This window comes from Cavia porcellus, unplaced genomic scaffold (assembly GCF_034190915.1).
Source record: "Cavia porcellus strain 051 isolate PalLab524CR breed Dunkin Hartley unplaced genomic scaffold, mCavPor4.1 scaffold_8, whole genome shotgun sequence".
Lineage (NCBI taxonomy): Eukaryota > Metazoa > Chordata > Mammalia > Rodentia > Caviidae > Cavia > Cavia porcellus.
Genome location: NW_026947491.1, coordinates 7,551,388 through 7,622,597, shown reverse-complemented (window position 1 = coordinate 7,622,597; position 71,210 = coordinate 7,551,388). Strand labels below are relative to the sequence as shown.

The window sequence follows — 71,210 nt, the reverse complement described above, 5'->3', positions numbered from 1 at the left end:
CTCTGTCTCACAGCTGTGAAATTTCAAGAGGGGCAGGAGGGAGTTTTGAACAGAAGCCATTTAAAAGATGGCCTCTCTTGTAAGAATGAGGCAGTGTGGTCCTAAAGTGGGGGAGGACACGCCTGCTCCTTTCCTGCTGTCCCTTGTGTTTGGGTCCCCAGGATTGGTCTTGGGTGCTCTCTTCCTACCCACCCACCCCAAGAATGCTCCCTAAAAAATCTAGAGCACTTGATAAAATGCATTAGGGGTGGGAGTCTTCTGGTGTTAAAGACACTTATATTTGAGTAAAGAAATTTCTAGAAGCACTACTCAAAGGAAAGTTTAGGCTGGGAGGTGATGGGAATGAGGCAGGGTTGTACCTGGATGAGAACTTTGCACTCTAGACATTTCTGGTTATGAATCACTCAAGAATCAGTCTGAGACCCACCCAGATGTTTTCATAACATTTCTTCATCTGATCTCAAAAATCCATAACTTCTGGAGTGTTGGGAGTTTACGGGTGTCCCCTGTCCTAACCCACCCACTGCAGGAAGTGCTGGGGATTCTTGCAGCAAGGCCAGAGGGTGGATTTATTTATTGACTGATGTGGTTCCTTTCAGCATCTGTCCCCAGCAATCACTTCAAACAGTAGAGCTTGGTGATGGAGGTGAGGGTGTAATGAGAGAAAAAGAAGCTTAGGCATAGAGCAAGGACAACAGTCCCTCCTGTGGGGAGACAGCCCCGTCTGCTGGGCGCGCTCTCAGGTGACTTCCCAGGGCCACCTTTCCCGGAACTTGGCTCCGTCATCCCGTTGCCCTTCTGCCCAACTTTGTACATTGTCACCTCACCCCACTGGTCTCCACCCTTCTCCTGGCCACATACGTCAAGATTCCTACCCCACCTCCATCTCTTCACAAAGGTGAAACTCCAGGTTTCAGCTCTGATACTTTGTCCATGTCGTTTTCATTCAGGTGGGCTCACTTGAGTCCCTTGGTGCGGTGCGCTTGGACACGGTAGCTTGGAGCTCCCTGTCCTCCATGTCCTTCCTCAGGTGCAGCGTCTCTGGCCTCTCCTGGCTTCTGCCCTGCCCTGCCAGGCCCTTTGGCAGACCTCTTTTGCTTGTGGATTGCCTCTTGCTTCCTCATCTTCACTGACTTTTTAAACCTCTCCACATTGACTGTTCGGAGAAGACCAAGGCTTGGTATGAGCGTGCATTCCTGTAGTTCCAGCACTCAGGAGGCTGACACAGGAGGATTGCAAACAGTTCAAGGCCAGCCTGGGCTACATAATGAATGCAAGGTCAGAAGGAGCTACACAAGGAGACCTTGTCTCAAAAAAAAAAAAAAAGAAGGAACAAGAATGGAGCACCCTGCATCTTGTCTCCACATGCCTTGTGAAACTCTCCCTGCACCTGTCCACCTCTCTACCCCAGCCCACCCTGCCCTGGCCCTCCCCTGTTCTTCTAGATATCTTTATGCATTTTGTTGATGCATTTCCTGCAAATCCTTCTCCACGTAGATGTCAGAGAGGTAGCTCCAAAAACAGAAATACAAAAACAGTCACTTCCAGAGCTGAACAGCCTCTTTTCATTCCATTACACTTAAGATAAAACCAAAACATATCCCTTTTTCTGCCCCAGAAGCCCGCACACCCTCATTCCTACCCATCTTCTCCCCTTTCCCAAGGGTCTCCTCCAGGAGAGGCAGCTGCTGCCTCATGGAGAAAGTTTCCCTGAGTGACTGATCTGAGGTCACTGTCCAGCCTCCCCAGTATTATCATCTCTCCCCATTCATTTTCTCGACATCATATTCCACATTTATCTTACTGTTTTGTTTATATTGTCCCACTTCAGTACAGATTTGTAACAGGCAAAACTTATGTCTTTGCTTGAAATAAGCCCAAACGTCTGAGTTACGTCCACAAAGGATGGGGCTCTCAGTAAACTCCATCAATCACATGGAGGGGAGGTAAGGTGAGCATCTGTGGTGGTCCCAAGGATGCTCTTGATGTGCTAGACTTCTCTTCTGATACCCAGGTATCTAGCAGAGTGCCAGGGAGGGCGAGCTGAAGACGCCCACAGAGCAGGTGTCTAGGGGAAGCCATCCCCTGGCAGGGCTTCCCTCCAAATCCAGCTTTGAGTTCTGAGCGTGGAGGCGAGGAGGCTAAGCCTGAATATGTGCTCACCTGCACAGCAGTAATGCGGTGCTCAGCAAAAGAACAGCAAGGTTACTTCTCCGCACTCTTCTCCAGCACTGGGATAATGCGATCTGCCTTCTAGGATTATGTAATTATCCCGACATCACCTTGCCTGTGAGTGACGGAGGCAGAATTTAGAAGTCTGACTTATCTCATTCTGAGTCTGCTTTGCACCCTCTGCCTGTGTGTGTGAGTGTGTGTGTGTGTGTGTGTGTGTGTGTACATCGGGATGGTTACTGCAATATTATCACCATCAAAAAACTGTCCTGTGTTATTTCCCCAGCCGGATGAAGCTTGGAGTCCCCCAAATCTCTTGAATTCAGCCTGAATATCTGAACCAAGGAATAATGCCATTTCTTATCACCGAACAATCTTCTTAAGTCTTGAGACTGTGACCAGATGGTGGGAACAGCTGATTCTCCTTAGACAAACTGGTAAGAAAAGGCAGGAAATAGAAGAATACAAAAATACTTTCCAAAGTTTCAGAGAAGGAAAGAGAAATTGTGCAGAAGAGAGCAAACGCTGTACATGAAGAAAACAAAATCCAAGGATTGCACTGGAAAGCAGAGAGGGCTGGAAATGGCAGGCTTCATGGTAACAGAGGGAATGGCAGGCATCCCTCAGGGGAAATAAATGCTCTGCGCTGAGCTTTCACTGGAGCTTGGGGACCAGAGGATCTCTAGAAAATAGAAGCTTGAGCGATGGAAACAATCTCCCCTCTGATGGACACAAACCATGGAGCCTCTGTAGCTGGGATTATCACTACCTTCTATTTGCCACAGAACACCTGTTTTGCATTTTCAAATAAGTGATCAAGCCAGGTGTGGTGGTGTATAGCTGTCACCCCAGCACTCTGGGAGGCTGAGGCAGGAGGGTTGGAGCCGAGTCAAGAATCCTGCTTGGGTAACTTAGTGACTAAGGGAGACTCCATCTCCAAACAAAAAATAGAAAAGGACTGGGGCTGTTGCTCAGTAAAAAGACTTTAGGTTCATCCCCAGGACTGGACCAAATGATCAATCAAAGGATTCATCCTTTTCTAGCACTGCACATTTGTGTGACCTCATTAAAAGATAATCTGGAGAAAAAAGCACAAGTGGAACCGCAGAGCTGGAGAGGTCCAGCACCTTCCTGGCACCTGTGCCCCCTCTGCAGTGTCCTAGCAGCTGACCCTGTGTCCCTCCAAAGTGGACTCAGCAGAAATCCTCTCCTAAGGAGGCCACCGAGAGCAGAGACGGTGGCAGGGGCAGCCCTGACCATGTTGGGCGGGGAAGCTGGGCATCAGGGGGCCACGCTCAGCCCCGCCCAGCACTGACCCTGTCACCTGTCTCCCCTTGTTCTCCTCTCTGTCTTCTCCCCTGTCTTCCTGGGTCCTCTCTAAGTCTTTTATTTTCCGCCTTCTTGGGCTCTTTTGTGCAGCTGTCATTCCTCTCTCCCTCCTTTCCTTCTTCCTTTCCTCCATTTTTTTCCCTTTCCGTTCCTTCCTTTTTTGCTGGCTTCCTTCCTTTCTTTTCTCTTCTTTTCTTTTCTTCTCTCTGTTCCTTTTCTCCCTTCCTTCTTGTTTACTTTCCAAAGCTCAACAACTACATCGTTGTGCATAATCTTTGACAGTTTATGTTTTTGCAAACAAAGAAGTCCTCACTGTATATTTTATTTCTCAGAGGACAGGAAAATTAGTCTAAAAGACATAAAGACAAGACAGCAAAGCTCCTGTGGCTGGGCGGGGTGTGGGTGGGCTCCTCCCCACAGGGGCTCTGGGCTGCAGGTGGGGTCTGGAAGGCAGCTGGGGCTGTGGTCTAAGCGAGGCGATCTCGGCCCTGGAGGAGATTGTATTTCCATGATCTGATCTACCCAGTGCTCCTGCAGCTCCCTGCAGGGGTTGCCTGATCATGCTCTGACTGCTGCAGGAAGGATGGCAGATGTTTTCTAAAGTTTTTATTTCTGTGTCCATGTTTGCAGTTCCTGAAGCTGACGTGACTGTGGGAAGTCTGTACACGCTGCACACCTCAGTTCTTTCTCCCTTCCCCATCCACCCCCATCTTTAAAACTGTGTTTTGTCAGTATCAGATTCCCTCATTTATTTTATAAATCCAGATCCAGTTGATTAAGGTGCACCTTGATTTAGGATAAGTGCTTCATGTGTTCTCTGCACTCGGGCCTGTTAGTCTGACTGCTGATCTGTATTTACGCCAACCTTGTTATTTCTAAAAATCCTAAAGACCTTGGTTTCCTGGAATACCTGTTTCGTTCCCTACACCCTTGCCTTCCAGGTGCAGCAATGGCTTGAGCCCCTCAATCTTAAATTGCAGGGAATCTTAGAGCACATCTAATCCTCCCCAGCTTGTTCGGGGGTCACTTCAGCAACATGCTCAACAGGGACACCCCACACAAGTCACCCCGACTCAGAGTGGCAAGGAGTCACTGAGGATGCTGGTGACTTAATCCAGCTCCTGTTGCTATGAGAAAAAAGTGAAATGAGCTCTGCATGGTGACCCAAGCCTGCAGTCCCAGCACTCTGGGAGGCTGAGGCAGGAGGATCGCAATTCTCAGACCAGCCTGGGCAACTTAGTGACATTGCAAGATCTTGTCTCAAAATTAAGAAAAAAAAAAAAATTTAAACGGTCTAGAGACCTAGCTTAGTGTGAAGGCCCTGGGTTCATTCTCCGAAATGTCTGGACCTGGGTAACTTATAAAGAGCAGAAATCTACTTGGTTATCACTTCTGGGGGCTGAAAGTCCAGCATCAGTCAACCACATTGGTCAGCGTCTAGGGAAACCACGGCTGCTTCACCCCATGGCAAAAAACCAAAAAGCAGCCAGGAAGTGGCTGGGTGCAGAGAAGAAAGTGTGCAGATGAGAGGAAGAAGGGCTTTGGGTTTGTTTTTCCTCAGGGCAGCTTTGGGTGACAGATCCAGTCTGGAGAGAACCGAGCAAGCCTCTGGAGAAAGGTATTAACCTATCCCACCAGTGCTGGGTGCTCCCAGTCCCTGCTTCCTCTTCATTCCTCTGCAGTTAGACTGGAGACCCAGCAGGAGCTGTGGAGAGGACAAGCTCTGGCCAAGCCAGGCCACTTTGATGGGGCAGAGGCCGCAAGACAGCAGCCCTGAGACAGACACACTGCTTGGAGTTGCTCCTGTCCCTAGATGAAAAACCTGGCGGCAAAGTGGTCCTGACTCCTTGCAGGGCATCTGGGTAAATGAGTACGGTGACAGGTAAGTCTGAGTCTGTTACCAGTTACTGACAGTTGGATGCATTCCCTCATTAGCACCTGCACGCACCTCCTGGCCTCACTCCTGCCAGGACCCCAGCGGCCTGTGCATGGAGTGGGCAGACGCCGGTCACTGTCCTTGTTCACAGCTTTGTTCCAACCGCAGAAAGAAGTCTGGCCGACAAAGATTCCACCTTGAGATCCATAGGCGTGGGGAGGAAGCTAGAGTGTTTCCAAAAATGCTTAAAGTGAGAAATGACTTGCCAAAAGTCACACATTGTTTCCTGATGAATGTGAACTAGAAACATCGATCTCTCATTCCAGTCTCAAAGCATTCATCACTGTGAGACACAGAGAAGGAGTCAGGAATGCTGGACTCAGTGGCTCTTTCCACCCCTCTCCTTTGCTCTGTCTCTTCTCTCCTTTCCTTCCTTCCTTCCTGGCAGATCGAAGTATGCTGCAGACACTTAGTGCTTATTTTCCTGGGATTCTTCCAAATTCCGTGAGATCTGGACACTTGATACTGTTCTCCTGCCTGCGTGCATAGGGATTCTGAGATCCTCTATCTGTCCTGCTTGTCTTCCCATTCTGAGTATCATGGAAAGCTCACCCTGCTAGAGGACACTGCAGACCCTTTCCAGACCCTGGTCAGCTCCCTCAGGATGCTGAATGGGGGATGGAGGACTTCAAGTCAGACTGCAAACACAGCTCATGACGGAAAGCAGGACAGAAAGGAAAAGAGTAGAGGAGTTTGGAGGAGGTGGGAGGAAGAGTTCCCAGCTCTTAGTGTGCAGCTGGGATGGCCAAAGATAAAAAGGCAAGGTCTGCTGCCCAGTCCAGGGGACTAAAGCCACCGACATCTCTCTGGTATTGGCAGTTGCCTATGGATGAGCCTCAGGGCTCTTCCCTCCCATGAAGTGAAGAAAGGAGCAGAGAGAGGGTGGAAAACTGGGATCAGTGTGGGGTGGGAAGCTCACAGCTCAGAATTCAGACCTTGGCTGAGCTGTGCAGGCAGGGACATTTGATTCCTGTTCCAATGCTGACAGCTGCCACCCTAGTGACCTCAGCAGAAGCCATTGGCAGGCCAGCAATGGTGCCCTGTCCACTGGAGGCAAATTCCTTAATCTTTGCAAATTTCCATACACGTACTTAGGGTTCAGAGACACCAACTTAGCAGGTCAGATACCAAGTTAGAATCACTCAGCATAGAGAACAGAGTGGCCATGCCATCTGCGTGATGACCACAGGCCCTGGGGTGAGTAAGGAGGGGCTGCTTCCCAAGCACTGGGGTGACTGAGGATGGGCCCACTTGAGCACCTGCAGTGTGCCTGGAGGAGGCTCTCAGGGCGCTCCCCCTGTAGTCTGTATAAACAACATCCTGCCCACACCACTGTCATCATCCAAACTTCCTTGCCAACAATATGGCCGCCTCAGCCCTCGCGGATGCCCCCACATCCCTGCCCCACTGCAGCAAGCCACAAGCTCCTCAAGGGATCCAACGATTCCCTGAGCTGTGAGTGGCTCCTGGCTACAGCCACAGCACACAGTAAACCATTTGATCAAAAGAGATCTATCCTGGGCTATGGCAAACACAAAACAAAACAAAAAACCCACAGATCCAAATCTACTAGTGCACCTCCATGTGTCCAGGTGTCCTGTCTGGGATGTGGTACCCACTAGGCCCTGCCCAGTCCAGGCTCCTGAGTGGGACCTTAAGGCCAGCAGGGAACAGAGGAACTGTGCCCTGCTCCCAGCTGAGACGCTGGGGTAACTGATTCACAAGCCCGACAGCATCCTCATAGCTTGAGGAGCTTTGGTTCATCACAGAGCAAGGAAGCCCTGGGGATGCATCAGCATGGCTTCAGGTTCTGACTTGCTCACTGGTAACTAGGTAACCTTGGACACCATCTTTACCTCCTGAGATGACCCTGATTTTCATCTTTGGTGCAATCACGGTGACTGCATTGGAGAGGTGTCACTGGATGCAAGAGATGTTAATGAAGAGAAAGAACTTTATCAACTTCAGAGCTGCCCCAGTCACTGACACAGAACCGGAACCAGAACCAGAACTGGAACTGGAACCAGTGCTTTAGGAGCAGAGTTTCCTCTTTCAGACTCTTAGATGCCTCCCCCAAGAGGATCACAGCCAAGGGCTTTGAAAAATGGAGAAGAAAGGAAGGCGAAAGGTCTTGGAGAAAGAGTAGTGAGATTCTTAGTTTCTGGTTTGCTAAGTTAAATGCTTTCTTTCCTGTTTCTCTCCCCTTGCTCTCTCCCAGAGCCCCTGGTTAGAAAAGCTCAAGTCTCTTTCTTGCAAGAAGCTGATGCAAGTGTTAGAGTTGCAAAGACATAAAATCATCAAGGATTTGAGAATGTATCAAAGGAGACAGACTTGAAGAAAGCTACTCCAAGTAGCATATGCGTGTAATCCCAGCCCCAGGGAGGCTGAGGCAGCAAGTTTGCAAGTTTGAGCCCAGCCCTTGCAATTTAGCATGTTACAACACCCTGTCTCAAAAATTTAAAACATGAGAAAACAGCTGGGGATTTAATTCAGCAGCAAAGCACTGGGTTCAATCCCAGTACCACAAAACAAAAACAAATGAAAAGCCACCTGGATAGAATGTTTGAGGCCAGAGTAAGAACAAGGACCAGATTCAGAAAGTCTGAGGAAGAGGATGCTAGCCAGCTGGATGCAGAGGATCTCCGGGAAGGCTTGCAGGACAGGTAGCAGAGGTAACTTCCCTCTGCTATACAGACAGGAGCAAGGGAAGGGAAGCTGCGTCACTGGCATAATGGCACCAGTGTAAGTGGCACAGCTGCCACTCTGCCAGCCATGAGCAAATTTGGTTGCTTTGGAGGAAGCAGGTTGCTATTACAGACAGACAGACACACACACACACACACACACACACACACACATACACACACACACACACACACACACACACACACTTTCCTGCATCAGGAGGGAGCAGACCATCATCCACTTCCTAACCCTCCAATTCTTTTAATCTGAGACCTCTTCCCTAGTCTAAGTCTTTATCTTCTTAGATTTAGACTGTGACCCTCCTGATGCCAGCTCCTTCCACCTCCTGTCCAGACACATCCTGAAGATGTCTGCATTCCTATACATCGGCACGCACAGGACACAGCACTCATCCTTAAGCCCTTTCTAAACACTTTTCTCTCTTTACTCTACCTCGTTTTCTCCCCTGATTTCAGCCAGATTCCTCAAACCAAACATGATCTCTATTCCTATTTCCTCACACTTCCAGGAGCTGTGGGTTTTTGAAGTAGGAATGGAGCACAAAGCCTGACCAGTCTCAACCTGAAGCTCGGCCATTCATAAGCCAATTGGCCGGCTTCAGTGAGGTCACTGAGGTCTCGTAGACTCTATTTCTTTGCCTCTAAAATGAGAGCATTAATGTTGACCTCTATGATGTGAGGTTCGAGTGATTTGCGACAGGAGCTGAGTGAGGTGTAATCAATTATTATCAGCAGAGGGGGACCTGCAGGTGCATTCCTGGTCTAGGACAATCTCTTTCAGGCAAAGAAGGATCACCTTGCCACATGCCTCCAATTCTTTAGCCTTCCCACCCACTCCTTTGGAAGTGATCCTTTTGTAGACTGATGCCCCTTCCTCTTACAAACGTGACTCTGCAAGTGGAAATCAAATCAATTTTAGATCTGTCAGCTTGGGATCAGGTCTCATTTTTCTTCTCTTTCCTGCAGAATGTGTTTCTCTTTTTCCAGTGAAGTTTCCTTCCTGATATTGGCTCTTTGGAGCCCAACGATCCAGCTGTTGGCACAAGACTATGTGAAGACATGCTGGGAAGTTTGGGCTCTATGTCAAGTGTGATCGCCTCCAGCACTGTCTAGACTGCAGACCCAGCTCCGGGGGAAAGAGGCGGTGGCAGGACTGCCTGAGGCATGAAGCCATTGGGCGAGGACCCAAGCTTGGAGCAAGCCCTTGCACGGCGTCAGCCCTGCACTCCAGCTGGCCGGCCAGAAGCAGGACAACTTCAGAGAGCCAGCTTCCACCTCTGCCTCCTCCATCTTTCATGTTTAGGACACTGTGTCTAGCCCTGGAAGTTGTCATCTAGTTGCCCTGGAAAAGGTAGAAGAGAGATATCAGAATCACTTTCCAAATGCTTCATCCCTCCTGCTGAACTGTGCTGAGAGCTCACATGGTCGCCTAGGAGGGCAGGGGGCACTCCAGTTACCTCCTGTCTGGAGCAAACGCGGATCTGCAAGATTTCACCAAACTCAGTAGTTTCATGCGTATCATGGAGAGACAGTGTACGATTTCCTTCTGGCCTGTGGGGAGGAAGAAGTTGAAAAGACATTAATTACACTTTCTACCACCTTGGCTACCAAACAGCCTTCCTTGTGTGTATCACCTCAGCTCAGAAAGTACATAACCATGTTGCATTGAATTGAATCCAAGATGCCACCATTTATGCAGTCCTGAGGCAGAGAGACACAGCATGGTCCATGAGGCTTGTGTACAACGTGACAATGAAATGCATCGGGAGCCAGTGATGTTAAAGAGTTAAAAAGGCAAAGAGTCTCTCAGAAATAATGAGATGTGACAGCTTCCTCATAAGGCTCCTGTGAAGATTAATTAAGATCGTGCATCTGAAAGTGTTTTGAAAACTGTCATGCACTGCAGGATTGTTGTGACATTCAGTAGAGGCAGCAGCACACTGTCGTGGGAAAGCCCGGGTTGTAGGGTCAGCAGCCCTGGTTTAAATCCCAGTGACAGCTCTTCTTGCCGTGCGTCTCGGGCCACTGTGCTAACCCTCCTCATTCCTGTTTCCTTTTCTGTGACTGGGAGTAGTCATTCCTGCCCCAGTCCTCTCCCTCGTTTCAGGCCCCAAATATGCTCCAAACGTATTCACACTAGAAGTGATTCGCTTACATGAAATACAAATGTATCCTTTATTTTAATTTGCTGAACAGTGGCTGTCATGGATTAAAAACTGGTGGTCAACACCAGCGGAATTGAATCACCATGCTGCTGAGTGTAGATGTTTGACTTGAGGAAGGTTGCCAGCATAAATGGAGATGTAGAGAAGGAGAAGTGGTGTTGACACATTAATGCGTTGAGGCATTGAGGTATTGTGGGATCTCCTGTGCACTGCTGTTTGAGCTGTGGTTCTCCTGGAGAAGCTCTGGTCCTCCAAGCATTGTTTCTTGGCTCTGGAGGGGAAGATGTGTGCCTTTTGGTCTCCAGGATGAACTCCTCACGCTGGCTTCCTGGCATGTACTTCCTGTGCTTATTGTTGGAGGAGCTCGCGGCCTTCGTATCGCTGAGGGTGGCTATAGTGCATTTCAGGACAGCCCTGGTCTTTCTTGTGATTGTGACTTCTTGGCCCCAGCGTAGAACCCTCATCCCACCATCACAGCTCCTTCACACCGCCGACATAGACTTTCTGGCTTCCACTGCTGATCTTTGGGTCTTCTAGGCATGGATCTGTAAAAGAGACCAGCATGAGTCTTTCTTGTGGACTGTGAACCTCCAGTTGGACTCATGGGAGGCATTGTTATGAGCTCTGGTTTTTCATTTGGACTCCTGTGGAACATTGCTGTGGGATTTAGGCCCTCCTTGACTAAATATTTTATATCTTTAGTATTATGGACAGATTTTCTGCAGTTTCTTATGTTAACTCTGGGTGACCATTGGTGCAAATGGAAAGGACCAACAAATGGTGATGGCAGGGTTGCCGAGGTTGTAAGATTAAGACCAGTGATGTCAGGAGTGGTGATGAACATCTGAAATCCTATCATTGTGGGAGGCTGAGGCAGGAGGACCACGAGTTCCAACCAGGTCTGGCCAACTTATCAGCTTAGCAAGACTATGCTTCAAAATAAAACCAAAACAAAAATAATAGGCTGGGGATGTAGTTCAGTGCAAAGGCACTGGGTTCAATTCCCAGGGCTACAAAAAAAGAAAGAAGGAAGGAAGGAAAGAAAGAAAGAAAGAAACAAAAAAAAGAAAGAAACTTTTAAAGAATAACATAGTGAAGGGTAAATCAGTGGTGATCAGAGGGTTGGAATTATCCTTGGAAGCTCGCAGTGACAGGGCAGGAGCAACAGAGGGGGAGTTTTCCAAACAAGTGAACACTAAGTTTGAACTCAGACAGGCAGAGTAGACGGAGGAGTGGGCGCTCAGGTCTGCGTGGCGTCTCACAAACGCCGGCAGTGACAGACGGCAAATAATTGTCTTGGGAACAAAAAGGCAGAGAGGATGACTAAGTGAGCAAGAGCTGCAGGAAGACAGCTCAGGTCTGCACTGGGTGAGCACACACTCCAGTGTTTCCCAATAACGAAGGCAAAGCTGTAAATTTTTCATTTGTTATTTTTGTAAGGGCTTCAAATCAATGATTTTGTTGCTTCCTGTTTTGTTTCCAGCTTTCATGTCCACGTGCTATGGTTCCTCCAACATCTTAAATAACCGCTTTTTACAAACCAAACCTCAGGCCACACCAAACACTTCAGAGGTAAAGGTCAGGTCTGCCCCGCTGGATAGATTCCTGGGTAAGATCCGGACTCCATACTATGAGCTATTTCTGAGCAGAAGGCAGAGTTTGTGCAGCAGTCGGGTTGTTCTGATTCCAGGTTTTCTAAATTCAGGCCTTTGATATTTGACCATGTTTTGGAGCCCATTGAAATAAACTTGGATGCTGGTCAGTTATCAATGAATGGCATTTGTGTTTTCTGAGGACACACTGACACCTGTGTATTAGGTGAGCTGGGAACTGGGCTCTTGAGTCCCAGGACAACTACACAGTGCCCCCTGGAAGTCCCAGCTAAAGATCAGCCAGCACTCATCTCCCTCGGCTGGTTTCCTCCCTTCCTTTCTCGCTATCTCGGGCTTTGGTGGGACCCTCTGGGGTTCCCTTGTCACATCTAAGGTGTACAACAAATGCTGCCTGCTTGCAGAGAGATTTGTGGTGATCACTCAGAGGAATACATAAGGAAAGGAATTGCAGACTGCAAAACCATATGCTGGTGTTAGCAATTCTGAAGAACTTTGCTAGTTGTTTGCAGGACTAGGGGGAGAATCTCAAGGAGATTAGATGAAGCTCTCATCCCCTGTTGTCAACCTGGGTTGCAATCTGCGGGTGGGAGAATGAACTGAGCTCTTGTTCTTATTGGGCTCTCGGAACCCTTCTCTGGAGGTAGAGAAAGTTGACTCCAATTTTATGTCAAAGCCTTCAGCAAAGCAAGCAATAGGAAAGAGCTCACTTTCACAATTAACAAAGCCAAGCACGGGTCCAAAAGAGAAGCCACAGAGAAAACTTTAAGAAAGCTTTGAATCTTTTGCTATTTCTGGTACAGTGAAGAAGCTAGTCTGAGAGCACAAACTATTTGTACTGAGCTACATCTCCAGCTCCAGAATTTTATTTAACGGCAAAGTCTCACTGAGTTACTAAGTTGCTGGGGATGGTCTGGGCTAGCATTGCTAAGAGCAAACTAGTGGTATTATGAGTGAGATGTATACCAAATATTTCACAGTAAAATGTAAACATTTATTTATTTATTTAGTTAGTTAGTTAGTTTTAATATTTTGATTCTTTTGGTTCGGGAGATCGAACTCAAAACCTTGCACTTCCCAGGCAGGTGCTTAGGCCACTGTGCTAAATCTCCAGCCCCAGTGTAAGCTTTTAGAATAAAAAACAGATCACAGAAAATTCTGTAAATATGAGAGTTCATAACCAATCAAAATCAAAAGCTACATGTGGAAAACAATTTTATCATTTCGTCAGGCAGGCATCATTTTCTAGAGTACATCTTATTAAAAAGTAATCTAGATATGGACATTCAAAGCAAGAAGAAATCTTAGCAGTCATGTAACCAGGATTTGTAATTTCATAAATATTTGCACTCAAAGCAGAAGGGATTTTGACAGGGCCACATAAAAAAGACAGGCAGAGCCAGAAACAGTCCAGGCCCTCGGGCTCTCAGGTTCATGCCATTTTAGGTATAGTGGGCTCTTTTTGTCTTTTCATAGAATTTTCATGCATTACTTCACAAATAGATCATTTTGCATTTGCATTTTTTCTATTCTTGGAAAGAAAATGTAGTAATAATAATTCAGCTTTACTACTGTTGTAAGACAAAACTTTCTAAAGGAAACTTTTGTTTCCCTTGCTATGCAGTTCAGCCTGGTTTTAAACTCACTACATAGCCCAGGCTGGCCTTCAATCTGTAGCAATCCTCTTGCTTCAGTCTCCCAAGTACTGGAATTACAGGCGTGCGCCACTACACCCAGTTTAGAGGTAAATTCTCTGCAGCGAATTTCTCAATTAAATTCAGTTTGCTTGCCCTGAGTGCTCATGGTTCTTATCTAGAGATGGGAAAAGGACAGTTCCTCTGGTGGGAATATGGTAAAAGCTAAACTGACCCATTTGGTCTCAGCACTTTCCTTTCCCCCCAACACTCCAGATCTCTTAATAGCACAATACAACATCATATGACACCTTGGAAAAAATTTTGGACAAATTTTCTTTCCACAAAAGGCTAATGAAAGAACCTTTTCTACCCAAAAGCTGCAGACCTTGGTAGAAAGATTCTCTGCTGCTTTAAAATATACATGAATAGCTCCTAGACCAAAGTGTCTGAGAAATAAAACTCAGATCTCAAGTGTTAGATAAACGAGTGTGACTTACTGCTTGGCAACTAGCTTCCAACATTAGATGATGTGAATCATACCCTCCTCCTCCTTTTCCTTGGGCAGAGTGCTAGAAACCCAAAGTGAAGACTTTTATTCTCAATGATTATGCCTTTTCCCAGCGAGGGCACTTGGGAACATTGCAATGACCACTTCATTTGTGCCTTTTTCTTTGATAGCAGGCATTTGAGTTTGTTCTTCCCCACTTCATTTAGAGCTGTCTAGAATTCTGGCCTTTGCCAGTAAGCAATACTGAAACAGCACACATACAATAAGACCAGTGGTTCTTGTCTTGGTCCTTAGAACACAACATTGACCCTTGAGTAGATCATAAAGAAAAGAGATTTATTTTGGCTCATGATTCTGCATCAAGGTCAAGGAATAGGGTGTAATGGTGGCTTTTGTCCTTGCAGAGCCCTGAGTTGCTGCAGGGACATCAGATGGCAGACAGCGTGTGGGAGAGAAGACACTCAACTGGTTTCTGCAGCAGACCCACCCTTGGGGCAACTTGTTCGTCTATTAATTAATCACACATGGATTAACTCATCCCGAGGGCAGAGCCTTAATCACAGCTAAGTGCCTTAACTGGTCCCATCTCTGAATACCTCATGGCAGGGACTCAGTTTACACCTCTGCTGTGCACACTGTGGTGGTAACTAGTGAATATACCGAGACAGAATTTCTGTTTCATTCACTGGCGTGCATATTTTCATCCAGTCTTCTAGACCTTTCCATCCTCTTTGATCCTGGTGGGACCATGGGTGATCACGCACCCTGTCCTCATGCCTGGGCTGGCCTCTGAACACAGGTGATGGGTAAATATTGCTGCGTCCTCACTCCTATGATTTCTTCCAAGAAATGGGGGAGCCAAGCAGGACCAGCTCTCCTCCTCTCCAGGATTGCTGCACAGACATCCAGCGAGAAGGGGAGCTCTCTGTGGGAAGGTGGTGCGTCCCAGACTGCCAGGGATTGGGGGCTGATCACAACCGATGAAGCCAAGTGAGGATGAGCACAATGGAGAGAAGATGAGAGAACACAGTAGGTCACATACAGGAGGAACAAGGAATCTGACATTTATTTGTCCTGTTCTCTTCAGTATCCCAGTACCCAGCACTGTGGCTTCATGTAAGCACCTAAACACCTTTTATGTAGAGTGAGTGATGGGCTATTTTGTATTCTAAGTGCAGTGTCTTCCTTCTTAAAAATGAATTCTTTCCAGAGCTGCTAGAAGTTACATTAGTGCACAGTGTGTCTGGCACCCGGCATGGTTCCCCTCCCTCTGCCATCCCAAGGAGCGTAGGGAGCCATTAAATCACACAAGACTTGAAATCAGGAGACCAGTCCCCTCAGGCAGCTCTGCCACACAGTGACTGCATGCACAGTCCCGATTTCTTGGGGCCTCTGTTACCCCACTGCTAAAAAGAAGGAGTGAAGCCAGCCCGGAGATTGCTTCCAAGTCTGCCATTCCACGGCTGACGAAAGCACAGTATACTGATGACTCACGGAGCAGGATAAACAACTTCTTCCCCTGTGCCGCCTGCTAGAGTCATGAGTGGAACTCTTTCTAAACAGAAAAAAATTTTCACACCAGGCGAGTCCAAAATCTCTGAGGGTTAAATAAGGGGAAGCATAATACTAAGCAGATGAGTCCTCTGAAATGGGATTGCAACACCTTTTGGAAGCCCACCCCGGCTGCTCCAGGCTCTCTCCTGACTGTGTGCACTGCTGTGCCCGGGGACACCTGAGGTGACCTATAGCCCTGGGCCTGTGCACTCCCTGCCCAATGTGCCTTTTGCATTTGCTGCAGAAAGGACTGTGGGGTACAGGGCACATGAAGAGTCCGTCCTGAGGCCTCCCAGGGAAGCTGTTTGCTCCCAGACAGCCAGATTGTAATCACTCTTCCTTCTTGTCCTTCAAGTAAATGTCTGCTCAAAAGGTTTGTTGGATTCAGAGAAAAAAATTAAGATGTAACAAAACTGGACAACTAATAATTAATAATAATAATAAATCATTGCCACATGTTTCTGTGTACTGCCCCATGCAAACAGCACCACAGACCTACAAGGCGGGTAAAAACATCCCAAAATGAAAGATGATGAAACCAACATACAGCAAATAGAAGGAACTTTGCTAATATCTCATAGCTTCAAAGAGCTAGAGGCAAAATTCAGGCCTTCTTCCATGCCTATGCTCTTCAAAGCCCCTGTCTGTAGCCATCCAGGTTGTTGTAACATAGCATATCATAGACACTGGGTGTCCTGTAAAGAACAGAAGTTCATTTTTCATAATTCTGAAGCCTGAAAGTCCAAGCCCAGGGCTGGAGGCACAGCAGATTCCTGTCTAGTGAGGACTACCTCACAGACAGCTGTTTGCTATTTTCACGCAGTGTGGGTCATGGATCTCTCTGGAATCTCATCTCCAGAGGCACTGATTCCATTTGCCTTCTGAAGACCTTGCCTCTGTGCAGCACAATCCACCCACAGTTGGCGGCTGAGCCCCAGCGTCTCCTGATCCAGCAGCAGAAGCCAGGCAGAACGCCCTTGTGCAGGGTTTTAACCTTAGAAAGTTAATCCAAGCTCAAATCTAGAAGCATGATCTCTGCAGAATGATTTCCATCCTTGGGCTCTTAGATTCCCTACCACACCATCCCCTCCATTCAGTGCTGAAAACTCAGTGGTCAGGACCCCGAGGGGAGCCTAAGGAACAGTTAGGTGAAACTGACCCCAAGAATATTGCTATTAAGCCTTATCATTCCAGAGAGAACGTTCTTCAGGGTTTAATGATTAACAAATGCCTTTTATTTACTCAAACATGGTTGCATTTCATAACCAATCATGTTTAGCGTTGCATTTCCCTGGAAACATGACCTACCTGGAAAACAAGTTCTAGCATGTTTTTGAAAGAGACATGCCTTGGGAGTGACCTCTGTTGGGTCTTTCAGTAGCATAGTTCTGTAATTCATGTGCTTCCTGTAACTCTAACTAAAAATAACTCTTTGGGAGTCACCTTTTTGCATTCATCTTCTCTGAGCGTCTTTCTTTCCCTTCCCTCTCCTGCATTTGTCTCCCCTTAACTCCTCACCGCTGTCTCTGAGCACCAAGTTGGACCACTTTCTCCTCTACTTCTCCCATGATGCCCTGGCTTCTTCAGGAGTAAGAAGTGTGCATTCTACATAGTACGTGAAGCAGAAAAGTTTCGCATACACACTTGCTGATAGAGTGTCCCCCTCATAACGCACAGAGGACAGAAGACAGTGGAGGAAGGAAAGAAAGCAGGAATGACAGAAGTAAAGATGGAATGAAAACTGAACCCAATCGGTGTTGAAACTTACAGATGTTGAGTTTTTAAGCTCCTTGTTTTATCCCCCCTCCCTTTGAACTTGAGATCTTGGATTCCTAATGTCAAAAGTTGTCCGTAGCTATTTAATCAAGAAAAGAGATCAAGTAACAGAAATGTGAGATAAGATCTCTGTGGGTGACTTAACTAACATGAGGAACACGGCTGACGCATTGCTAACCCCAAGCACAGTCATTCGGAGAAGTGAGTGATTTGTGCTTCCACGCCACGGGAGGTTGGCTTCTCTACCACGTGAGACACAGGAAAACTGAGTCAGCAGGCTGAATAGGTAAGAACTGCAAAGTTGCATCTGTGCAAGATGCAGCTCCTCCTCCCTGGGAAAGTGTTTGCAAGCCAGTGGAAATATCAGAGCCTTTGATACCCCTCAGCTCAACCCAGAACTAAGCAGCTCAGTTAATGGATAAAGCCAGGCCAGCTTTCAATCGGGCTCCTTCCCTTGTGTCTAATGTCTTTAGTTATCCCCACACTCACGGGATAATTCTAGCAGCAAGTTACTTTAGAAACAGCAAGAAACTTACCAATATTCCAATTTTTAAGTGACACTGGAACTCAGAGAGTCTGAATTGACCATGATCATATATTGAAAGAATGGCAGTGTTGGAATTGAAGTTATGGGGGGATTTTTTGGGTTTTGTTCTCTTGTTTTTTGGATGCATCTTTATTCTCCAAGGACTACAGAAGTCACTATGGGACTCGGTGATACAGTTACTGAGTCCCTTGCTCTGCTATGGTCATTGGGAAAGTTGAGACTCCTAGGGGCATTTCCCACAGGATAATGTCAGAATCTTATTTTGGGCAGATGATATGTGTCTGGCTTTAAAAAACATGTTAAATAACAAAGCAAGTTTATATTTAGAAAGGAGATATGCAGTCCAAACGGATACAACCACAGAAAATAAAGTTCCACATAATCCTCTCATAGTGACAAAAAACTAAAAATAAACTCATGGGGAAAATCTTGCTAGGTGGACAGAATTGAGAGACTGTCAAATTTATCTAAAAGGCTATTCACTACCAGGAACAGTCTCCTGTGTGCAGTAGCCTGGACATAACAACACTGTTAGTCAAAATATCTCTCTAGAATTTGTACTGACCCTGGCGAACTCTGTAAAGATGGTAAAAACAGCCAGACTCACACTGAGATGACATTTAAGTTATTCTGAGTAACATCTTAGCAAAAAGGTGTCAAGCAGTTTCAGTTTCACGAAGATGCAGTTAGTGTACTGAATCTAACATTCATGCTTTCCACAAATATTTGCCGATGGGCAACCACTGAGCAGATTGACATAAAAGGACAAGAAAATATTTCATGGCCCCATCCCAGTTTCCAGCTCCTTCCCTGGAATAAAGAGCTGAGACATTGGGTGTGAGACTTCGTATATTAAAAAATCAGTCTCCTCTTAATAAAGAAAGTCATGGGTCTTGTTTAGAAAGGACACTTTCTCCAGCTCACCAACTGCTCCTTGCTTGCCTTTGCTCTGATGGTTCTCCAACACTCCTTTCCTTCCTGTGAGATTCTTACCAGGCTCCTGCGCATGCAGGTTCTCAGGCTGGAGCCTTGCAGTGTCTCTGGCTGATCTTGGTTTGCTCAGTAGCATCAGATGAGTGCAGGCTGTGGGGACCTACGTGGGTGGTGGGGAGACAAAGGTGAATACAGCGAGCTGTCTCGAGGGACAGTGGTCCCCATGAGTCTCCCCATCCATGACCTTTAGCATCCTCATCCATATAAACAGAAATCCAAATAGGACTACTTAAGGTTCTCTGTGGGTTGGCGAATATGGACAGACAATATCTAGACAGAAGACTCCAGATAAGTGGTAGACATTGTTTTTTAAGAACACATTATTTGTATGTAACAAAAAATTTTTCTATGAATGTGTTTAGAAAACTATGCATAGTCTTTTTCACATAATGGGTCTGTAAATCTTTTGAAAAATTCAAGGGATTAAAATGAAGAATATTCAGCAATAGTATGTTCACTTTACAATAAAAAACATTTTATATCACAAAAAAATATATGAAGAGGGGCTGGGGATTTAGCTCAGCGGCATAAGTACCTGCCTTGCAAGCAGGCGGTCGTTAGTTCAATCTCCAGTACCGATAAAAAGAAAAAAAAATAATATATACATGAAGAGACATAGATTTTCTTGAAAAACCCTTTGAGATTATACTCAGGTGACCTTGGTCTAACAGGCTTATTTCATTAAATCTTAAGATAATTTTAAAATACTTTAAAGTATAGAATAGAATATATAAGCAAATGAATAAATAACATTTTAAAGGTCATCATAACAAAAAACAAAAACAAATGAACAAAACCAATGGTTCTACTCAATTCCAAGGCAATTTTATATGAGAAACTATTTTATCAATATCTGTCCTGGGATGAGATTATCATTAGTCAATTCAAGTTCCAAAGGTTGACTTTTAGAAAAAAAGGAGCTGGTATAGTGTTTTCTGTGGGATTTGTTCCCTGTTTTGTTTTATTACCCTGCATGGTTTATATTCATTTACTCATGTCACGAGTGTTTTATTTGCATAGTTTAAGATGCTGTGTTTTAGATTTCATTGCATTCTCTAAGTCTGGTTCAGTTGGATGAGTGGTGTATTAGATATGCAAAGACCTACCCTACCCTGGGACCCTGCCCTGCGTTCCCTGTGAGAGGATATGAAACATCAGCTATCACAGCAATGCCAGCCTCACAGAGCAAATCTATTCTTCCTCACTGCTTCCCAGGTCATGGTGGGACCAGAAGCCTTCCTGGCATAGGAGGATCCGTAGCAGCAGTCTCATGAGCTGGGGGCTTCTTCTTCCTCCTGCACCCCTTCCTGCAACCCAGGAAGCCCTCGAAGGCTCACAGCCTGTGCATCCACAATTGACGGATCATCTGTGACCCCAGGCACCTGCCAGGCCCTCGGATCTCAGGCATCCTTCCCAGAAGAGGAAGAGCTAGCCGAGGATGAAACTATTGTTGTTCCTATCCTTGGGCTGGGTTGTTCCAGGAAGGATGTGCACTTCCCTTTGAAATCTTTATTTATTATTATTTAATGAGACACAGACCTGGGATTGCATTAGGATCTGAGAATACAGTGCCTTGAACTTGCGCCTCTCCAGCTAGTGCATTATCTCGCTCCGCGTACAGAACATCCCTCCATCACATCTCACAGAGGAGAAGAAACCAGGCCATGTTTAAATCGAGAAAACAAATCTCTGCCCTGACATCTATATTTCCTTAAAAATGATTGTTTACACTCCTCTCAAGGATGGTGTGGATCAAGGTGGTGGAATGGGAAGGTATGGCTCGGATCCTCCTTCCAGAAATGCTATTGTGAGCATGAGTACATGGCACTTCCGGTGGTTAACTCTTCAGGTTAACCTCAGCTCTGAGGCTGATGTCCTACTCTTTCCACAATGACCCGGCCAGTGATGACTCACCATGACAAAATGCTTCCGCTGCATCTACTGGTTGGTGGTTGTCGTGGCGCTTCCTGTGTGACTTGGGGAGACTGTGTCAACTCTGCATCAAGGTCTGACCACTCTTTCTGCCCAGGCTTGCTTCTTCTGGTCTCCTCAATAGACCTCCCTAACATGTGGTCCCAACTTAGCATGCGCTTGAGTAGTTGACACAGCACTATCAGAAGTAGGGAAGTCCAGGGATGCACAGGGCATGGGAGATGAAACCTCTCATCACTCAATTGTCTGACAGTGAGGACACTGTGCTAGAAGGTATTCATGTCATAGTTGGCCACTGGTTACAAAATGGTGGCCCAACTGCTGAAACTTCCATTAGTTTAAGAGAATGTTCCAGTGAAGAGATATACCCAGGCCTTCTCATCCAGTCAAGCATTTAAAAAGTATGGGAGAACCATTCTTGCAAGGACAATGGCACTGCATTAAATGCCAGAGGACAATGAACAGCTGAGCATGGTTAATTAACAAATTAGTGTGATGGCCAGAGAGTCCCTTTGGTAGCTTGGGAAAAAAGTTATTATCTGTTTTTATGGGTGTCCTTGGCCAGTTAGTATGCTATAATAAAAATAACTTCTAGCAGGAGACTTATGAAGAGCACCTGTTTAATTTGTCCGTTCTTGAAGCATATTGGTGGATGCCCTCAAACGTTTTAGCTTTTCAGAGTCCTGAAGCTAACTCTCCTTCTTATGGGGAGACATTCGTAAAGGATCTCTCCTTCTAAGACAGCAGGTCAGGTCAACAACTTGTGTTAAGTAGTTCTATAACCCAGCTATGTAACCCACACAGGACTATACCATGGTATTTGATTATTCAACCAAGATCACCAGAGTTAGTATACTGGAGCAGTGTTATACTACAGGAACAGGACTGCTCATCAGGTCTTTGTACAGAGGGCAGGACTAACACGAATGGTATCTGAATCTACGTTCTGTTGCTCTAACAGATTACCAGAGACTGAATAATTTACAAAAGAGTGAAGTTCATTTAGCTCATGAGTTTGGCGTACTGGAGATTCCAGATTGAGTGGCTGGCCCCCAGGGAAAGCCCTGTGCCCATTCAGAGCATCAGAGGAAGCTAAGGAAGCCAAACTTCCTGTCCTATGAGACTGAACTTGTCCTTCCAGAAAGACATTAACATCCCTTAAGAACCTAATCATAAATCTTAAAGGACCTATCACCTTTTTGATAATGTCACATTGGGGTCCAAATTTCAACATGAGTTTCCAAAGGGACAAAATATATGTTTAACACATCAGATCCTGGGAAACCCTAAGTGTCATAATCGCCCACAAAGGCACAGAAAAAAAGAAAAACTACATTGAAAAATAACTACAGTAGCCTTAGATATTAAAAATCCTTGATCAATGAGACTAGGACAGAAACTCAGACAAGGGCAAATTAATTGGCCTGATTACCCTCTCCTTAGATACAGTAGTCAGGGCTTCTGGTAGAAAGGAAAGCAATCCTCAAAGATGCCCACATCCCAACCCTTTGAAACTGTGTGTAATCACAGTATACAGCAAACAGGAAATAGGGCTGCAGGTAGAATTAATGTAACAAATCAGCAGACTAAACTATGGAGACTCCTGGGTTACCCAAGTGGGTCCCCAAACTCCTTAAGTGAGGGGAAGGAGAGAAAAGACTGGAGGAAGAAAAGTGGTGATAGAAATAGGGCGATGCTGCATCGCTGGAGAGGAGACCTAGTTAGTGCACTCACTTGGCCTCTAACATTGGAAAAGACAAGGCTGTGACTCCCTCATGGGGGTTTCCACGAGGAGATGGCTCTGCCAGTACCTTGATTTTAACCCATTGAGTCCTATGTTTGGCTTCTAAGTTTGTGATCACCTGTTAGAGCAGCAGTAGTAAACTATTACAGAGTCCAGGGACTGGTGCACATATAGATGTGGGGGTGGTTCCATGAACTTTGGAGAAAGCGATGGCTAACACTCAGCCGAGTCACTGCGTATGAGAGCATGCCCCACAGTATACAGAGGGACCGACATCTAGGGAGAGGGTGTGGTAGAGGAGGTACATTGTGTAAGCCTGGAAGACCCCACCCCACAGCATGATGGTTCATCACATGAAGAATTCACCCAGACCATCAGTAGCACTGCACTAATGGACATGGCTGGGGCTGGAAGGGCGTCAGTAGGACTGAGAAGGTCCGTGGAAACTCTGTCCCTCACAGCTGAGGACAGGGGCAGTTATGGAGTTAGCTGACAAGGAGCAAAAAGGAGAAAAGCCTCTGAATACCTTAGTAAGCACATGCAACCCTCACTGAGTCTTCCTCTAAAGAGAAATATACTGTTTTATTTGAGCAAACATTCCTAACAAAACCAAAATATACACATTATTTGAGGACATCTCTTCACAAGGTAGGATTTGATGCTGTGATCGAACATCCTTGTTGGGGTTTCCTATTAAAGTGAAGACATCTCAGTGAGGAATAATGAGTCCTCACCAGAATCCAGCTAATTTGCATCCCTAGGCTCTGCTGGTATACGCCATGGTTATTTCCCATCCCCACAGCGTATGTCTGGGTTTGATATACTCAGCAGTTGCGATAACTTCCATTGTGTCTTTAGCCTATGGAGTAAGAATCAGCATGGTGGAGCAGGGCAAATAAAGAACTCTGAAATTGTGTACCCACCCACTCCACCCCATTAAGAAAGCAAATTAAAAAACAGTGCACCCTCAACTGGAGATGCCACCCAAAAGAAGCTAATGGATAAAGGAATGGCATATTTCTCACATTTCTATGAAACAGTAAGTCTTCCAAATGGATACCAGATGACTCTTAGAGAATGCCAGTAGACTACCACAAGTTTGATCAAACATTTGCCTCAATCAAATCTGCCCAGTGTGGTATCACTGCTAGAGCAGATTAAAATGATTTCAAGTACATGCTCTGAGGTCAATGATTTTTGCAAATGTATTTCTTTCTGTCCCAGTCACAACAGAATATTGAAATAATTTGCACTGACCTGGCACAGACAGTGGTACATACTTATCAGCTTTCATTTAGGGCTGTGTTCACTGCTTTTATTTACAAGGTATTTAGAAGAGATATGAATACTAGGAATTGTGATCATTAATCATGATGTATCAACTTGATAAGTAATATTAATTAAGTCCTGGGTGTGTGTGTGGATGATTTACATATAAGTCAGAAAACTGGCAGGACCCACCCAGGATGTGAGTGGCACCAGCCAATAGGCTTGTAGCCTGAGCAGAATAAAAAGGGAAAGAAGGAAATGTTCCTTCTTTTGGAAGAGCTCATCTCTGCCATTGTATTTAGACCCTGGTACCTGGTTTCTTCAGCCTTCCAGCGCAAACTATTTATGCTTCCCACAGAGACTCACGCTAGTGAATACAGGGAGCTTCTAGGTCTTTGAGCTTTGATTGGTAGTACTGGATCCTCCAACTCCCAGCATGCAAATTTTGGGGTTGCTCCATTTCTGATCCCACATACAGCTATTGTGACTCTCTCCTGCCTCTGATCCTGTGAGCCTATCTAATACATTCCTTTGTGCCATTATACATGTTTTATAATGATCCTGTTTCTCTAGAGAACTCTCAGTAATACAGAGACATTCCATAAAGCTCATGTTATTCTATTATTTTGCCAACATTATTCTAATGAAGGAGGATGAGCAAAGGGCTCAGCTTTCTTAAAATGCCCACAATCCAGAGAGTAGGAGATAAACCTTTGGAAGATTCAGGGCTCTGCTATTTCACCAAAGTTTTAAAGATGCAGTTCAAGGATCTTATCTTCAAAATAAAATACAAATGGCAGGCTTTTTTTCTTTAACTTCAAATAAGTAAATACCATACCTGCTAGGCCCCTATGCGTTCAAAAAGGAAATAAAACTGGTAATGGTATAGGCAAACGTGAAAATGCTCATTCACATTCTCTTAAATGCACTAAAAGTAATCAAGACTTTTAATTAAAAATTGTCATAATACATAGTAAAGCTAATAACCCATAGAAATAAAATGTATGACAAAAATAATCCAAAAGATGAAACAATTAGAAGCATACTGTGGCCAGATTCTTAGTGAGTAATGTCATATATTGATTGGTGCTATACTGGTATAAGTTAAGAATGTTCACCAAAATCCCACATAGAGGTAAAAATGCAACCAAAGAGATAAAACAGACTACAGAAAGTGTTGATTCATCCAAAAGAATATGGTAAAAGAGGGAAGAGGACACAAGAGAAGAATTGGGACAAACAGCACAAATCACAAGCTGGTTGATTAAAACCCAGTCTCACTGCACATCATTAAAAGGGAGACATGGTCAGCTGAATACAGGAAACAACAAGAACCATAAGCTGCCTGTAAGGAAACCACTAGAGACATGAATGTATAAATAGGCAAAATTTAAATGGATGAAAAAAAAGAAAAATCATGGTACCATCATCAGGGAGATAAAGCTAGAGTGGCTATGTTAATATCAAAGAAACGCATTCCGAAGCAAAGACTCTTACTGAGAGTTAAGAAGGTCATTTCAAAACTATAAAGGGGTCAACTCATTGAATGAGCTTAATTTCAAACATTTCATCTATGTACCTAATATACAGATATAAAATACATGAAGCAAACCATAAAATTATACCTCTGAAAAGAAGGAAAAGAGCAACCACATTGATGATTTTAATAGTTCACATCTTAATAATTCAGATACAGACAGGCATAGTAGCACCTGCCTGTAATCCCAGAACTTGGGAGGCTGAGGCAGGAGGACTGTGGCAAGTTTGAAACCAGCCTGCTGGTTTAAAGTGAGCTCGAGGCCAGCCTGAACCACATGGTGAGACCTTGTATCAAAAAGACAAAAAAAAAAAAAAAAAAAAAAAAATCCCACTGAACAAATTCTCTGAGATGCAGCAAGTATACAAGTGGCGTTTGCTCTCACTTTATCCATTCGACCCTGCTTTGGAGGTTTGAGTCAATCCAACAGACAAGAAAAAGAAAAAATGAGGATTCTAAAGTGGGAAGAAGTAAATCTATCCCCTTACAGAAAGCATGACCATCTGCGCAGAGAATCACACGAAATCTGAAAAGCTACCAGCACAGGTAAGTTTAGTAAAACTAAAGAAGACAAGGTCAAACATAGAACTAAACAGTGTCACAAGTAGATGCATGTGACAAGCTTATCAAATCATGTAAGTTTGTATACTAAGACTGTACAGTTGATGGTATTCTGACAATACCACAATAATTTTTTTTTTTTTTTTTTTTTTTGTCTTTTTGAGACAGGGTCTCACTATGCAGTTCAGGCTGGCCTTGAGCTCACGTTGTAACCCAGGTTGGTCTCAAACTTGCAACAATTCTCCTGCCTCAGCCTCCCGCGTGCTGTGATTACAGGGATGCACCATAATGCCCAGCTAATAAATTTGTTTTTAAAAGATTTTTAAAAGAAGAAGAGGAAGAGGAAGAAGGGAAAGGGGAAGAAGAGGGGGAAGAAGAGGAGGAAGAAGAGGAGGAAGAAGAAGAGGAAGAAGAACAGGGAGGAGGATAAAAGATTCTGGCACAACTGTGGAGAGTTGCAGATTTTTCCAGCTGTGAAAAACAAGATCAGCTAAGAACTTGGCTGAAGACTGAATGAACACAGCAGAGGTTGCAATAACTGGAGTCCAAGTCTACGCACAACACTCATGAGTGACAATAAACAGGACACCTACTGTATGATCGATCGTGATAACCTGACAGTAAGCCTTCATGAATATTTAGCACATGTTCCTTAAAGGTTACAGACATGCATGACATGGGAGAAGCATGACATGGAATAGAGTTGGGTTTTGTGCCAGAAACAAGAGCTAAAATCAAGAAACAAAATAGTCAGCATACATGTAAATGGGCCAAATTGTGCTCACTATTACCACCCTTCTGGCTACGACACAAAGATGTGGACCCACCCATGCACAGCCCCATGGGAGCTTTTGTTTCACCTATCAGTGCCATTTCCTGTAACTAACACCTGACTGAGAATGGAGGTTTACTTTCCTCCAGGCCTGTGTGTTCTGCGCTGATAACTGGGCAACCTTGGCCACCTGCTACCCAGAGAGCTCTCTCTGCTTTCCAGTCCCTCCCCCTCCAATCTGATCAGCTAGGAGTGGACTTGCGAATAGTAGAGCAAATATAAAATGTAATTGTTGAGAGACCTTGCTGCTGTTTTTCTAGGGAGTCTGAGGGTCAGCAATGTCATAGCAGAATCCCAGGTATGTTATTTCCCAGTGCCCCCACAAACAAAGATGCTTGAAACAGCAACAATTTGGTAGATGCATAGTTTAGGGGCCCAGAAACTTGAAGCCAAGGACTTGGCAGGCCACTGTTCACTCCAAAGCCTCTTCTGGGGGCCCTGGGCACTCCCTGGCTTGTGGCTGTGCTGTAGAAGTCATGTCTATCCAAGTTTTTCCTGTGCGCATTTATGTCTTTTTTCTTCTCAGGACACAGTCGCACTGAGTTAGTATTGCTTCTTTTTTGTGTGTGACCTAGGGGATTGAACCCAGAGCTTTGGCATGGAGCTACACCCCCAACCCTTTTTACTTTTTATTTTGAGACAAAGTCGCATTAAGATGCCCGGTCTGCTGACATCACAGAAGCCTGCCCCCACGCCTGGCTGGCTTTCTTCCCCATGAACTGCATGCATCTGCAAAGATACTCCTTGCAAATAAGGGCACGTTTATAAGTCCCAAGGAGAGGAAAAGCTTGAATTTATCTTTTGAGTGGCACAATTCAACCCAGTGAGCATTAGGAAATACTACAACTTAATTAAAGAAAAAGTTAAAGAGGAAAATGATTAATGTACCCCGCCTTCCCTCTGGCTACGTGCAGATGGTAGGTGAGAAAAGACTGGGAAATTTCTTGGGAGCTCTTCCAGGCATGGGGTAGATAACAGTCCCTGAGTCCAGGGAGGGCACAGGGCACTCAGGAAGGTGGAGCCTCAGCGACAGCTCCTGCTTTAGGATCCTCTTCCTCGAGCTCGTCCAGTTCATGGTCATCAGTGCACAAGTTTGGTTTCTTTGGTCAGGAGCTCTGCGGAACCACAGAGGCACCTGCTTCCTGGCATGGTCCTGAAGCTTGCGTGGAAACCTTGCTACGCCCTCTGGACTCCTATTTAGAATTTAGTCTTAGTTCCTAAAAGCTGTGCGATGGCTGAAGCCATCTTTCCTTGTAAATCATCTGTAGACTGCAACCTGGTGCATGGGGAGTGGTCGCTTACAAGGAATCTGCTGTGTTCACAAAAAGTTTTCGTTTCTATGTCACAGGTAAGAAATCAGGAGTTTCCCACATGAGTGCTGGGCAGGGATCACACAGCAGGGACACAGACAAACAAGGAACTGAGCCCGACTCTTCTAACCTTAAGCCCTGGTGGTCTCCCTTCCATCTAGATGTTCGCTTGTCTCTCCCTCGGAATTCATTGATGGAGACTTTAATTCCCAGGAGGTGATATTTGGAAATGAAGGAAGAAAGTGGCATCCTTGTGAATGGGATTAAGAAGAAACAAACAAGAGAGCTTTCTCCTGTCCGTAAAAGATACAGCAAGAACAGAGCTGTATGAAACCCAGGACGAGAGTCCTCTTCAGACTTCCAGTCTGACTCTGACCCTGTCCTTCCTGGACTCCAGAGCCGGGAGTATATGTGGTGTTTAAGTTCTGTGACTTTGGTTGCCTTAGCGCAACAGCAAGAAAGACAGAGATGATGCTTCTCCAGGGGAACAAGGGGCGGATAAACACAATTAAAATATGCTATGCATGTGTGCCAGCTCCTCAGGATGAATATGATTATTATGTTTTTACAAATGTCTGTTGATAAAAGAATAACTTTTTTTTTTTAAACAGAGAGAGAGGAAACAATAACACAGTCTATATGGGGAGAAGTTTCTGTCTGGGAAGAAAAGAAGATTCAGGGGTTCAAAGACTTCTGTCCAGAGCTGATTGAATTGCAGTCAAGTTCAGGAAAAGGTAAAACGATCCATCCAGCCTCAGTGAAATCCTCACCCCTTTCTGTTCCCACGGGTCTGGAGTTGACAGAAACATTCTCAGAGTGGGCGTGAGCGGAGAGGGCAGGACCCTGGCAGAGGCTCCCAGGGTTCAGCTTTCCTTGTCTGCACTGAGTGTCATCATCAACGAAACAGCTATGGGGAAGGGGATGTTTGGAATGGGAGGGTTGGACGTTTATGAGCTGGACAGCCTCCTTCGGTCCACCTCACCTTCGCAGTTCCCTTAGCCACCTGCCAATCTCGCTACCTGCCTGGAAACCGTGGAGCACGACTGGAGGAGGGTTTGCTACGGTTTCTTTCTTCAGTGCACCCTGTGCTTCAGGGTCTGGCATCCCAGCCACACCCATGTGCCTTGGGATTCATGTGGATCGAAGTCACCTCGGCCTGATCAGGGCCATTGATTCACGGGCTCAGGGTGGGGTGCAGACTGCAAAAAGCTGAATTCCCTGGCTTCTCTGCCAAATTAATCATCTGGCTCGTATAAATGGAAGCATCTAAAAGCCACTGATGGTGAATGAGAACAGGGTAAGGCATTTACACATAACTACTAATTCTCAGTTGCTGCAGGGCACTGCTGGGCATGCAGTAGAGATGGGTGATAATGGTTGTCCCAGAAGATGGACCGGGACTGGGGAGAAGCCCTGGCACAGGGAAGCCAGGGTTATGGTGGGAAGAGCTGGGCTCCTCAGCAGCCTGGGGGTCTTTGGAGGGGGAGCTGCCTGCTCGCAAAGCCCCTGCACATCTGAGCATCTCGGCCCACACTCTACGACCTGCTGCCTGGGTGTAGCACTGGTCCTGCCCGGTCCTAGGCTCCTGTGAACCCCAGCTGCTGTATGAAGAATGCTAGCACTGATCAAATGGTTCCCAGCCTGTGGAGCTGCTGTAACAAAGTAGTTTAGACAGCAACTTATAAATAATCAAGATGTATTTCTCACAGTTCCAGAGGCTGAGAAGCCTAAATCAAGGTGCCAATGGATTCAGCCATTGTCCTCACACTGCAAAAGGGACAAAGCTCCCCTTGCCTCCCTTTATAATCTCTTTCACGAGGGTAGAATTCTCATGGCTCAATCTTTTCTCCACAAACCCCACTTCTTAACAGCTGTCCCACTGGCTGTGCGGTTCCAACATGTGAATTCTGGAGGAAGACAAATAAAGTGATTTGCCCAGCCAGTGGTGGCACCAGGTTGACAGCAGAGATGGGGAGCTGGGACCTGCTTCCATTTCTCCAATCTGACCCCACAGTCCATATCTCTTTGTCCTGTCCCAGGTCAAGGTCAGTAGGAAATGAAATGAAGGGTCTATCCCCAAATAAGTGAGGGATTGCAGACACCCACTAGCCAGGTCTTCAGAGAGTGGAGAGCTAAGGGAAGGACTTGTGGGTCTGAGTTCCCACCCAGGTGGGAGTGTGGCCTATGTATGTCAAGAACACCTGCCCCTGTGAACCACACATGCACAGGTCCGATAGAGCACAATCAAAACAGGCACTCACTGGGCAGCAGGCTTCTTCCTGCTTCCCCACAGGCAGGGAAAGAGCAGCTGAACTGGGTTGGCCTTGCTGGGTCCCGGCAAATGCTTCTGGTATTTTGCTACTGGCAAGAGCTGCTTTCTAACTATGCGGGTCTATGAAACCCAGGGTTGGAGGAGAACTTAGCAGCATGGAGCCCTTAGGACATAAATTATGTGTTAATGAACAGTTACTTACTGAATATGTGCAGTGTGCAAAAGACTGGGTCACAGCTACTGGGACCAGTGCTGGGATATACAGAGGTGACATCTCTCAGTGACAAGTACTCTGCATGTGGAAGGTTGGTCCAATTGGGTTGAAAGCCTCTGCTTCAGATGTGTCCTCCTGCATGCTACACACTTGTCTTTGGGAGGTGTGGATGTGCTCTATCCAGGTTGGCACTGACGGTGGCCACTTGGGTGACTCATTCAATAGTTCACTCAAGGTCCAATCTGCTCACAGTGCTATTGATCTTTCCCTTCCCTCCTCAACCAACCTTGTTCTTTCAGTACCACCCGTGCCAGGGCATCAGCTGACAGACCAGGTGGGGTGCCCATTGTGGGGGTCAGCACCCATGAATCCTGCGCACCCCTCGGCTCCCTCCCACTTCCTACACCTAGCTGGCGCCCCAGGCCCTTGCACTGAAATGACTGGAATGGTTGTGGAATGTCTCAGGACAGAGCTGAGCTGCTCTGCTGTGTCACAGGAAAAGCTGGGCACACCACATTCCTGCAGAGAATCCTGAACATCTGCACCCAATGCTGAGAAGCACAGCCAAGCAACAGGCTGGTAGAGTTGGGTCTCCTCAGATATTTCCTATCATCTTTTAGCAAGTATTGCAATCTTGGATTATCTGAACCTGGTTACTCCAGAGCCATTATGAGTGTCTCTGATTTCCACCCATAGGAAGAGTAAACAATGTGGATTAAAAACTCAGGGTGCAGGCCTAGCTGTACCACCTGTGGGCTGCTTTTCCCAGACAAAGTACACATCTTCCTAGGCCCACTGCTTAATCTGTGATGGGAATGCAATTCATCCCTACTAAGGTTGTTGCATGTAGGAACCAAGTGAGCTAAGATGCCTCGTTTGGCCAACATAGGAAGCTCAGAAATGACAGAAGTGTATTGATAGCCCTTCTGTTGCTGGGATATTTCGTGCCCTCAGTTTACAGCAGAGGTTTCTTTGGGTTTAGGTTTCAGGGAATCCAGTGTATGGTCAGCGGTACCAAGGCAGACACATCATAGTGGAAGAGCATGGTGGAGCAAAGGTGGTCACCAGAAAACGGAAAGAGAAGGAAAAGGCCAGAAAATGGCAGCCAGAGGTGATACACACCCTTCCAAGTCAGGCCTCCGGGGATACATTTCCTCCCCTGGGCCCTACTTCCCAGCAGTCGGCCAGCTAGAAGCCCCTCAATGCATCCACCCACGGAGGAGCTCATCATCGAGTCACCTCTCAATCTGGTGAAGTCTGAGATCAGGAACAACCACCACATATAGGTTTCTGAAACAGACACAATAGTTTGCCCTGCAAGCATGAATTCCTAGAGGAAGATACAAGTTCCTGATTGGTGTTTGGAGACTTTGGCAATAAGGCGACAGAAAATCATCACACCCTGGGCCTCAGGAGTTTAGTTAAATACGCACAATTTTATTGATTTGAAGAGATTAGGACAAAAACATTAAACCAAGTACAGGACAGAGCACCAGAGGCCATAGATCCCCACCATGCATGCTGTCACTCTTTCCTCCTACCGGGGACTTAAAAAATAGGGGAGAGGGAAGCATTAAGGTCCTTCTTGGTGCAGCACCATCTTCAGAGTGTAAAAAACCTCTCTCCTCTATCTCTTCCATTATCAAAATAGAACCAAGGGTGTCTCCATGGCCACCTCATCTCCTGATGATGAGCAGGAAGCTGCCCTCGGGGGACAGGGGCTCTGGCTGCACTGGCACAGGGCATCAGAGGTCACACACACACATGCCACGTACTAGGATAAAGCACAGATTCAAGTAACATTTACATACTAGAGTCCACGTGTTGCCTACCCAAAAAACAGGACCATTTCACAAAACATATACAGGCAGTAAAATCCAAACAACTGAGGTACTAGAAACACAAATATTTATGCCAAAAGAGTTCTGTATCATACAGCAATAGAAAAAAGCGGAATAAAAAGAAAAAAACATCTTTGCCACTCGAAATCAAGTAAAGCTATCTAGAAAAGCCAAATCAAAGGTTATTTCAGGGACAGAAATACTCAAACAAGAAAAAAATTATAAATGTTAACTACAGCATGTAACATGTCATCCCAAGTCGACCCGTAATTGAAGTACTGGCTTAATACATCACAATGTGACATTTTCCTTAATAAATAGAAGAGTTCTCGAGAATACAAAGGTGCGTATTGGGATAGAGAGCTGTTTTTATTTATATCATCCTAGCTTTCAGCTTATTATACTTCCCACTTTTTCTGTCCAAACCAGAGGGCCTTCGAAGCCAAAAGGATCATTCTTGGTAAAGAAAACTAAATAGCTGCCCTGTATTTTATACATGGGGGACAACCTGCTTTGTTTCACTAGTTATCCATCCAACAAAGACAAAATACGGAGCTGCAATCAGAATGTCTGCAAAAACGTCAGACTCCAGGAGCTTCCAGGACTCTCGGGCTGGCCGTTAAAGCACACCCACCATGCAAATGCTCACTGCTCTTGGGGAGGGGGAAAGCAAGTCAAAAAGGTGTGGGATTACTCTTTTCCTGTCATCCTCCTCCCTTCTTTCTCCCCTTCGGACCATGATAAGAGGAATGCTTTGGAAGTTTGACTTCTAATAGCTTCCTGCCACCGGCCAGCTGACACGACACAGAAGAGCCTGACACAGAACAGATTTCCCCCTTCAGAAAGCAATGCATCAATGGTCATTTCCTAACCAGGATACTAAATAGTTTATTCAGAAGATGAGCTGAAGAGAGCCATCAAGAGACACCGACTGGGTTTTTTGTCGTGGTTATTTTTCCTTTTATTTAGTTTAGCACCCAGGTTCCAGGTCTGTCTGTGTGCACCGAATTATTTTTTAAGCAAATCCCACTAATTATCACATAGGTGGTTGGCTTGTTTAAAAAAAAAAAAAATCCTCAGCCAATTGTTCCTTCCCTGAATCATAACAAGAAGTCAAATGCTAACAGTGCAATGCCAAGAGGTGTGTTTTGAGGCAGAGAGTTTTGATTCTATCAAGATCGGAAACTAGTTTGGAACGGAAGGAAAAGTGGGGGTAAGTGGAAGTGGTCCAACTGGCAAAGAGGGGTCTCCCAGGGTACATCAAGGAAGAGAAGCTCTAGGGGAACCCATCCATCCGTCTGACCCCAACCCTGACCCCATGTCTCTTGCCCAACCCCCCACACTAAGTGTTTAATCAGCTCTTTGAAGGTCTGCCTGCTTTGAACCGCAAAACTCGCAAATACGCGTGTCTCTCTGGCTGGCCAGCCAGGCCGTGTGTGTCCCTCCGGAAAAGGTGTCCTTTCTGGGGCCCTCTCTTGCTCCTGGTACCTGCTAAGTCTCTGCCTGGGACCGAGCTCAGTTAAAGAAAGGGTCCAAGTTCTCCTCCATGTTGACGTCCGGCACCAGCTGGTCCGACACTTCCTTAGCACCATACCCTGAATTCGAGACGCTAAAATCTGTAGCAAACCAAGGATGGTCCAGAATTTCCTGCGAGGTCAGCCGCTCGGAGGGCTCCCGCCGCAGGATGCTCCGGATCAGGCACTTGGCCTTGGGTGACAGGGTCTCTGGAATGTTGAACTGGCCTCGCCGGATCTTGCTGAAGAGGGAACTGGGCTCAATGTCATGGAAAGGGTAGCGGCCCACTAACATGGTGTACAGCATCACGCCCAGGCTCCATACGTCCGCAGCCTTGCCCGAGTAGCTGCCGCTGGTGTTCAGGATCTCCGGGCTGACGTAGGCGGGGCAGCCGTGCTTGTCAGACAGGGAATCATCGTCTCCCCGGAGGATGTAGGCATCTTCCAAGCTCTCCAGCTTGACCCGGGTCCTGCAAGGAAGAGAAGACACGAGCTACCAAGAGGGATCACTCTAGTACACCTGGCTCCTGCTGCAACACGTGGAAGATTCATTCATTCACCCGCTCATTCATTCATGGAATCTGAATGGTACTTACTGAGTACTTCCGGTCTTATAGAGCTGAGACACATTAGTAAACAAGACTGATAAGGTCTTTCCACGAAGCTTGCAGCATATTGGAGAACTCATCTCTTTATTAACTTAGCAAAGCATAGTTTGCATCCTAGTTGCCCTCTCTTGGTGGTAAAGGTAGAAGAGGTTATGCAATTTTCCTCAAGAGTCACCTTTGCATAACAATAATCCACAGGATCCGAACTCAGATCCCACCAGTTGAAAGGCCACAGAAGCTCCGTCCAAGACAGCATGGCCTGCAAAGACTTTTCCCAAGGCTGCATATTCAGAAGCATGCACCCAAGTGCTTCCAAGGTATCTGAGCACTCCATTCTGCAGATGAGAACACCAGAGCTTGAGGCCCTCTTTTTGCTGTACTAGTTGCCTCTACTGAGAAGAAGCAGAGTTTGAGCAGACTTGGGCACCCATTCTCCGAGACTTTCCAAGGCCAGCACCCCAGCGCCACCCACTGCTTTCGCAGTTTTCTGGCTGTCACTGCACCCTGCCCCTCCTGCAATGTCCAAGGTCCTTGACCAGCTAAGGCACTCACCCTGAGCTGGGTCACCCCTTCTCCCCAGCATGGCCCATTCACCCTGGTCCCACTCATCCTCCTGTCCTTTAAGGATGACGGGGGTCGTAGGATAGCAAAGACAGTTCTAAGCAGCAAAGGCAAGGCAGGAGGCATCACAATCCCTGACTTGAACTTATACTACAAAGCAACAGTAGTAAAATCAACATGGTATTGGAATCAAAACAGAGCCTAAGATCAATGGAATAGATTAGAAGATACAACCACAACTACAAACACACTCAACCACCTTATCTTTGATAAAGGGGCCAAATAGGTTCACTGGAAGAACGACAGTCTCTTTAATATAATGGTGTTGGAAAAACTGGCTCTCCATATGGCAAAAACTAAAACTAGACCCATGCCTGTCACCATGTACTCAAATAAAATCTAAATGGATCAAAGATCTAAATATTAAAACAGAAACACTAAATCTATTGGAAGACAAATTGGGTAGAAACCTTGGAGACATAGGAGTAGGTAGAGAATTCATGAACAGGACTCAAACCGCACGGGAAATACTTCCCAGAATCAATAACTGGGACCACCTCTTATTAAAAAGTTTCTGCATGTCAAAAGAAATCTCAAGCATAGTGAAAAGAAAAGCCACAAACTGGGAAAAAATCTTAGTGAACTGCCCCTCAGACAGAGGACTTCTGTCCAAAGAATTAGACAGGATTGGAATTTAAAAAGGAATTTAAAAAAAAAATCAGACCCCCAAGATTCAAAGACCCAATCCAAAAATGGGCATCTGAGATGAATACACACTTCTCAGATGAAGAAATACAAATGGCAAATAAATATATGAAAAAATGTTCATCATCATTAGTCATTAGAGAAATGCAAATTAAAATAGCACTGAGGTTCCATCTCACTCCAGAAAGAATGGCCAGGATCAAGAAAACCACCAACAACAAATGCTGGAGAGGCTGTGGGGAAAAAGGAACTCTGCTACACTGTTGATGGGAGTGTAAACTGGGGCAACCATTGTGGAGGTCAGTCTAGAGATTTTTCAGAAAGCTGGGATTGGAAGCCCCATTTGACCCAGCTATTCCACTACTAGGCATATTCCCAGAAGAACTGAGAGCATCATACCACAGTGATATATGTGCAACCATGTTTACAGCAGCACAATTTGTAATAGCCAGATCTTGGAAACAACCTAAGTATCCATCAACTGAGGAATGGATAAAAAAGTTGTGGTATTTTTATACAATGGAGTATTACTCAGCTATAAAGAATGATCACATTGGGATACATCTATAAATAAATGGATGCAGCTTGAGACCATACTCATAAGTGAAATAAATCAAACTCACATGTATAAATACCAAATAGTTTCCCTAGTGTAAGAAATGATAAGAATACATAAAAGTATGTGGTAATCATGATTCCCAATCATATTGGTTTGAAGCCATATAATGTTTTCACTCATTAATTGGAATGGTTTTAATCTGGGTTGTTCGATTTTATTGTCTGTGATAGTAAGGAAAGCTATTTTGAAGAAAACAAGACATCATAATAACTAGTGCTGATTTAATATCATCTTGTTTTGAAGTTCCATCAAGCTGTTGTTCGTCTGTTTCCATTGGTTTTAATGTGTTGTATCTTATTATATTTTACTATATGTGATAGTACAAACAAAATTTTTTATAGGCAAAGAGAGAATATAGACACTGTTATTCGTTTTCTGTTAGCTAGTTCTAAATACCCTGCAATGCTTTCATATTCTTGAATGGCTTCACACTGCCTTGATATGTTTGATGCTATAGTATATGAAGTTATACTCAAATATTTCAAGGAAAGAGACACTATGGTGACTACTATTATGTCAGGTTATCTGGTGGTGAAACGATGCTTAAATTGTTCGGTTCTGACCTGGGTTGTTGTTGCTATGTCCTCTTTTATCTCAATCTCCCTTTTTTTCCTTTTAAAAAAATTAATTTATTTTTTCTTATTTTTCTTAATTAAGGGAAAACTAAATTAAAAAACAGCAGGGTACATTATAGTAACTTTTTTGTTTTCCTATTAACCTGATTTGAACCCCAGTATTGCTCTCCCCATCTTGTTCTGACTGATTTTACTATATTCTGTTTTGTTTGATAGCATCAAGTCTGAGGGTATAGGCAACCACTTTGAAGGCAATAAGATTTACTATGATGCCCATTATGGTTTGACTATTATCTTCTTTTGAAGTCCTGTAAGGTCTCCAATGTAGGTTTTATTGGTCTTGTTCTGTACTGTTTTGTTCAATTCTATTATACCTGATGATATAGGCAACTCTTTTTAAGGAAATAAGAGGCATAATGGTAACCATTGTTGATCACTTGGTATTCTGTTTTTGCATCATGTACTATGTCCATCCTTCTGTTCTAACTGTCTCTGTTTTGCTTTGTCACATTTGGTTGTTTTAATTTTTTTTTTCTTTCTTTCTCTTCAAAAAAAAAAAAAAGTTTTAAGAACTGTGGGAGTAATAAAACCCAAAAAGTGTAACTGTTATTGTAAAAAAGAGAGGAAAAGAAAGTGATCTAAAGGATACAACTGCATGTATATTTAAGTGTGTAAGATAGAAAACCATATTACTGAGTTTTTGTTGGATCACTGAACAGAACTGTCTGCAGTCTCACTGTATGGATGTCCACTCTGTATGCTTTAATTTTGTAATTTGGACAACTGTTTCTAAGATGACAATATGTAATCCATTAACTAGTGATTTCTTACTGTATATTTTTTTTTCTTGAAGTTCTGTATTACTTGTACCCTTTTACTGCTTTGTTGTTATTGTTGTTGTTGTTGTTTTTCTCTTTAAATTAAAAAAAAAAAAGATGACTAGGGTTGCTGATCTGAAGATGGGTTTTCCGGGATGCACTGGAGCAAACAGGTAACAAAACTCACATTAACCTCCAAGATCTCAACACCTACAGCTCATCGGTCCTGTCTGAGATCATCACTGGGTGTGATGTAAAGTTAGGTGTGGTGGCAGATGCCAATAATCCCAGCACTGCTGGAATTGAGGCAGGAAGATTGTGAGTTTGAGCCTGGACAACTTAGCAAGATCCTGTCTCAAACATTAAATTAACCAACAGCTGGGGATGTCACTGAGTGGCTGGTGCTGGGCTCAACCCTTGGTACTGCAAAACTAAACAGGAAGTATGTTGGTTTCACAGTTAAAATTTACCATGGGAGAAGTCGAGGGCAGGATGCAGAGCAACTTACTCAAGGCTACACTTGAACTTGGAAATAACAGAGGACCATGTCCTCTGCCCCACCTTCCCTCTGCAGCCTGGCTGCCTCCTGTGATCTGCATTTACTCTCTCCTACTGTTGCTGGAGGGGAGAACTACACCCTACTACCTTCAGAGCCTGAGCCCCAAGCCCTCCTCCTCCAGGGCCACAAGAGCTCGGTTAATCCCATCAGGCCCAGGAAGGGTTGGAAGGAAGGTGACCAGGGACAGGGCAGGTCTCAGGATTAAAGGGCACCTGTGATGTCATCTGTCCCTCATCCTGCCTTCCCGGAAGTGCAGCAGAGCTCAAAGGTGCTTGGGGACAGGCCCAGGGCCGCCCAGAGGCTGGGCTGGACCTCAGTCCAAGCTCATCTGCTGCTGTTTCTCCTTCTCACTCCACGCACAGGCTCTGGATTCTGGGTGATCCCAGTGGAGGGAGTTAAATTCATGGCACCCGCAGCACAGCTGCTGAGCGCTCTCAAGCAAAGGTTTGGGAAAAGCAAGTCTGGCTGGATTCCAAGATCCAACACTGTTTCCTGATCCTCATTTCCACCAGGAAGAGAAACAGCTTTGGTCCTGAACAACGACCCTGGGCTAGGAGCTCTGAAAGCAATTTCAGTCCTGGCTCCATCTCTCCCTGGCTGCACCTCTGTGGCTAAGTTACTCAACCTGTTTCTCAGCCTTAAACAGGAACATCGGAGAAGGCAGGTTTTTTAACTTAAAACTATTTTTTTTTTCAGGTACTAAGAACTGAACCCAGCCAAGGCCTTCACACTATATCTGCAGCTCTTTATTATTTTTTAAATTGTGAGACAGAGTTTTCATTAAGACACTCAGATCAGGCTTAAACATGTGATTGCCCTGTCTCAGCCGTGCAGACTATCAGGATTACATGCAGATACTACCATGCTTGGCTTCCACTGTCCTCCTCTGTGTTGGTGTAAGTCTGCAGCACATAATAAACATATTCATCCTGGGAAATTGGCATGCATATTACCTTGATCTTTTTTACTTAAAATTTCTTAATGTAGTAGAATACACATGACATCAAAGTTACTGTTGTATTTACACCTTCTTGCAACCATGAGACCCAGACAATCATTTAGCAGCCTGAAATTCTGTAATGCACGGCACATGTTCTCCTTTCTGATGCCATTGTTTATCAATGGTCATTTTCCCTGTCCCTGCAGCTAATGCTCTATAAAAATAGAAGGATCTAGCTGCGCTTATCTGGAACTGAGCTGATTAAACACAAATCTTCCCTCCTCTAGCTCCTTCCGGTCTATGATGGTGGGCTGTCCTAACTGGGCAGACTGGCTAGCTGCTCCTGATGGATGGAGACATAGGAGGGGTGAAGGACCAAGGACAAAGCGACTCTGCCAACAGCCTCCTATACCCCACTTTGTCCAGGCCCAAGAGTGAGGTGCAGCACCTACCTCCATCACCCCTTCCCTGGCAGCCAAGCAGGTGTGGGAGCAAGGAACAGTGATGGGAAGAATGGAAGTGACCTGTGACAATGGGCTGGGCCAGTAGAGTCTTGGGACAGAGCTCCAGTTGGGGCACAAGTCATCCGCCCAACCCTGGGGAGCCTCAGGTTCTCCACATGGAGGCCCTGCCACTGGCTTCCAGGGGACCCTACAGCTGCCCACAACCAGCTTCTGCCCCAGAGACACTGCACACCACACCCCACACCCTGTTGCATCCTCACACACAGCCAGGCTGTGCGACACCAGCTCTGAATGTAATCTCAGTGGTTATTTGGGGTGGTCCTTTCCTCCTCTTCTCCAGAAACTGGGGCCACCAGGTGGGAGCTCACCAGAGTCATGCACTCAACCTTGAACCCCAGTTGGCTGACCCGGATAGGATCAATGGCCTCTGTCCTGGCTGCCTGGCCAAGATCACAGTGGAAGTCATGAGGAAAGTGTGTAGGGGATGGGATTTGCAAACTACATTTCCCAGGGACCTGTGGGGCAAGGGTATGAGGCAGACCTGGGACCCCACCAGAACTGCTCCCAGCCGCATCTGTCAGCAGCTGGACCTTCAGCCTTGGGCTTTTCATGTGACATCAAATCCGCACCCTTATCCCTGGCCACCCCCCTGCAGGACAGAAGTGTGGGTTCTGACTCATTCTGCCCTCCCGAGGCCAGCAGGAGTGACACCACATTCCAATCACCCCAACCCCTCTCCCAGAAGCCTTCAGCTTATCTCAGACAAGGGGCTTAGCTAGCGTTCCAGGCACTGACCTGTCTAGTAACAGCCCCCAGTGGGGTTTGCCTCCCTTTGTTTACTCCTCAGGTTCAAAACTCAGAAGCTATGCAGAGATTTAATGCATCTGAAAATGAAGCCACCAGGCCATTCCCCTGCAGAGGCCTGGGCTGCCATGGGGAGGGCCTGGGCCTGTCCACCCACTTCAGCAAGAGCCAGCATGGAGCAGCCATGAGACACTGCCAGTGCAGACAGCCAAGCAAGTACAAGGTCATACCTGCATCCAAGTTTTAGCTTTACAAGTTACTGTGTGCCAGCCAGGATGCCTGCCCTCCCTGGACTCTAGAAAGTCAAGAGAGGAGAATCATAAGTTTGAGCCCAACCTGGGCAAATGAGCAACTCAGAGAGATCTCATCTCCAAACAGGAAAAAAAGGGCTAGGAATGCAGTTCAGTGCAAAGACTCTGGGTTCAATTTCCAGCATCCCAATTAAAAAGACTGCTGAGTAACAAGTGTCAGGTGCCATGAGTGACCCTTATGCATGCCAGCTACCCACATGCAGGCCTCCAAGGCAGGGGCAGGACTCCCTGTGAGAACGAAGATGAGCCTGACACCTGCAGAGCCTGAGCGGCTCCTAAGGCAGATGAGACACTTTGGGATGGTGCTCCCATTTGCCGGCCCGGGGTCCCCCAGAGCACAGCCACATGCACTGCAGAAGCCAGCCTTTTCCTTAGAGGAGTCTGCATCCCAGGCAGCATAGGGAGGTGGAGAAGCAGCCTGCAACAAATGCCACCTCTCAGGCATTGCTGCAGGTTTGCTCCTCCTCAGAACCCCTGGGACTTTTTGTATCTCTGCAGGCCAGGGTCTGGAGCAGGCTCTACATGCTGACCATCCAGGATGGGTAGCCTGGGGCAGCAGAGGAAGTTCGGCGGTGGCTTGGTTTCCAACTACAATTTCTCAGCTGAGACTCCCAGGGCAGCGGCCAGGGCCCTAGGCCTGGCCTCTTCATCACAACACTCAGGACATGCCCGCTGTGTGCAGAGATGCGAGCAGCAATGGATGAATGCCAGTGCCACTTCAAAGTCCCCTAGACAGTCTGGGGATGACAGATTTCCTAGGCAAAAAGGTCACCTGCTATAAAACGCAAAAGAAGCATCTGTGGACCTAGTAATTCAGATGCCCCACTCACATCACTCAGGCATTCTGCAGACATCCATGGAGGGCCCTGGCTCTATGACAGCTCCAGGACTAGATGCCAGGATGCAAATGTGACAAGGAAAGTGACAATGGCCCCTTGGTCTTTGTTAGGACTTAATGAAATAATGTAAGATGCTAGCCCCCGACGAGGCCCAGCCTGTGGACCTACAGAACCAGGGCAGCTCTGAGGTGTAACACAAAAATAATACAGTGAATACTTAATTACATTACAGTAGAAAACAAATCACTATGAATATCCCTCAAAATCCTCCCTTCACTTCACATACACTCATCCCATAGTCCTTGCCGGTTTCTGCAGCAGCTCTGGAGTCTTCTCTCCTGAAGCTCTTCAGTGGCACTGCTTTGATGACCTGAATGGATTCAAAACGTTTCCCTTTCCTGGTCATTTTGACTTTAGGGAAGAGCTGGAATCAGATCTAGTGGCTAAGGTGGGTGAGGGCAGAGTAGCCTGTTTTTCTGAGCTGCCTTTCTGTTGGGTGGTGCTCAGCAGCAGCAGTCACTGTATTTGTGATCACACCTGGTAGAGACACTCAGGAAAGAGGACTCTAGAGCTGCTGCAGAAAGCAGCAGAGATGATGGGACAAGCGTTTTAGAAGGGGTGGGGAGGATTTAGAGAGGGGGTCATTGCAATGTGTCTTTTCCTGTAATAAATTTTAATTTAAACATCCACTGCACGTTTTGATCCTATCATTAAAGTAAGGGCCCCTACCCTCACCTCCAAAGTGCAGCAGAGAACACAGAGCCCCCAGCACGAAATGCAAGCTCGGTGTGGGGAAGAGAACAGGAGCACTGTGACACCATCCACCCCAGGCCCCTGCACCTGCAAGTCCTGTGGGAAATGTTCCTCCCCAGCTCCAGGCCAGCTCAGTCCCTCTCTTCCTCATGATGCTGCTCTGCGGAGAGATGGCTGTGCCCCAGACACTGTGAAAGGCAGCACTGTGCTCCCCGTAATCGCATCACCATGCAGGCAGAGCCAAGCACTGGATGCTCTTGGCCACAGGCGTCACATCTCGGCACCTTTTCTGATCTGTCGCTGCACAGGGAGGGCACAGGATCCAGTGCTCTCTACCTGCTGAATGAACAAGGCTTCCCCATGGGCAGCCTTGTGCTCAGTGAAGGCCCAGCCTCATGGCAGGCCTGTGTCACCAGTGCCAGTGCCAGGGAGGATGCCGGAGGAGGGGGGTGCGGCTCCTCCTGGGTTCTGTGGAAGGGCCCCTTGGCTCTTCCAGCCCTGATGGCTCACCTACTCCCAGCCCAGGCTCAGGAGCCCCTGAGGCTATGAAGCTCACTAGCAACAGACCCTAAAAACAGAACAAACAGCCACAGTCACGAAAAGGGCTAGCCATTTACAGTGGGCCAAGCCTGCTATCACTTCATGTTGGGCAGTGTGGGAGGCACAGGTTCTTGCAGGGCCCTGTTGGTGCTCACTGATAAGCCCAGCCCTCAGGCAGGCCGATGCACCAGGATCCTGAGTTTGAACCTAGCCTGGGTACCTTAATGAGCAAGACCCTGCCTCAGAATAAAAGAAAATAAAAAGGACAAGGGAGGTAGCTCAGTGGTTAGCCCTGGGTTGGATCCCCAGTACTCCCCCCCACCCCACACACACACAGCACGATGCTATAGAAACTCCTGCAGCTCAGGAAGGTGAAGACCCAGGTCCATCCGCAGTATCCCCAGCCTGGGTGCCTCTAGGTCAATACAGGCTCCAGGAGGCCAGGCTCCTGAGCTCCGGTCACCACAGAAACAAACTGGCTAGCCAAATAGAAGAACATGATGCCTTGGTTGAAATTCTTCATCAAGGCTTCCTTTACCAGGCCCCAAGCACCCCACTCCTCCAGGATCCCCTCAATCTGCAGCTCTGCACTGTTGTTGCCTGCTGAGGCCTGGCCTGGGTCCAAAAATTTCCTTGCCAGGCCCTGGTGGTGGGCGGGGGAAGCTCAGGGGGCTGTGTCACAGGTGTCCTTGCAGTCCCTGGGCCAGACAGGGAGGCACCCTTGGCAGGGAGCCTGGAGACTAGGTCCCCCACAAAGGTGGCCGGGACGGGGCACCAGCTAAGCTAGACCAGGCGCATAGCTGAAATTCTGGGCAAGGGCTTTGTCCATCTCAAGGACAAAAGGGACGATCTGGAACTCCACTGCCAAGGCCATAATTTCAGCCACATCATCTTGAAATGGAGACAAATTTCCTCTAATCTTACCATCACTGGTCTGTCCTTTGCATACTTTTCCAGAACTGCCTGTCTGACCCTGTCCTTGGTCATCTAAGAAACTCCAGCCCTGTAACTTGTCTTGGGTTTCAGGTCAAGCTCAAGGTCAAGCACCTGGACTCAAGGCCCAGCCTCCACTCTGCCTCCCCAACATGACATCCAGAAGTACCCCTCTCCTGTTTGCTCCCGTTCCCCACTAAAACTCAGCCCAGCCCATGCAAGAAGAAGCCTGTCACCCTTGACATGACCTACTTCTGCTCTTCCACTGCTGGAAGTGTGGAATAAATATCCCACCATCTCCTCCACCAGCAAAGATTAGTGAGTAGATTCCTGCACCATCATCCATCACTCTAAGGAGACTGCTGTAATTGTTTTCAAGATGGCGTGACTTCCTATTTCAGGCCACACACCCCCAGGTCCTACCAGGAGTCCATGGCACCAAGGCATGACTCCACCTAAGAACCACCACATCCATAGCCCTCAGATATTTCAAACAGCTGGACTCTGCCCTATCCCTTAGAGTAAACTCCTACTGGTACCAGGGAGAGGACATTTAGAATGAGATTCAACCCGCTGGCTTCTACCACAAGTCTGGCCAGGGGATTTTTCTGACAATACTTATGCCCCTAAGGCACAAGAAGCTACTCACACAACCATTCCATCAATTCTCACTCAAATGCTAACGCTGTGCAGGAAGCAGGACAAAAACGTAAATCGATCCCATCTCAAATTCTGGGAAGGACCAGACACATCCCACAGAATTGAGCCTCAGGACGCATGAGGACCACCATGGGGTTGACCAATTGGCTGCCCCCAGGAGGAACAGTGTGGAATGGTACTCAGAAAAGCACTCCAGGAAAAAAAAAAATAAGTACAGGGCTTTAGGTAGACTCCCACTGGCCTCTCCTCCAGGTGCCCACAAGAGACAGTGTCATCCGCTGCTCAGTTTCTCTCTGGCTGCTCTCAGTGGGGCTTTGGGCAGGCTCTGTGGCCAGCTTCTGGGGCACACAACACCACCGGCAGACTCCTGGTCTCCATTTGCTCCTCCAAGAAAAGGACCTTACTCATTGGGCTTAAATGGGTTAATGTAAACACAGTAGGCAGTTAGTATTTAATTAATTCAGTTAAGCTGTGCTGAGAGTTGCCTCTGGAACATAGTAACTTCAGATCTCTTTCTGTCTTTCTTTCTTTTGTGGTACTAGGAACTCAAACCCAGGGCCTTTGCACTGAGCTACATTCCCAGCCTTTATAAATTTTTAATTTTAAACCTCCATCTTGCTGCATTCCTCATTTATCCACGTTAACTTTGGACTTGCGATCCTCCTGTCTCAGCCTCCCAGAGTGCTAGGATTGCAGGTGTGTACTGCCATGATGTTTGGTTCAATATTAGTTCACTAACGCTGTGTGAGTTCCCAGAGAAGCAGAGTCTCTGTGTCATTTGTCACTGCAGTCACTCCGACATCTAGAACAGAGCCTGGCACTTATCAGGAGCTCACTAAGCAAGGTACTGACAGAACGAGTGAATGCATCCCCAGGTTGCTGGGTTATGAGCTGTTGACTGAAACCAGTAATAACAGCAGTGCTTTCTTGCCATGCAAAAGGCCCAGCGGTGGGCACTGGACTTCTGCTATCTTGAACTGATTTGCAAAAAAGCATACTAAGAGAAGAGAGCCAAATCGAGGATCATTACATATTTATTTTTTATTTGTATTAGAGATTGAACCCTGGACCTTTGTGCTAAGTTATATCCTCAGGCCTATTTGTAATCTTTGTAAATCAGGATCTCACTAAGTTTTAAATTGCCCAGGCTACACTCAAATGTAAGATCCTCCTGCCTCAGCAGCCTTGAGTGCTAGGGATTACAACACACATGCGCCACCAAGGAAGTAATCTTTGCTTGGCTTCTCCGGACCCCAGACTAGCCCAGCAGCTAACTGGTTAAAACAGTAAACAGCCTAGCCAGAAATCCTTCCAAAACACAACTCCTGTTTAGTCTACTTCTAATCACACGGTCCTGGAGTAGCTCACCCTTGGCTATCTGTGACTAGCACAACTCTTCCTAGATAAAATTACAACCTGCCTTAGTCACTGCAGACAACGTCTGGGATAAACGTCACTCAGGCACACATCATTACATCAGAATGAGAGCCACAGGCTCCTTGCTCTCTAGCTGGGTAACTCTGAAAACAGCTCTGTGCAAAGGTGTCTCTACAGGGATTTTCCTAAGTTTTCTGGGCTTGTGCTCCAGCCCATCACCTACAGTCCAGCCATCCCTATTTAACCCCGCCTCTCCCATTCTGCCATTAGCAGGCAATATGAGCTGCTCCTACCGCAAATAGCAGATTCTCATTCATTCAATAAACAGCAACCCCCATTGAGCTCCAGGAGCTGGAAACGGGGTAAAGGCTCTGTCCCCCAGGTCCTCCCAGCCAGGAGGGGCAGGGACAGGACAGCCCAGACAGCACACAGGGCTGTGATGTCACCAGATGGTGTGAGAACTGTTGCTGAGGCAAAGGGGTGCCGTGGGAGACACCCACCCTCCCCTGTGTCAAGGAAGGCAGCCTTCCTTCCACAGAGCCCAGCAGGGTCTCCAGTTCATGCAGTCGGTCTATACCCATCAAGAAGTTTCCAGGAGCTCTATCTCCTTGAAATCCAGAAAGATGAAGGCATTTTCCTAACACACAGGCACCTACAGCTTTTTTAAAAATGTACACAGCTACTAATGAAAGAAAGAAAAGCTAGTCTGCTCTCTGTAGCTATAGTACTCACCCTTACATATGGTCGGATCAAAGTATACAGTGAATGAATAAATTTTTAAGAAAATGATCAGAGTAGAAGACACATCTCCGTGAATTCCCCTCAAAAGCTTCATCTTGCTTTACACACACTCATCCCATCGTCCTTCCTACTTCCCGCAGCAGCTCTGGAGTCTGCTTCTCTGAGGGTCTTCAGCTGTGCTGTTCGGGCTGCCTCGGTGTCCTGAATGGATTCAAGACACTTTCATTCATGGTTATGGTGACTTTGGAGTAGAGCTAGCAATCTCACAGTAGGAGAAGGACACAGTGTCGTGTTTTTATGAGCCTATCTTTACATTGGGTGGCACCATATTTCTGATCACACCTGGCAAAGACCGTCAGGAAAGAGGACTCCAGAGCTGCTGTAGAAAGTGGCAAGGGTGGTGGGATGAGTGCACTGGAAGCAAAAGGATTTGAGGTAGATTCATGGCAATGTATCTTTTGCTGTAATACAATTTTGTTTTGTTTTTTATTTTAAACATCCACCATATGCTTTGCTCATATCTCACACTGTGTCAGATACTGAAACATCAACAGAGGCAGGAGCATCTTGTAGATCTGAAGAAGAATCCAGACAGACAGCCCTGGTCTCTACAGGTGGTCAGGGGTGAATAGGCAAGACTTACGACACCAAGTGCCCCAGGGCCACCAGATCTTCCTGCAGAGGGTCCCAGAGTCCCTTCTGCATGAGCAGGCCTGGAGCTGCACAGCCAGCTGCCACTTTAATAAATAAGAGCTCTGAGCCAAAGAAGATGCTTGTCAAGCAAGAGGCTCCCCTCCGTTCACCTGGGGCATCTTGGGTAAGGATATACCAGCACTGATCAGACCTGAGAGGACCCAGGAGCACAGGTGGTGGGAAAAGGCCTTGCGCAGTGCCAGGCAAGCAGGGGTTACAGCCCAAGTGACATAAGCAATACCAGGTGTGGAGCACGAGGAATTAAGAAGCCATTGCCTGCAGCTGGTGGGTTCCATGCTGAGCCCAGCATGCACCTGCACTTGCTCCTTTCAGTCCGCAGGTACAGCGGCAAGGGCTCAGAGGTTAGGGACATGGCGAGGTTTAGTTTCTGAATAAGCAAAGTCCAGGACTGAACCCCTGATGGGGGCTCAGACTCTCTGGGAGAGAGAGAAGGCCAAAGCCCTCCTCTCAGCACAGGCTTTTCTGGGGACCCAGCCTGAAACACAAGGTTCCTAGTGACCGGACAATCGAGCCAAGCACCCTGACAACATCACAAGAAGTGGAAGGCTGGCAGGTACCCAGTTCTCCTTTTGGGAATGTGGACAAATTTTCAGCTTCTATCATGATCAGGGCCCACCTCACAGCCCTGTGGCTTCTTGCACAGAGGTGTGACTTTATGTTTACACTACTGGGGATTAAGGCTGCACTAAGCTATGTCCTCTTCTCTTCTCTTCTCTTCTCTTCTCTTCTCCCCTCCCTTCTCCCCTCCCCTCTCCTCCCCTCCCCCCCCCCTCTTTCTTTCTTTCTTTCTTTCTTTCTTTCTTTCTTTCTTTCGTTCGTTCTTTCTTAGCAGGATGTTGCTAAGCCACTAAGGAGCCCAGGCTGGGCTCCAACTCACAATCCTCCTGCCTTAGCCTCCCAAAGTGCTGGAATGACAGGCGTTGCCACCGCCCCCAGCTTCACCCCAGGTTTAGTCCAGGGCAACTCACTGGAGACAAGGAATCAAATTCCTCAAAATCCTGTTCCACGCTGAGGCCTGAGATATTTCACTCTCAGTGGTGCGAACACCATGGGGGTGTGCAGAGGCACCCTGGGACGCGGAGGAGAAGGCAGCACAGGGCCCGGGAAACAGCGGCTGGACCGGGCTGGACATGAGGCTGGACAAGAGGCTTGCAACCATCTTCCCTGTAAGGCACACAGTGGCCCCTCACTGGGCCTGAGTATCTCTGTCTTACCAGTGGCTGTAAATGCCGTTAAACAAAAGACTGGAGAGCTGGTATGACAGTGCCTACCGGTCATCTCAGCACTCTGGGAGGTGGAAGTAGGAGGATCATTAAACTGGAACCCAGCCTGGTAAATTAGCAAGACCCTGTCTCAAAAATTTTTTTAAAAAAGTAAAAATGGCTGGGGAAGTTAACTCAAAGCAAAGGCCCTTGGTTCAATCCCTGGTAGAAAAAAAAAACCATAATGGAGGAGGATGTGGCCCCGTGCTGAGCCCCTGCAGAGCGGAAAAGGCTGTCGGGAAGAGCAGCCTCATTGCTCACAACCCAGGAGCCTTGGAAACGGTGCCTGGCAACCGGTGTCCCTCAACCAGCGCCCAGTGTGCCCACCAAGCTCATGCAAGCTCATGAGCAGCCTGGTTTACACCAAACCTGCCTTCCAGGATGCTCCTGTCACCAGCTCAGAGATGGTGACTGTCCAGAGTAGGCCACAGACCAGAAATAGAGTCCAGGACCAGATCAAAGCCCACTGCCCACTCAACACAGAGGTAGAGGGAGACATGTGTGGAGCCAGATGTGAGCCTGGATGTGGCAGGGTGTGGAGTGAGCCTGGAGGGCGCTGGCCTGGCCTGCACACTGGGTGGAGCTGGAGACCCTCTGCACTCCAGGGCCACCTCACGGACAAAAGACTCAAAAGGCTCCTTTGGGGGAGCAACCTCTGGATAAGGGAGGAAGGGGTTCAGTTCACATCAGAGGTCCTGACAGGAAGACCCCAAGTAAGGGAGAGGGTCACAAACACACACTCCAGCTTCTCCGATTCGGATTGTTATTTACCCCACATTTTCAATGTTAGGAGAGAAGGTTGCTGGCTCTGTGGACCATGTCCCATGAGATCTGAGAACCTGACCCCTGGCTGCACATTTTCCTTCTCAGTAACCACAGGCCTAGTACACCTGCCTGTCATCCCAGCACTCTAGGAGGCTGAGGCAGGAGGATCAAAAGATGCAGCTCAGCTCATGCATCTTAGTGAGACCCTGTCTCAAAAATAAAAATACAAAAGAGGGCTGAGGACATAACTTGGTCAGTGAAAAGGCCCTGGGTTCAATCCCTAGTACAAAGACAGACAGACAGACAGACAGAAGAAACAGAGTAAGATTTGATATGGCAGAAAGCACAGAGGGCAAAATAATGTTAAGTGAGAAACACAGAAGTTTCGCATTCAGAATTAAGACAACAATAAGGAAAGAAACCAACAAGAAGAAAAAACAGCTTCGAGGCACTATTTACCTTCATAGCCACTTGACAGTTGTATGGGAAAAAAAATACCTATAAGTTACAGAAAAAAAAATACCTATAAGTTCAGCAGGTCCTGGAAGTGACCTTGGTCAGAGCCACAGGGACAGAGACACTGGTCCCTTCTGGCCTGGCTAGTGATACTGCCCAAGGTCTCCTCCAAAGGTCCCCAGGGCTGTGATGGGTGTCTGGAGGACCCTACATGCTCTTAGCTGCATAATGGGGGATGCAGGGCTCCCAGAAAGCCCCTGTCATTTTCTTTTCCACCTATAAACGCTCTTCAGGATTAAAAAATTTCTGCTCCGGTTCCACGCCCACATCGGACACTGCCCGCCCTGCAGTCCCCTCTGGGGAGGCTTCTGCCCTTCCACACTGAGATCCAACGCCAGGTGCACAGCAGTGAGCGGATCCACCAGCTCCTGTGTTCCCCTGGGCCCTGGGACATGCAGATAGGGAGGGTGACCCTCCCCTAAACACAGAGGTGCCCGCAAGAGAGCAGAGTGGACTCGGGGTGCTACCCCCTCCTTCAGGCAAACGAGTTTCTTGGGGCGACCCGGTGGAGAAGCCCACCTGACTCCAGCCCTTTCTTGGCTGTGACTCTGACTTCATCTCTCTGCGATTCCGAGAGCCCCAGCTGTAAGCAGGACGGGGTCACATCGCGCACGGCAACTTCCAGAGAGAGTTCAGTCAGCCCAACTTAATTTGGGAAGAAGTCAGCACACAGTGGCTGTTATTTTTTGTAGGTGAAGCCATGAAAATCTCCCAGAAAGCTGGGACACAGGAAAGCCCTTTTTCATATTCTGCTGGGGCTCTATATCTATCCTTATGTGTATCTGCATCTGAATCCATATGTGTGTTATGTAAGTCTGTATCACCTATATCATCTAACTCTCTCCATATACATCATTATCTACATCATCTCTATCACCTCTGTCTCTATCCATCTATCTCTGCATCTGTCTTCCAGATGAGACTGCTCCTGCAGTCCTGTAACATGAATTCAGACCTAGGATGACAGGCAGATGAAAGGGGCTGGGCACAGGCCCAGGTCACACAGGTTGTTTAAGGAAAAACCATACCCAGGACTCGGATCTTTAGGTTGTGAGGGTTGAGGCAGCTGAACTGCAGAACAAAAACGGCCAGGGCTGCCCCACGTGATGCTCTCAGTCAAAGCCCAGGGGATGAGCAAACAGCTATCCCCCAGTGCATAAAATACAGGGAAACAAGTGACCTCTTCAGGATCCGAAGCCCAGGAGGCCTCTGCATTTTGTGCATGCGTGTGGCTTATGAAAGCCCACAGAATGACTCCAGTGGGATCAAGTGACAGGCAGCCTCCTCTGCCAATCCTAAATGTTTGCCAAACTTTAACTTTCCAAGCAGTTCAAACCCTGGAGAGGGAGGAGCAGGGGGAGGAGGAAGGAGGAAAAAGAGAGGAAGAGGAGGAGGAGGAGGAAGACCACGCCCCACTGGGTGACTCCTCCTCTCGGATGACTCTGGAGCTCTATAAACAATAACTTAAAGACAGCCTGGGTCACTAGGCTAGACAGCAACCTAGTTGGATAGCACAAAGGTGCAAACCCACAGATGGCACTGCCCAAGTGAACAAATGCAAAGCATGGCCCATCCACCCCGTCTATCCATCCGTCTATCTGTCTGTCCACAGATGCTCCAAGCCAGGCCCCCGAGCCGTGGGAAGCTGAAGCCTTACTTTGGGGGCTGCTTCCTGGGCAGGGATGAGAGGGGTCAGGGCCCTACAAGAAGCCAGGACATCGGCTACATAAGCCACGAGCAGCCTCTTGACCCATCCTGAGGGTACACAGAGCCTCGGAGCCCCCCGTACAAACTCGTCCCCACCTCTTCCTGAAAAAGCACATTCTTCACAAGACAACATGGTGGTACCTGGAACCCACACCCTGTGAGGTTTAGGGATGCCGAGGCCACCTGTGGGGTGGGTCTCCACCACCTTGCTGCAGCAAGCTCTTCCTCCAGGCCTCGGATCCATAGAGGTCTCCCCTACATCCTCTAAACCCTTCGAGACCTAGTTAGGATGACAGCCCTCCAGGCACATACCCAGGGCAAGCAGGATCCATATCCTCTTCTAAGTGGAGTCTGGGACAGTTTTTCATTTGTTGGTTTGTTTGTTTGGAACAAGGACTCACTATGTAACCCAGGCTAGCCTCAAACTTGCGGCGATCCTCCTGCCTCAGCCTCCCAAGTGCTGGGATGACAGGCCTGCACCACCATGCCCTGCTGTGACCCTTCTTTTATATTCACAAATACATGGTGTTCAGGACCTAGCTACCGAAGGAGGGAGTGAATCCTAAGCAGCTGATTCTACGCACTAAGTTTCCTGATGGTGCAGAACTTTCAAAATCCTGCTGAGGGTGACATGAAAAATGCCACATGGCTTTGCAGCCACCAAACCACACACACACTCCCTCAGGTCCCTCAGGCTCTGGGAATTGGGCGATGCCTCTCAGTTGGCTGCAAGCCGCCATGGGCAGCACAGCCACAGGACAAGACTGAGCCTCACCTCTCTTCGTCCTTGAAGATGAACTTCCTCAGCTTGAGGTCACGCAGCACCAGCCCGCCATCGTGGCAGTGCGCCACTGCCGAGGCGATCTGGTAGAACAGCCTGGCGGCCTCCTCCTCCCTCAGCTTCTTGCAGGTGCGCACGAAAGAGTGCATGTCCCCATAGCTCCGCTCAAAGAACACGTAGGCTTTGGTCTCTCCCAGGAGGATCTCGGTGATCTGGTTGATGTTGCTGTGCGCGGACAGGCAGAAGCATGGGGCCAGGGACTCCTGGTAGCAGCTGATCTCAAACACCTAGGACGGATCACCAAGACTGGGGTCAACAGTGCCACTCACGCAAGCGGAAGCAGATCCGCCACCTGCAGTGCTAACTAAGCTTGGACCGGGCCACCCCTCGCCGTCTGATATGAGTTGCTCTGCACTGAAGCAGTCACTTCCCTGGGCCTCCAAGGGCTCCGGTGTAAAACAGACAAATGACACTTCACCTACAGCGTTGGGAGGAGTCTGGGAGAAAATGAAAATAAATACAGTATATAAACGGTGAAATTATTTTTCTTTTTTGGAATACTGGGGATTGAACCCAGGTCCTCCACACTGAGATACATCCCTAGTCTCCTTCTCCTTTATTAAAAAAAAAAAAAAAAAAAAAAAAGAAAGAAAGAAAATTGACACATGGTCTCGCTAAGTTGCCCATCTTGGGCTCCAACATGGGATTCTCCTGCCTCAGCCTCCCAGAATGCCGGAATGACTGGTAGCACCCTCAGCATCTGGCTTATAGTCTCTTATGCTAGGCCATTCACCTTTGTTTACAGAAGGCAAAAGCAGAAAGCAATGTACCCCAGCAATCTAGAAAACACTTCTAACTTCAAAAGCCAACAAAAAAGACAGAACAAAAATACACATTAATAAGCACTCCACATTAGCAGTTAATTCTGTAAATAAACATCTAGACTTTGCCTAATAGTTTCCTAAGTTGGTTGTTTGCTTGGTTTTTTTGTTTGTTTGTTTGTTTGTTTTGGGTTTTTTTTTTTTGTTGTTGTTGTTGTTGTTTTGGTTTTTTTTTTGTTTTGTTTTTTTCAGAAACAGCATCTCACTGTCTGGTTGAGGCTGAACTTGTACTCACTATGTATCTCAAGCTGAAAGTGAATTGTAATCACCCTCCCGCCTCAACTTCCCAAGTGCTGGGAAGACAGGCATGCACAATCACGCCTGGTGTCATTTACTAAATTCAGTCCATGTTTCACAGACATGGAAACTGAGGCTCAGGAAGCAGACGGGAAACTCCTGCCGCTAGTGGCAGAGCTGGGTATCAGGCAGGACCTTTGTCAATGAGGAAGCGGCTGGCTTCTTCCCTATGCAGCCATATGACTCAATGAACCAGTTATGCAATGACTTTTTTATGAATCAGAATTAGCCTGCAAAATGCCACCTCACTGTTGCTTAAGAAAACGAAGAACCGCGGAGACCTTTGAAGCAGACCAAACAGAAACGCACACTGCAGAGATTCCCCGAGATTACAAAGGAAAGCTTTCATTCCTTTTAGGACTTGGACTCCGTCAGAAATCCTGGTACTGGTGCCTGGACACGGAATGTGGTTTTCCTGGCTTGGGGAATGTGGGTGAGGGTTTACCAGAGTGGTCAGCACAGGGGCAGGGGCAGGGAGCACCCCTGAACGGCACCAGTGTGCACCACAAACCCCCTAGAACAGGCTGCTTTGTCTACTTCTGCTTATCAGTTTGCAGACACTGAGCATGTTCTCGAGGTACCAGAGATCAAATCCAGGGGGGGCTCTAACACTGCCCTACACCCTCAGGTCTACACAGATAAGGCTTGGCTACACAGCCCAAGTTGGACTTAAATTTGCAATCCTCCTGCCTCAGCCTCCCTGTAGCACCATCCACACCAGGCACCACTGCATTCTCAAATCATTTTTTGTTGTTGTTCCGGTTCATTATTTTGCAACACAGAGGGAGCAAGTGCTAGATTAAAACCCACCAGCCCAGATGCTCTTATCCTGACTGGTCTTCCTCTAAGCAGGGTGGGATGGGTGAAAGTGCAGGGTCGTGGGACTGCCCTTCTTTATCAAGGGACACACAAAGACACTCATGACCTTTCCCTGCTGCACCTCTCCCAAGAACCTGATGAATTACAGGTATTGGGGCCCCTGCCGGCACCACCCACTGCCCAGTGCCTGCACCACCAGGGAACCCTTGGGGACCACAGGGCTTCTGAAGCTCACACAGGGACCACAGGGACACTGGCTGCCATTTAAGAAACAACGAATGCATTACAAAAAACAAAAAAAATCTGTCAGTCAAACAGAAACAATAAGCACCTCAAGGTGCTAACTCGGTCCCAGGATGCAAACTTAACAGTGAGGCTGTGAATGAACCGTAATCATGAGGCATCTCCGTAATCATGAGGCATCTCCGGAAGCAGCCCGCCTGCTGCCACTACACCCTGGAATTTAAGAATGAACCCGTCAGCCTCTCCAGAGACCGCAAATCACACCCTGATCCTAGCAGAGGGTGACTCGGAGTGGCGGCCTCAGATGCTCCCTCAGTTAGGAATCTCGGACACCCTCATAAACTTACACACCCGGCCTGGGAAGCCTGGGTGATGGAACAGAGGAACAAGCGCTGGGTTGTGGTAAAGTCAGTACGCGCCATGGCATTATAGAGAAGCACAATCTCTCTGCAAGAGCCAGAGCCAGGCTTTGGATTCTTGTCGCCTGGATCCAGAGTTAGAGTATTTATAAAATACTTCCTGTTTCCAGATGTATTCCTTTTAAAAAAAAATTCCTCTTTTTTTTTTTTTTTTTTTGCCTTGGCAGTGTTAGCCTAGTATCTAGCCCTCTCGCTGAAAAACTGAATGAATACAAAATTTTTAAAAAGGGCAAACACAGCATAGCAGCCTCAAAACGCACTCAGACCCCTATGTAGAAGAGAACAAATTCCAAGATGGTGGCCAGAACAATGAAAAATTTAAAAAAATAAAAGAAGAACTTATGTTTTCCCAAATGGGAAGGAGCCAAACTTTTTATTAGTAACTGTAACCGGCATTTATGGGCTTGGGTTGGTATTTAAAGCATCACTTTCAAGTGCAAAAATCCAGCCAGAAGCCTGGCTGCCAGCTCACTTCAAATGTTTCCTTTGCAGCCTCAGTTATATAATGTGACAGTTCAGATAAGGCCAGCAGAGCAGGCCACCATTAACAACGTTTTGCAAAAGAAAGTTTCTGCCAGGAGAGTGATGATGTCAGTGGGAAGGGAGCTCCCTGCGTTTCTGTGAAAAGGACATGGGCAGGCCAAGGCAACCTGAAAGCTCCCAGGTGATCTTTCACCCCATAGGCATGGGGACAACATAAACCCGACTGCTTTGTTTACATGTCCTGGGGGAAGCTCTTCTCCCCCTCCATGAGCATCCAACAGAGTAAACAGCATCTTTACATTGGATCTGTTTCTGCAGACTTTTGTTTTTCCTCTGGGGTCAGCACAGAGCTAGGAAACCTGAGCCCTACACCCTGAGACATCAAAAAGGAACTTGATTCAATGTGAAGATTTCACTTAGACCTGCAGGACAGCTAGGAGCTTGCTGTTTCTCATGGTAATCCACAGAAGCTGCTTTATTAAAAGCACTTGGGGCTTCCTAGGATACCCACAGCCATGACTGCAGAAGTCACCCCCAGCACCTTCAGTAAAGAGGCAGGAGAAACAGAAGCTGCTGCGTCTCACAGGGGTGACCTCTGTCAAGCAGAACAATGATACTGCACTTAAATTCACTGGCAGCCACACTATAATCAGTGAGGGGCTGATTCAATCTTGGCAGTAACTAAACCGGCAGATGAAGTGCAGCTTTAGGCCAGAGATCGAGCCTGCAAATGCCACGGGAAGGCTGGCCTGCAGTGAAATATGCCTAGAAGGGTCTGAAGGCAGAAAGAAAGAGCACAGGCCTGAATCAACTCTGATTTGCTAAACAAAGAAATAACAGCAAGGTGCTCCTGCAGACTTGGACGCCCCCCGCAGCCCCCACTTAACAGCACCTCTGGCTTTTGAAAATCGCTAAAATGCTATACATGCAGGTTGAGTCAAAGAGGAGAGGAGACACTCAGGGTTGGGTGAATGTGCATTTGTTATATACTGTGGAATTCATTCATTTCAAAGGATGACTACCCCACTGTGCAACCTCACAGGACTCCTGAGAATCCCTTCCAGTTCTGAGTCGCCTACTGAATTTTCCTCCCTGGGCACAGTGGCTCTGATGCTCACTAACATGGAAAAGATGCCAACTACCAAATGCTCTCAACCAACAGCAAGGAGCGGTGTTGGGAGTCTCTTGACTTTTTCCCTAAGGTCTACAAGGTACAATCACACAACAGATGCAAAATCTTCACCAACTTCATTTTTTTTTTTTGCAATGAGACACTCCAGTCCAGAATGAAAGATAAGGCTATTCCACAAAGCATTCTGTGATTAATGGAAAAACGGGACAGCCATTCATTTCAAGGTTAGCATGGACCCTCGGACACCCACCCAAAAGGCTACAACACTGAGCAAATCTAAAATTAAAAGCTTATGCATTCTTGGTCTACATCCAATCCCAGGTAGTAAATGTTTTCCTGTTTAAAGTCATTTTTTTTAAAAAAAACTATTCTCCTCCTGACCCCCTTGTCTAATACCCCCAGAGCCACACAAAGACAGAGACGCACGCCAGTCCCTTTTGAGGGTCACAACCAGGAAACCCAAATGTTCACCTCGGCATTAGCATGTAAATCCAGGGGTCCCCCGAAAATGCTGGCCTCTATCCCATGGAGGAGGTGTGAGCGAGGGGGAGGAGCCGGGATGAAGGGAGGCAGCAGACAAGCGAAGCCTGAGGGAAGAAGACCCAAAAGATTCCAGTCTCCTAAGGGGGCTAGGATGGCCAGCCAACCCTCCTCTGCAGGGAGCCACCAGGAAGAAAAGAGAAAAAAGAAAATAAGAGAGAGAGAGCCTAAGAAAAGAAGGAAGAAAGGGGAAGGGAAGGAAGTCTCTCCTGACCAGCCACCCTGGCTCCCCCATTGGAGACACCTCCGTGGGTGTTTCTTAGAGGGCACTGTGTGAAAAACGTTCAACACCTGCATGCTGCTAACAAAGGCTACAGAAGAAACCCAGTCCTCGGGGTCTTCAGAGCAACCAGGGATTCCCTTGGTCTGCGTGGGGAGGGAGGACTCTTAACACGCCGAGAAGATTCCCGTGGGTGGCGGGACCAGACCGCGTGCCCTCGAGTTGCTCAGCTCTGCAGAGCACGCGTGTCCTCGTCCTCACGCGCCGGGCTGTCCCCAAAGCCGCCCCCGCTGCAGCCCGCCCCATTGTCTGAGACGCTCAAAAAACTTCGCAACTCTCCCCACACAGACGCAGAAAAAGAAATACACCACTCTGCCAGGGTGATCCAGACCCGCCCCAGGCGCCGGGGCTCCTGCGACCGACCCCCGGCCCCTTTGCAAAGCAAGGAGGATCTTTCTCCGGATTTAAAAAAAAAAAAAAGCAGCCCCTCCCGCCGTGCCTCCCCCCGGGGTGGGTGTGGGGTCCTCACCTTGCACACCAGCTCCTCTCCACTGTGTAAATGCACCGCACGGAAAACGTGGTCCCCCTCCAGAGGTTCCAACAATAAGTACTTCCCGATGGAAGACACGCAATGCGACAAGTTCGGAGTCTCAGGCGGGCTCGGAGAGCCAAGGTTCGGGCTGAAACTCGGGCTGGGTTCGGCGGACCTTATAGACGACAACTCTTCGAAATCCTGGGTTTTGTTTCGCGATCGCCCATATCTCGCTATTGTGATGGGGGTGGACCTGTGTATGTTCATGGGTGTGGGGATCGCACACGACCAACACACACACACGCGCGCGCGCACACACACACACACACCCGGCTGGAGAGAGGAGTCGCGGGCGAGCGCTGCAGGCTGCAGGAGCCTCCTGGATGCGGTGTTAGCAGAAGCGAGGGAAGGGCGCAGGCGAGGGACGACGCGGGGAGAGAGTCTGAAGCCCCCGGTGGGCGCCGCTGGCACCCCGTCTGCTGCGCGCCCCGGCTCCCAGGAGTGCTCGGTGCGCAGCCTACTCGGGTCCTTTTGTTATCCAAAATGTGCAGAATCGCCACGCTCTTCGTTTCTCTCTCCCTCTTTTTTCCAACGTGGATTTAGATGGGAAATAAAATGCGGAGCTGCCGGGCCCAATTCCCCAAAGCGATCTTTGAGCGGCTTTCCGGTGCGCAGAGAATCCTTAGTAGTTTTGTGCAATTTTCCAGGCGCACACGGCAGTGGCTCAGTCTGCATGCGTTAGAAACCAAACAAAAAAGAAAAAAAAGGAAAAGGAAAGAAATTAAGCGCGGGTCTACCGGCTCTCGCGACGCAAGGCAGCCAGAATCCGCGCTGCACCCCCTTTTTTGGGTGGAAAGGGTGGGGGGCGTGGAAGGGAGGGGGTGGCTGCCGCTGGAGAGGGCAGTTACCTACTATTCAACTGTAGATGGCGTCTGAGGCTTTTCCAAGATCGCAAGAGCGCTCCAAAAAAAAAAAAAAAAAAAAAAAAAGGAAAGAAAAGAAAGAAGAAGAAAAAAAAAAAAAAAAAACATGAAACAAACACACACAAAAAGAAAAATAGCGAAAGAGCATTTAACTTGGAGCAGTCAGAGCTGCCAACAAAAGATTGTAGCTGGCCGGGCGCGGAGCGGCGCGCCGGGTGCAGTGGGGACGACCACAAAGCGCAGGCGAGCGCGCAGCGGCCGCGTCCTCCAGGAGCGCAGAGCCGGGAACTGAGGCTCCCGATCGTCCCGGCCCGAGCTCGGGGTCCTGGGGAGCAAAGAGAGGATGCTGCCCCGACTCGCGCGGCTCCGTCCGCTGGAGAATCGGGGTCTCGTCTGGAATAATTTGCAAACACTCCGTCTTCCCCTTTGTACCCCGAACCCACACTGCCCGGCGGTGGAGTTCGCTTTTTTTATTCTTTTTTTTTTTTTTTTTTTTTTTTTTTTTTTTTTTTTTTTGATGTGTGTGTCTCTCTTTGGAGAAAATTGATGGCTTGATGTCTTTTCTTTTCCTTCTTTTTCCTTTCTTTCTTTCTTTCTTTCTTTCTTTCTTTCTTTCTTTCTTTCTGTTTTTTTTTTTTTTTTCTTTCTTCTTTGCCACCCGGCAGTAGGCGAGGGCTGTGTTTAAAAATCACAGCGGGTGGCCGACGGTGCCCGAGGCCCAGCCCGGCGCTCTGCACGCCCGCATCCCCGACCCCGCGGTATTAATCGTCACTTACGTGGCCGGGGATCTCGGAGCGAGCCGGCCAGGGGTACGCGCAGGAGTGCGCGCGCTCGGCTCCCCATTCACTGTCACCGGCTCTTTCCTTGCCTGCGCCCCGCCCCCGGCGCGCCCGCACTGGCTCCTCCCTGAGCCTGCCCCGCCCCTGTCCGGCACGCTACCCTCTCATTGAGCCGTGCGCCCGTCAATCAGCGTCGGACTGCCAGTCTCTGGCGACCCCCGCGCCTCCCCGCGGAGCCCTGCCGGGGGCGCTGGCGCGGCTGCTCCCTTCTTTTATTGCTTCCCCGCCCTCCCCCTCGCCTTGCCCTGACGGGCGAGGTAAACAAAGTGCAATATATCCTTCCGCGCTCGGCCACTCTATGATAGCCGGACTAGGAGCTCCTGGGCAGGGACACTGTGTCCCCAAACAGCCCAGATGGCTTCAGCTCTGCTGCTTCCTTGGGACCCAGTTCCTGCTCTTGCACTTTCGCCGGAACCGACCTCTATGCGGCGCGGAACCTCAGCTCGGGGTCTGCAGAACGCGCGCGCACGCTCAGGCCGCCGTGGACCTGGAACCGTGCATCCGTCCTTCTGTCCTCTGTCCTCTGCTCTCACCAGCGCTTCTCATTTAAGCAGGACCCTTATTGCAGGCTCTGCTGGTGTCACCCGCTCGCGTTCTTGCCCCTAGCTCTGACCGTTTCCAATACCTTGACTCCGCCGACCTCATTGAATCAGCAGTTCTCCTTTAGAGGACTTGCAAGTCCTGGGCTTGGAGGGAGCTTTACACCCTCGCCTCCGAGAAGCAGCTGTGGCCCCCGCCAGGGTTCCCCGGGGCTCCCTCACCGCAGCACGTGCATTCAGCGCTGGGGTTAGCAGAAAGGTTGCGATTTCAATCCCGGATCATTCTTAATTTGGGGGTGGGGGGACCCGGAGCACTGGCTGGGGCAGGAACACGGGGTAAGGGACACTGTCTTCCCTAATGCACCCTGATGAAAGAGAAGCAAAGTGTCAGGGGCAAACAACTTTTACCAGAGGTAGGAAGGGGGCAGGGTCAGACCTGGGAGTGGGTTGCAGAGGGGCTCTGGGAGCCGGTGAGGGCCACAGCATTCATTGTCTGCCGCAGCGCGCGTGGGAATGAAGAGAACTGCTTCTAACTGTGCCCACCTGGGACAACAGGCACCCCTTGGCATTGAGAGTTTCCGGAGGTTGGCCAGAGATGAGAGGGGACGCTGCTGATACAGGTGGCCGCTCTAGAGCAGAATTTGAAAAGAAGATTCGTATCTCTTCCTGCCTCTGTCTGGGCCCCAATCGCTGATCTCCGGGGATCCACCGACTCTCTTAGACTGTTACTCCAACCACAAACTGAGCAGGCTCCTTTGATCCGGTTTTATCCCATGAAGACAGAGGCCAGAGTCAGAAACAGCCCTGGGCGAGCTCTCCAGATGAGTCGCAAAGCAAAGTGCCCGGTTGCTCTGTGGGTGGCCTCCAACCATCTGGGTCCTCCCTGGGCTTTGGGGAGACCTGTTGTCCAGCGCTGGCCTCTTATTTCAAATGGAAAATCAGTCTAGACATATTTTCTTTTCTCTGCCTGGGCCCCTGTTTGTTCATCTGTAAAATGAGAAGCATAACACAGCCCTGCTCACATCACATGACAGTTTCCTGCTGTTCCAGGAAATCTATGGGGGCTCACTCTAAACTGCTCCCTATGCGGGGAGTTAAGGACCCAAACACTAGTACAGCTTGGTCTGTGCCACCCAAGAGCTCAGAATCTAGCCCTAGAGAAAGACTGAGAAACAAATAATTTCATTATGCAACCATGTGGCACAATATCAGGTTCTCCAGGGAGCACAGAGCAGAAAGACTTTTCCTGGACTTCAAGAGAGTTTTCCCAGAAAATGTGGGGGTTTTTTAATCTTGAATTAATCCAGAGCAAATATTTATTGAAACCTACTATGTGCCAGACCCTGGATATGGAGACATAACTATTTAGAAGATGTATTTCATTTCTTTGTGGACTTTGAAATAGTTCTGAGTCACAAGATGAAATGCAGAAGAGATGGATGTTGGCATTTCAGGCAGAAAGGAATGTGCAAAAACAAAGGAGTGGGATGTCCTGAAATTTCTAGTAACTCACCACGCTCTAGGATTGGTGGCTGGGCAGCCCTAGTCAAGCATGTGGCCCAGAAATTGAATTGGGATTGGACTGGGAAGGGACTAGGAGAGCTGATACATATAGCAGAAGACCATGATCTCAAGTTAGACAAGTTGACTCAATATTGACCTTGCACTGGGAAGCTGTAGGAGCTGAATTGGGGTTCTGGGAAGACTGCTGGAAGAGAGTTAATTCCACAAGCTGGCCCAGGAAAAAACACCCCATCACTTGAACAGAACAAGCAAGGCACACGTGTAACGCTGAGTGATTTGGGACTGATGGTACCCATCAGTAATAGTGAATTTATTACTTTTCATGAATTTATTCAGCAGCTGTTGCCCTGCCTCTTTTTAAAGGCCAACTTCATGGCTGAATTCCATATTTGTTGACCAAATTCAAGACGCTATTGGAGTGCAGAATAAATGAGATAAGTTATATTGAGGAACTTGACCATTTGTTAAGCTTGCTAACTCAATAGCTCAAGGGATGAGGCCTTTGAATTACTTTGGAAAGCAATTTAAAAAATTGTAGTAAGCAAAACGGTGGAAATCTTCATTTATGGAACTTTTAGCCATGTTATGTTGGATGAGTTTAGAATAACTTAATCTATAAAATAGAGTTATGATCTAAATTTCATCAATGCATGAAAATTATGGTAGATGTATTGGACATCCTAGCAACTAAATTGTCATTATTAATATTATTATTATTATTGGCATACATCCACAGAAAGCAACCCAGCATGAGATAATAAAAATAATAGTAGGTAAAATGTTTATAGCATTAATAAGACATATGGGAGTTGTTAAATATACAGTTACAGGAATGGTTAAATACAATATATGGTTATGAAAAAATATGTGGCAATTAAAATAATGATTATATAATTTTTAAAGGATACATTTTAATGAGTCTACTCCATAGTAAAAAGTTCAAGTCCAGTTGTCTAACACCAGTGGCAAGTAATGTGTGCTTTCTGGGACTTCCTCAATAGTGAGATGTGTTTAACTACAGCTCCTCTCCCTTCAGGGCCCTTAGTTAACTGATTTAGCAAATACAGTGGATCTTTGCTGCATGTGAAGCCCTAAGCTAAGTACTATGTTCACTGAGCAAATAAATATTTTTCTGAGTAATGCACCCAAAACCAGTATTTCACTTTAAGTATAACATCTACCGCGGGCAGAGACACGTGCCTGTCATAACTCTTTTAAAAAATCATCTCTAAGATCAAAAATCTCTGACAAACTTCCAGGATGTGCAGCGGAGAGCACCAGCTGAGTGGATGTATTGACAATGTCCCGTCTGACTGCAGCATAGATCATTCCCATCAACATCTGGCTGAATGAGACCTTCGCATAGTATAAAGTGCAGCCCTCTGAGCTCACAGGGTCACTGCTGCAAGATCTCCTACACTGGGAAACTGCCAGGCACAAATTCGTTCCTTACATTTCTAGGACCCTGACAAGTCTAGAATCAAGGCCCCAGATTGGATGCGATGTGAGGGCTATGTTCTGGGCTCTCGCTAGGGCCCTGACACTGGACAGGAGGCAGGCATCTTGGTGGCTAATCCTATACAGAAGGATTCTACTGTCATGATGAACCGCCCCTACCCTAAGACGCTGACCCTGGGATTAGACCCTCAGCATCTGAATTCCAGGGTCAGGGGATGGTATGCAGACCATAGTGACCATACATGGATCTGACGTGGACCCTCGAGGCATAATGCATTGGCTGGGATTCAAGAACTTCTCAACAAGTTCAAGACTAAGGTCTTCTCAGTTACCCACCCACCAGGCGCTCTCCACTCCTGGTTTTCCCTCTGTTCTGAGCCTCCTCCAGGTGTGGCGGCTCCGTTCTGAATACTTCCTGCCAGCTTCCCTTCCCCTAGCTGTGTCCCCTTGATTCAAGGTCTGGGGAAGAGTAAGCCCAGCTTCATGCCTGCAGCCTCTGGGTTCCACGTGATCCTGTGCATTGCACATGTCAGAATGTGGAGGTAAATGTAGGGCAGTGATTACCCAGGCCTATAACTTGCTGCAGGGCCCTATTGACTACATTAGCCCATTCAAATGGCTCCATCACTTTAAATATCTTCTCCACCTTTAGTCCTAGATGTATTTTAATTATATATTTTCAGTGCCAACTCCATCCACATCTTTCTCTTTGGTTTCTATAGAACACTTCAAATTATTATCCCCACTTTAGATGAAAACCAGGGATGCAAGAGATGAATTAATTTATTTCACAGTAGCCCACCCTTCATGGTCTTGGAAATTGCATCTATGTGAGCCTGTGTGTTTGAGTGTGTGTGTGTGTGTGTGTGTATGTGTGTGTGTGTGTGTGTGTGTGTTTAGAGTCTGTGCTGAGCAGATAGGAGCTAGGGGAATGAGTTTACCCTGAAACTATGATTTCTTGTTATATCACATTACATATCAGACTTTCTAGAACTGACTAAGCCTTTGGTTTGAACGGCCCTCCCCACCTCCTCCCATAACGGTGATTTCCTTTCTCATTTTCTGGGTGTTTTTTTTTTTTTTAAACAGTTCATAGTCAGTAAACACTTTTAATTTACAAAATGATTCCTACTAGTTTCTGGGAAAAAGAACAACCCAAGTGTTAGGGGTCAAATGTGCTGAGTTCGTGGTCTCACAGCACAGAAAAGTAAGCTAAGAACTAAAAGAGGAATTTAGGAGAATTTCATTGGAAAAAAGAGAGAGAGCTCCTGGTCTTTCAGGAGGGGACCCGAGTGAATGCCACCAGGGCCAGGGGATTATTTTATACAGCAAAGGTGCAATTTGGATACAATGTGGGTCAGACTACAGCAACCCTATAGGATTACAATGACAGTGGCTTAGCTAATATCGATCCAAAAGGGAACTGAGTCATATGACAAGAGAGTATGGAAAGAACAGAGGCATTCTTGGGAAGGGTTGGGTTCAGCTGTTTGGCTCACCCACCTCTGCATCCGATGCCTGCCTAGGCCTACTGAACCAGGTGGTGCTAATTACATTACAATTTCCAGCTTCTGGTTATCTCTAGGCAGCTCACAGGCCTGGCTAGTGCATCTCCATCTCAAGGCCTGGTTCTGTGCAGATTCACCCCCAACCCCAATTTTGATGTGCTTTCATCTTCTGAGCTGCCTGTCACATTAATTTCTGTCTAACGTAGCTGTCTAAACAGCACTACTTATGAAAACATGACTTTTTGTTTGTTGAAATGTTTGATTCACTGTATCTAGTCAGGGCATGTGATTTCTGTTTTTTAAGTTTGTTTTTATTTATCTGATATTTTATTTATCTGATAAATGACTCACTGGAAAACTACTATAAAGAAGTTATAAAGAAAACTACTATATCCAAAGAAGAAATGCCCCATGATGGAACTAGTTTTGGTGTTGTAGTTCTTCTCCTTCTTGAGGAGCAATAGCTGTTGAAGACTCAACTGACAAGAGATCTTAGAGAATCTGTGTTGGTCTCCTTCAGGGAGAAGAAGGTGGGAAACAAACCTAATGCATGAGATTTTCTGGGCATTGCAAGCTGTCTGCTGTCCAGGTAAGGATTCCAGAGCAGCCCATAGGGACAGCAGACAGGTAGAATCAACCAGCAGGTCCAGGAAGTGCTGTGCATTTACATATTTTCCACTGAGCTAGGTTACCGTAAAGGGCTGGGTGGAGGGTGTTCTGGTAAATCTAAGTGTGTCCACACCTGGCCACAGACATCAGAGGACAAACCTCCTTTCTGCATGCCAACCTATGGAGCTTTCATAGCACCTGGCTTCCCAACCCTTCGTAGGTGGAGTGGAGATAACAGCTTCCTTACAAAGGGAAGAGTCCCAATCCCTGACACTGCTGATTCCTTCTGGACATTAAAAGCAAATTTTCAGCATGAAAAAAAAAAAAAAAAAAACCCACCAGGCAGTTCTGCAGTAGAGCAGTGTCGGAATAATGCTGAATTGTGTTTCAATTCCACTTGGGCTTCAGTGGAGCCCATTACCATCTTGGCTCTGGACAATCCTGAGATCTTAGATTAACATTTATAAGAATTAATAATTGTGCCAGGGTTACTAATCTACAAAGCACCTGAGTATTTTCTTTCATTGAATCCTCACAGCAAACCCTTATGGTGACTTTCATGATAAGACTCGGTGGGTGACACTGAGTCTTGGGGAAGCTTAGAGCCCATAAATACAAACCCACCAGGTTTATTCATCATCCGTGACTCTTTGGTGATCTGGTTCTCCTCTCTACAACTTCCTTCCTCCTCCTCCTTGTCCTCCTTCCTTTGCTCTTTTCCTCTTTATTTCATTCTCTTCTGTATCTCCATGGCATCCTAAATGCTGGAATCATGAATTGAGATCTTTTGCATAGGATTTTCTTTGAGTATGTTACTAAGGATTGCAACACAGCAAAGGCGGTCTGGTCAGAAAGGTGATGTCTACCAACTAGTTTCCAAACCAAGCCTTGCATCCCAGGGTGGGCTTGCAGTGCAAGACCAATGCTCAGACTTTCACCACTACATGAAGCTGTTTATCCCAAACATTAGAAAAGGAATCAGCAATGAGCCTGACTCATACTGCATAAACCCCGTCCAAATATGCAAATGTGTACACCTGCCTTGGTGGCTAGTAAAATGCAAAAATGTAAACAAATGACTGCTTTTATAACATTGGAATGCCTTTTCTTTTAAGCAATTTAAAAAATACATAGATATCATTGTTATACTTGGGGCAGCATACGATCTCGTATCATTCCACAAAAAAAACTTGCTAATGAATGAGACGTACAAAAGAGTTTGATTCTGTGAAGTAAAGAACTTTCTCAATAGTATACTCACTCAATAATTCCAAAGTTTAATCCCTGATAGATCCAACAGAAACCACAGCTAGAAATAAATTCAATGCAAAAGTCGACCAACCATCATTTGAGAAATATTACTGAGTCCTTCCTCTAAGATTGAGCATTCTGCTAGCTTAGGTTGACTATACAATACTACAATACCTTAGCTGCTTCTTCCTTAAACTGGCATAATCACATTGCGTAATTCATAAGTTTGTTCTAAGGAGTAGATGGCGTGTAGCTAACCTCTAGTGCCTCAGTGGTAGTGCACACTAGTTCTTATCTCTAGTACCACCACTCACTGCTCATATGTCATGGCTTGGCTCTCAAATGCCTCCAGAATTGTGTGCTATAGCTATAGCAGGGGTCCTACAGTGACTTCATCTCCGCTAGAACATGAGGCCTGCTTGGAGGTGAGACCCTGGGGAAGTGACTTGGAAGTTTCCTGTCTCTGGTTCCTCTCTTCTCTCTATGCTTTCTGACCACAAGATAAGCAGCTATTCACTGCCCTGGCCCTATCTGCCATGATGTTCCTGCCTTGGAGGCAACCCATGGACTGAGCCCACTAAAATCATGAGCCAAATTAAACCTCTCCTCTTTTAAATTGTGGCTGTTAAATGTTTTGTCACAGTGCCTGGAAGGTGATTAGGACATACTACTTCTAATATGAATTTCTCTTCCTCTATCTTTTCTCCTGACTTCTCCCTCTGTCTCTTCTTTCTCCTCCTCACTGAGGGGAAGAAGGGAAAGATAAGTAATGATGCTGTGTACTCTCTCTTGCTGTTCCTGGCCTGGTGGTGAGAGACTGAACCTCCAAGTGCAGGTGCAGATGTGTTAGACAGAAGGAGTGACCAGGATTCCCAGCCAGAAAATGGAGCTGTCTGGAGCGTGTGTTGCAAACTACTAACCCTCAGACCAGACCCAGCTGCTGACCCATCATTCTCTGGAAGGCTGTGTTCCTCAGGGGAGTGCTTGCAAAGCACAATAAAGCTGGCAAAAGATCACCTTGCAGAAATCCTTTACTTGGCTTATCTCACTCTTGCCAGGGCCCCTTACTGGGTCTTTTCAGATTAAACAAATAGTTTTGCCTTTAGGACTATAAAAAGCCCCAAATCCCAAGTTACTGGAGATTATTCTGCATTGCAGACAAATGTGTTATATACAAAGCTGGCTCAAACCTGGGACTAGAGTTCTTGAATTCTCAGTATTCAAAAGGAATTCTGCTCATCAGCTATTTACTCAACTTAAAGCAAATTTCTCTCTTGATTTTCTTTCTTTCTTTCTTTCTTTCTTTCTTTCTTTCTTTCTTTCTTTTTCTTTTTCTTTTTTTGGCAGTTCTAAGGATTGAACCCAGAGCCTCACTCTAAACTACTTAATCCAGTTTTATTATTTTGAGATAGGACCTTGTTAGGTCACTAAGTTGCCCAGACTGGCTCAAACTTGGAATCCTCCTGCCTCAGCCTTAGAGGGTCTTAGAATACAGACATGTGCCACCAAACCCTGTTTACTGTCTTGATTTGTTAGGTATCAAGGACCTAAAGGAAGATTTAATGAGTAGAGGGCATATTTTATGCACAAACCCGTTAACAGAATGTCCCCCAAAAATCAATATTCAAGACCAATAAAATTTTGGTGTGGTATTTTAAAAAATAAAAATCACAATGGAACATATATGCACATTTTAAAGAGTATATAAGTGTTATCATTTTTCCTCTTTCCTCAGTCTCCACATGATGGACCTGGCCCTGTTTCCCTTCCTGATTTTCTTCTGTAGAGGGAAGAAAAGAAGGAAGGAAAAGAATATGATACATAGTGTGTGTGTGTGTGTGTGTGTGTGTGTATGTGTGTGTGTGCAGGTGCGCGCGCACAGCACATGCTAATATTTTCTAAACACTACCTCATCTTTTCTCTATAGTAATGGTGAAATGCAGAGAGAGCGAACCCCAATTTTACAAACACAAGCTGGGGTTTAATTGGAGTGTGCCTCATCGTTTAGTACGGAGCCGAGGCAGAGCTCAAACTCAGAGGAGCCCAAGTCCCCTCTCTCCACCAATACTGATCAGCATGGGGTATGCACTCCCGACTGGCTTCTCGTCAAACCACAGTACATGAGTCAGCATAAGGATGCAGGAGATACATAGACTGGTGGCTTCAATAGGGGAATTTTATTTTCTCCCAGATCTGGAGGCTGGAAGTCTGAGGTCAGGGTTCAGCAGGCTTGGTCTTTCCTGTGTCTGTGCTGGCCAGCAGCTGTCACCATCTCTCCACCTGTGCATGGTTTTGTCTCTGTGCTTCAAGGAGCCTGGTACTTCTTCTGTCTTTGTAGCAATGCAGCTCGGTTGGACAAGGGCCACTGTCTCTGTTAATCTGGGTTCCCTCATTGAAGGTCCTATGTGTAAGCACAGTACTTTTGAACATGAGGGCTTCCACATATGAATGTACAGGGTGACACAGGTCAGTCCGTTATGCAGTGTCACAACCCCCGGGAGTATGTTGCTAAGGACTGGATCTATCCTTGCCTCTAGGGTTTGCCATGGAGTTGAGGTACATAGAGTCCCAGAAAGTAATCTCACCATGAAGTCCGCTGGAGAGACTACCATGATAAAATACAAATGAAATAAAGACTGTGGATTTGCGTAACAGGGTTTGAACAGTCTTTACCAGGGGATGAACGCAGGACAGTGATCTGCCTGGACTTGAAGTCTGATCAGTGTGTGCACAGGTCACAGAGCATTGAGTGTAAGAGGCAGGTCTTGTGCTGCTACTGGAAAGAGGAGGCTCCAGCTCCTGAGGCGACAGTCAGCAGTCAGGTTGGCTGAGGCCACAGCCAGAACACAGGGCATCTGATTGCTGCTGCAAAGCGGTAAGTCTTCATTGCTCTGTCCAAATGCCCCTCAGCCTTTGGATGAGAGATTCCTATGGCCCAGAGAGTGCAGTCAAAAGTGCCCTGAAGCACAAGCTATGCTAGACAGAATTTCATGCTTCCTTTACACAATTGAACTGGGTATCTATTGCTGCATAACCAATTGACTCCCAACATGCAGTGGCTTAATACCACCCAGATGCCTTATCTGTGTGGGTCAGGAACCGTGTGTGGCTATGGGTTAACTGAGTCCTGTGACTGGGCACTGTTCACAGTTGTACACCTGGCCTGTGGGCTCTTCAGAAGACTGAGAGGGATGGAGACTCTTTAAGGCTTCTCGCATATTGATGGCAGGGTGCAGGTCCTCAAAGGGCATTGAAGCAAGGGTCTCATCCTTCCCCAGATGTCAGCTGGGGGTGACTCATCTTCCAGACCTAGTCACAGGGAGCAAGCAGAAGCCCTGTGGCACTCACAGCCTTTGTTCGTCTCATCTTAGCCTCACATTCCCCAGTACTTTTGCCAGATTCTCCTCCTGAGAATCAAAAGAGCAGCCCTCCCCTAAGCCAACAGGAGAGGATTACACAGAACATAAATACCAGGAACCAGGGACCGAGTCTACAGAACGGCATAGGAGCATGTCAGAGTGGAGATGATTATGTTCAACAAGGAAAGAAAGAAGCTAAAAAGCTGGTGATTGACATCAAGAGAGCCAGTATCCTTCGGATATTCTTCACAGATTCGTCATCTTGGCTCCACGATCGGGCAGTGAGCTGCCTCTGCCATCTTGTCTACCCCTGCATCATACCTGTGGCTCACGTGGACTCCAGGAGTGGGCAGACTGCTCGAATCTAAAGTCAAAGAGACTGGTGAGACCCAGGTCCTGGCTTTCCTTCACATCTTCAGTGCTTAGGGTAGGGAGAGATACATGATGGTTTTCATCATTGTCTGTAAGGTAAGCCAAGTTATCAATGACGTGTTTGAGACCAGAGAGACCTGGGAACAGCCAGTGTTCTGCTCCTCTGTGGCCCCCAAGGATCCTCGTCTGTGCCTGGGAAAAAGAGGCTGCATCTGTCAGGCAGATTCCAAATGCTTGTTGGATGTTTCTACATGATTACTTTTTAAGTCTGCATTTCACAACTCAAATGATTCCATTGTGTTCTGAAAATCTCCCTAATTGAATGTTCTCTTTGTCAACCCAAAAAAACTGCTAGTTTTGCAATAAGATTCCCCTGGCACCTTCCCTGGGAGAGTCAGTGCAAGACATTCATTCGCACAACAACACACAGAGTGACAAGTTCTGGATAGCTGGCTCAGTACCATGGCTCGGTCACCTCCAAGAAGCCACGCGCTGCCCAGGTACTGGACATGGGATGGTGAATCCTCTATGAAATGAGGGTATCAAGTCAGAATCTTCTTCTACCCTGTCCCATTTCTTCCTCTGGTATGTGTTTTTCTCCCATCACATTCTCATAAGATTGTCTCTGACACACAGTGTGACCCAAAGGAGAAAGAGCAACGTGGAGTTTAAAGACGGCCATGAATGCTGACTCTTCCCACTGGGAGGAGGCTCTGCTCCCGTCTTCCTCATCTGGTCTAGTTTGAGGCCAT

The 71,210-nt window shown here is 47.1% G+C and overlaps 1 protein-coding gene and 1 long non-coding RNA gene across 4 annotated transcripts in view; both read right to left on the bottom strand.

Moving 5' to 3' along the window:
- LOC134477224 (uncharacterized) overlaps positions 1 to 10,948 on the bottom strand; it is a 12,899-nt gene extending 1,951 nt beyond the window's left edge. The window contains exons 1-2 of the long non-coding RNA XR_010049123.1: positions 9,600 to 10,948; positions 1 to 9,484 (exon numbers count right to left, since the gene is read on the bottom strand). The exon at positions 1 to 9,484 is cut by the window's left edge and continues 1,951 nt beyond it. This is a non-coding gene — a long non-coding RNA (uncharacterized LOC134477224). The remainder of the gene's footprint in view (positions 9,485 to 9,599) is intronic.
- A 21,071-nt stretch (positions 10,949 to 32,019) lies between these two features.
- Trib2 (tribbles pseudokinase 2) lies at positions 32,020 to 59,913 on the bottom strand. Of its 3 annotated transcripts, none has more exons than XM_013144448.3 (4): positions 59,776 to 59,913; positions 58,074 to 58,805; positions 52,505 to 52,797; positions 32,020 to 34,428 (listed from the first exon to the last, which is right to left on the bottom strand). In XM_013144448.3, exons 2-4 carry the CDS (start codon positions 58,341 to 58,343, stop codon positions 33,960 to 33,962), a joined length of 1,032 nt encoding a protein of 343 aa, XP_012999902.1. In that variant the 5' UTR covers positions 58,344 to 58,805; positions 59,776 to 59,913; the 3' UTR covers positions 32,020 to 33,959. The 3 variants fall into 3 exon arrangements, with proteins under 3 accessions (XP_012999902.1, XP_023417677.1, XP_003462755.1); XM_023561909.2 differs by having other exon boundaries at positions 58,985 to 59,880; XM_003462707.5 differs by having other exon boundaries at positions 58,989 to 59,880.
- Between the last annotated feature and the right edge of the window lie 11,297 nt (positions 59,914 to 71,210).

What these genes read in the sequence shown, in the direction of transcription:
- Trib2 (XM_013144448.3), bottom strand. Translation starts at nt 58,343, where the DNA reads ATGAACATACACAGGTCCACCCCCATCACAATAGCGAGATATGGGCGA. An exon ending in GAGAGGAGCTGGTGTGCAAG is followed by an intron (nt 52,798 to 58,073) that starts GTGAGGACCCCA and finishes GATCCGTCCTAG; the next exon opens with GTGTTTGAGATCAGCTGCTA. An exon ending in ATCTTCAAGGACGAAGAGAG is followed by an intron (nt 34,429 to 52,504) that starts GTGAGGCTCAGT and finishes TCTTCCTTGCAG; the next exon opens with GACCCGGGTCAAGCTGGAGA.